The sequence below is a fragment of the Pteronotus mesoamericanus genome, unplaced genomic scaffold (assembly GCF_021234165.1).
Source record: "Pteronotus mesoamericanus isolate MK-2021 breed Mesoamerican mustached bat unplaced genomic scaffold, CSHL_Meso_final contig_25, whole genome shotgun sequence".
NCBI lineage: Eukaryota > Metazoa > Chordata > Mammalia > Chiroptera > Mormoopidae > Pteronotus > Pteronotus mesoamericanus.
In genome coordinates this window covers 29308842-29380338 of record NW_026555105.1, presented here as the reverse complement: position 1 = coordinate 29380338, position 71497 = coordinate 29308842, and the positions used below count along the sequence as shown (strand labels likewise).

At 44.6% G+C, this 71497-nt stretch overlaps 1 protein-coding gene across 1 annotated transcript; it reads left to right on the top strand.

Moving 5' to 3' along the window:
* Positions 1-35456: 35456 nt before the first annotated feature.
* On the top strand, positions 35457-70093 carry JAG1 (jagged canonical Notch ligand 1). Its single transcript, XM_054574057.1, has 26 exons — positions 35457-36049; positions 36453-36758; positions 45065-45116; positions 50466-50720; positions 52552-52612; positions 56487-56617; positions 57081-57200; positions 57632-57745; positions 58899-59012; positions 59610-59723; positions 60137-60183; positions 60522-60695; positions 61173-61323; positions 62197-62361; positions 62817-62930; positions 63443-63556; positions 63659-63772; positions 63889-64005; positions 64472-64499; positions 64981-65066; positions 66248-66361; positions 67009-67118; positions 67219-67452; positions 67664-67795; positions 68105-68255; positions 69082-70093. The coding sequence occupies exons 1-26, from the start codon at positions 35969-35971 to the stop codon at positions 69537-69539; spliced, it is 3657 nt and encodes a 1218-aa protein (XP_054430032.1). The 5' UTR covers positions 35457-35968; the 3' UTR covers positions 69540-70093.
* The last annotated feature ends 1404 nt before the right edge of the window (positions 70094-71497 follow it).

The window sequence follows — 71497 nt, the reverse complement described above, 5'->3', positions numbered from 1 at the left end:
CAAGTACTTGAAACTTAACTATGACAAAGATTGAAAGATTTCTAATTCTGGGTAAAGAACCTATTTTTTATTTGAACATAAATCATGAGCAGAACCATAAAATTTTTACTCAAATCTAAAAAGAGGTTTCTGGGGGCTTTGCTGATTATTTTGAGGAACATTTTTCAGTGGAAAGACATTATTAAGTCTCTAATCCAGGAGATGATTCTTTCTGTGGGGAGCAATTGTTCCCTTATCAACACAGCCTACAGACCACAACATAACTGTGACCATCCCATCTTACAAAACTGAAATTCAACAAAACACCCCAAAATCTGCTTCACATATCTTCATTTCTCTTTATTTTCTAAAAGGGACTGAAGTTGCAATCAATAGGTATATGAGGCAATTAAAAGCAATAACATATATTATAACTCGAAGCACAATCACTGTGTAGGACAGGAAGTGGGCCCTACACCCTACAGGAAGCTAGTTCCTCTATCCACACCAGCCTGTTATGCCTCTCCTCCACCCTCCCATCCATGCCTCAGGCTCCTTCCATTTCCACCATTCATTTGTAACTTACCATGCCCTGTCTGTATTGGATACTGTTTTGCTTTTTTGGGAATATGTATTTCCTTCCTCCTTTCTTAGATCATTAATCTTCAAGAATAAGAAGGAGTGATATATAATCTACACATCCCTCACCGTGCCTAGTACAGACTGGCATTCCATAAGTATGTCCCTGACTGAACAGGTTGGAGGTTCAAATACAAGGCAGACAGAATGTGTTATATTTATATACAAGGTAAATATGCATCTGTGGTTTACCTTTGAGGTCATCATCAATTTACTGGGAAAATAAGAAAACAATAGCTTTTCAGTCCCAATGTTTGCAGTCTTTCTAAATCACCTAAGGTATGACTGGAACACAGCCACAGCTTTGTACAAACCCCAAACCTTGCAGTCACTTGCAGGGTTACAGGAAATGTGTTTCTACATAGACAAGGCCTCTGTCTTGGAGTGGTAAATACCCACTGCATCTGTGACTAACGGTGAAATCACTTCTGTTCTGAGACGACGCCCTGGCTCCTCTCCCAGTTGCTCTGGGGTGACACAGGCAGGTATGATACGGTGGAAGACAGGCAGATGTAGGCCCTCTGAAGCACAGTCATTTCACATCTTCCTCCTTCCTTACCCATCATTCTCAGCCTTGCCACCTGCCCCTGTGTGGCAATGGAAGTTATTTCTTCTTTGAAAGGGTTCTGAAAATCTCTGATCAAAGGATCTTCCCCAAACTTCTTGGAACTACTTGACCCTGGGATGAAGACCTAACAGAAGCCCAGAGTGATTTCTATCCTTTGCTCTTATGCTTAGAGCATTGCCAGACCTGGTGGGCACCTGTAGATTATTAGCTGCATAAACTCTCATCTGAGTTTCTCGGTCTTTCCCACTTAGCACAACATATGAATCAGCAGCATAAAATGTGCAGGTAATAATGGGTTGCAAATGAATTTTATTCATGCTCTGTACTTTTGTTGTTGTGTTTTAAAATAAGTTTATCGGCAACATTTTTAAATGAAGAGATTTTACGTATCAATTAAAATGTCTAACTGCTTTTTATAAATTGGAAGGTTTAGCCACCCCTGGTCTGCATTCCTACCTTGCACTATTAGCTGAAGCTGAGCAATGGCTGCCCATTTAGACATGGAGGTAACACTCACCTTCCCCATTGTCGCCATAACTCCCATTGTTGTACACCGGACCTTTGCATTCAGGTGTGTACCTGCCATGGCAGAAACTGTATACCAGTTCAGAAAACAAGATTCCTCTTCTTCCTGAACACACAAGACACTCTCTCCAATCTTCCCTTGCAGTTAGGTGTGGTCATGTGACTGTTCTGGCCAATGGAATGTTAGTGGTCATGTAATGGGGGTGTCGGCTCAGAGGCACCGCAGACCCTCCTTCCATAGACCTGGCTGGAGGATGGGACCCATGAAGCAGGGCCATTGAGAGTTATTTTACATATCAGAAACAGAAGAATAGCTTCATACCCAATATGCAAATATGTTTATTTTCCATATCAACAAGGAGAGCCGGGAAGATATGCATAACTTTAACCCAGGATGTAACTGGGAGACAGCTCCCTGGTTACTGCACCTGTGCTAGAGCTTGGACACAGTTTGCTCCTTGCCCCGGGACACGCCTTCCCAGACTAACTACGGCACCCAAGAAAGAGAGAATACCGGACTCCTGGCAGGTGTAGCTGAGTATGGGAGGAACTGGAAATGGGGTCATGGAGGAGATTCCAGGCTGGGATTTAAAACTAAAGGCAGGCGACCAGGAGGGTGAACTGGAGACAACCCAGGAGAACAATGTGAGACCATGTGGGAAGAAAAGGGGTGAAAGTGTTCTTGCTAGTGGGCCTTTGGAGGTGTCACTTGTTTTGAATTAAGAACTGGCGATCATGGCAACATAGTTGATGGTGCTGGGAGCCGCAGAGGGCCTGCCAGTTGAGCACAGAGTACTGGGAGGAACCAGAAGTCTAGCTGAGCTACACACTTCTATTTCTGTTCCTGAGATATGGTACCCCTGACTCGTCTGACTGGGCAAAGAGGGGAAAGCAGGATTGTGGGTGTTTTAAAGGAACTTTGAAATTTAACGGTGACATTCAGCCATTATTCTGAACCTCTATAACTTTTCAATAAATAGTTCCTTTCCTTTTCACCTAAGTCTGGCATTGAGAGCCATAATTCCTAAGGGTAGTGGGCAAAGAACCTAGAAAAGAGGGACCCCGGGGGAGGGGGATGTTCTTTTGGTAACAGTATCTGGGAGTCCCCAAATGGGTCCATTCTGTAACTGTCACCTTACGGTGAGTGCCATAAAATCTCTCGCATGTGACTATCCATGTTCTTTTCTCTTCTGTTTGATGCAATCAAGCCACACTTTGAAAACAGCAGAGCCACTACATCAAAGGGTCTGAGGTTTTAAGATCAGCCTGCAGAAAATGAAAAGTATGTCTGTCTATCCCATTTGAGTCATTATATATTTTTAATTTTTTTTTTTTTTTTTTTTTGCTCACCTGAGGACATTCTTTCATTGCTTTTAGAGAGAAAGGAAGGAAGGAAGGATGGGAGAGAGAAACATCAATCAGTTGCTACCCATATGTGCATGGACCAAGGAATAAACGTGCAGCCCAGGCATGTGCTCTGATCAGTAGTCAAACCTGCAACCCTTCGGTTATGGGACAGTGCTCCAAACAACGGAGCCACAACAGCCAGAGCCATTTTAAGGGTTCGTTGGAGTTTTCTTTATAACAGTTACTATGACCTGAACACACCTGCCTTTGAACTTCACAGGAAGCCTGTGACTTGATTTAATGCCTGTGTGCCCATAATTCTCATCTTACATTGATCCAACTATGACTAATCCCTCTGAAAGGCACCATGTCTTATAGAAACCATGAACTTCAAAAAATGTACTTCCTTCCTGGATCGCTCTAGTGATTAGCTTTGTCTAACAACATTAATGTACACAGCTATGATTGTGTCTGAATTTTCTTGGTTTTCAACCTAAATATTCACCTTATACCCTAGAAAGTTCTGATTCTGGTCTCCATGAAATTCTCCTTGGAAAAGTAATTGGCATTTATAAACAACAGAATTAAAATAAATATAATGATATTTCCTGGGAGTTGAAGGAATCGTTGAGGTAGTCTAGTTTATCAGCAAATTTTTTTTTTCAAGGTAACCAAGGTCTAGAAAAGAAAAATGACTCGTCTAAAATCACACAGCCAAAAGATAGTAGCAAGAAGAATCGAACTCTCCTTTTTTACTTCCACATGCAGCACACTTTACCTTTACCTCTTCATCTTTTATTACAGCCCACAGTATTATTTACCCTTTTCCCTCCTATACATCTCTAGCAATTTATGGAACATTTATTATGTGCCAAGTACTATGCTGAGGCTTTTACATGAATTTTTTAAACTTTAATTTCAGAATAAATATATGAGATTGTATTTTTATCTCCATTTTTAAGATATGAAAAGCAAGGCACAAAATGGTTAATGAAAATTTTCAAGATCATGCATCTAGAAAATGGAAGGTAGAGACTAACTCAAAAACACATGTTCCTGCCCTGTCCAGGTGGCTCAGTTGGTTGGTGCATCTTCTCATAAACTAAAAGGTTGTGGGTATGATCACTGGTCAGAGGACATACCTAGGTTGCACGTTCAATCCTTGGTCACGGCACATATGGGAGGCAGTCAATCAATATTTCTCTCTCACATCAATGTTTCTCTCTCTTTCCCCTCCTCTCTCTTTAAAGCAATAAATATATCCTCAGGTGAAAATTAAAAATAATTGTTTAAATGTTCCTAAAAACCATGTTTTATTTTATATTGTCTGTTACAATGGTATCTTCTTCTGCAGAGGCAAACATTTTTGTATCAGTTAGCTTTTCCTGGGAAACAAACCACTTTAAAATATGGTGTCTTAAAGCAGCAACTGCCTACTTAGCCCATAATACTGTGTGTTGCGGGCACTGGGGGAGACAATTTGAGCTGGGGTCAGCAGGGCAGTTTTTCTGCTAGTCTTGGCTGGGCTCACTGTTGCATGAGGGGTCAACTGGCCAGTTAGTTGGTGGCTAGATGAGCTAAATGGACTCACTCTCATATTTGGGACCGTAGCTAGGAGAGCCAGGTTAACCAACATGGTGGAGCCTCTCTCCACATGGTCTCTCATCCTCTAGCAGGCTGGTCAAGGCTTATTCCCATGGCCATGGTTGCAGAGTTTCAAACAGCCCAAAGAACATCAAGTACCAAAAAGCACAAGTACTTTTCAATTCTCTGCTTGTGTCATATTTGATGCTATTTCACTAGCCAGAGCATGCCACATGGCTAAACCCCAGTTGGAAAAATGGGAAAATAGATTTCTTATTGATGGGCAGAACTTCAAAATTATATTGCAAGGGGAACACAGAATGAAATGGGAAGAATTTATGGACATTTTTAATATTTCAGGTAATTTAATTGTTTTCTTCAAGTATTCATTTGAAGAAAACAATTTACTTCAAATATTGTTTACTTCCATATTTCTAAATAACATGTCTATACAGCTACCTCTCAGGTAATCAATTTTAAATATTATCTTCTGGTTTATCATCGTGACAAGAATTTAGCTATTTTTTTTACTCTTTCCTTTCTACAAAAAATTCATATACCTTTTACTCAAATTACCAAAATGTTAACATTTAACATAACTACTTTATATATAAATATATATTTTCTCTAAATCATTTGACAATAAATTATAGACAAGGCGTAAATACTGTCTTTACCCCTAAATATTTCCTTGTGTATTTCCAAAATTAAGACTTACATAGCCATCATACAATTATTAAAAATCAAGAAATTTAGCTTTGCAATACTATTCTCTAGTCTATCTTGTACTGTCTATCTAACACAGTAGCCATTAGCCACATGGGACTAATAGATGATGATAGATAGATAGAGAGAGAGATAATATAGATATAGATAGATATATTTAAATTTAAACTAATTACAATTAAATATTCAGTTTCTTGGGCACCCTAGCCATATAGACTATTATACTGGGTAGTACAGAGAAGATTTTCATTATCATGGAAAGTCCCATTAGACAGTGCCAGTGTGTATCTTTCAAGGACTATTAGGATGTAGTTAAAGATTTGTAGAGACAAAAATCTCTGTGTTACAAGATTATAATCTCAAGGTAGTCACTATTACCTCCATTTTTTTAGGTTGGGAGACAAAATTGGAAAAATTAACTGGGTCCATGGCTATGCAATAAATCATCATACAAACAGGGATTTGAAACCAAGTTCGCCCATTTGAAAGACTTTTTTCTTACCATGACATCATATTCCATTTCTAAGACACATTAGTCCATGCCCTACCTAGGCTGGGTTCTCCAGAAACAGAGTCTGAGACAAAGACTCATGTGCACAAATTTATTAAGCTGTTCCTTTATTCAAAAAGAACTCCCAGGAGAAATAGTAAAGGAATGGAAGAACCCAGGTAGGGGAAAAGGAGCCATGGGATGTGGTGATATAAGGCAAATTTCCAACTTCAGCCTGATTCTCTAAGTCACATAAATTGAACCACAGGATTTGCCCTACCTGAAGACAAAGGAGCTAGGCTTTCATATGGGCACACACATCGGTCATTGGCTACAGGCTGCACCAGGGGACACATGCTCCCAGTACTTCTGGATCTCTGCTTGCTGTGTTAGCAGAGCAGCACCAAAGGTCATTCCCTGAAGAAGTCTAGGAGTTTCCTACTGTTGAAATCAAGTGCACAGAAGCTGAGGCATGAGCACTCCAACCCAGTGAAAGGGGTCTGAGAACATTGGGAGTAGCCGCAACAGAAACCATGACAGGGTATTCTTACTATACTTTGTAAAATGTGTTCATTAAACATCTCCCCACATGGCCTTTTGAATAAATGAAACTAGAAAATCAATTGGTTCAGAATAAATGTTCACCTATTTATCCTAGCCCATTTCCATGAGATATTTGCTAAAATATCAGTTGAAGACTCGTAGGTGGAGTGACTAGGGCCACCCTTGATAAGGAACATTAAAATAAAAGGTCAGGAACCATAGAAAACAGAACCAGGGACATCCTAGTGCAAACCAGCTTGCTGGGCATGGAAGAATCCCTCTGTTGGAGAACTGTCTTCCCTGCCCTACAATCCACCCAGGCAACAGAAATTCACATAAACTAGCAAAGTAAGGAGGGGAATGTATTTTTATGATACAAGAGTGTCTCATAAACTCAAGATTGCAAACTTCAGAAGGGCATCGTGAGGAAGCTGGAGAACCATTAGGAACAATCTTGGCCTCTTCTTTCCCTTTGTCTTCGTTTCTTTTTCTACATACTCTTAGATATTGACTTCTCTGTGCACAGTACCAAAAGCACCCGCCCTAGCACCCAAGCCCATGAACTGTGCTGGCTCCAGAAATAGATCAGAAGAATATACATCTCATTGTCTGGGTTACTTAAAATGTTGCTCAGGACTTTGCAAGTGTGTCTCCATTGGTTGGAGTGTCATCCTATACACCGAAAAATTGGGGATTTGATTCTCTGTCAGGGCACATATCTAGATTGTTGGTATGACTGGGAGGCAACCAATCAATGTTTTCCTCTCTCTCACTCTCTCCCTCTCTCTCTAAAGTTAATAAACGTATATATTTTTTTAAAGTGTTGGTCAGGACAGCATCCAAATAGCTCACTTTTCATGTCAGGCATCTCTGTGGTCCAGTCATCAGAGACCAAGGAGAAAAGGATCATTTTGTACAAAGATAGTATCATGGGCTTGGGCAGGGGCACAGATTAAGTTAAATGGTATGGCTAATTTTTCAAAATATGTCCATAGCAATATTTCTGATCTCCCATACTCTTAAGAACTTAGTCACTTCTCACCCTGAGAAGTGGGGTCTCAGGGCCCCTTTGATTCTGGGCTGGGACTTTTGACTGCTTTGACTAGCCTATACAATATGGCAGAAGTTGTGCCATGAGACTTCCAAGGCTGCTAGGTCATTAAAATGATGCAGTTTCTGTCTGGTGCATACTTCTCTCTGTCTCTGTCTCTGTCTCTGTCTCTGTCTCTGTCTCTGTCTCTCTCTTTCTCTTCCTTTTTCCTGACCCCTTGGGAACACAGCTACCCAGCTATGTCTAGGAGGGAACACACGCCACCTGAAAGAGTCAGGTGTTCCAGTGTCCCCTCCAATAGTCCCAACTAAGGTCTCAGCTGATAGTCAGTATCAATCACCAGACATGTGAGGGAGGAGCCTCCAGCCTCCAGGCTGCTTCAAACAACCCCAAATCAAGCATAGATAAGCTGTCTTCACCAAACCCTGTATAATTACAAATTCACAATTAAAATAAATATTGGCATGAATGAATGAATGAGTATTGTTGCTACTGTTAATTTTAGCCACTTGGTTATGGGTAATGGGTTGTGCTGCCATAATACCTCATTTTAATAAGTTTTGGCACTTCCATCTTCTTGTTCTTCATTGAATGTGTGACCTGATTTCTGAGGACTCTGAGTTTTGCCTTCCTTGTCTGGTCTCCCACCTCACCAAGCCCAGCACGATACTTGAGGACGTATCGGAAGCAGTCTCTCATTTATTACATAGCTTCTATTTAGTTAAGAATAATTTGGGATACTTCTTTTCCAGAACATACAAAGCAAGAAAAAAAAAGAAGGCCACAAAGTGCCTTTTAAGCAAAAATTATGAAAAACAACCAAAGATGAAACTATTCGACTTGGCCAGCTGAGTTTCTATATTCATTTGTTGACATGACAAAATATTCAGAGGCAAACCTGAAAACTCACCCCAGAACTCCTAAATGTAAAGATTGGTTCAAATACTCTATTGTCTGGAACAACTTAGACACAGTTTCTCCTTCAATCACCCCCTATCCAAGACCCATGGCTTCTTAGATTGCCAAGAGCACCTCTAGCACAACATTCTGGAGTGAAACCTCATGTACCATCAGTCTTGTGATGGTCTTGGAACAAATATATATTTCAGGGCAGGCTACATTGTCTAGCACAGTCGTTCTCAAAGTGTTGCCCCTGGACCAGCAGCGTTAGTATCACATGAGAACTTGCTAGTAATGCAAATCAGAAACTCCGGGGGCAGGCTCAGAAATCTGTGTTTTAACGAGCCCTTGAGTGAGGTTAATGCATATTAGAGTTTGAGAACCATTGGTCTAGTCAAGTCCAGTCAGGCATCAGAAATCACACCTGTGATTGAATAGAGATATAATTGAAAGAATTGTTAACTAGGCATGAAGATCTAACTAGGAAACTGAAAAGAAAAATAGGGAACCAAAGTTTTCAAGGAGGCAGCAACTGGAGAAGCAGTGGTCAGTCCCAGGGCTAAGGGAACAAAAGCAAAAGATTAGAATTAGCCGTGGCCAGTGTGGCTCAGTTGGTTGGAGCACTGTCCTGTAGCCAAAAGGTTGAAGGTTCGATTCCCAGTCAGGGCACATGCCTAGGTTGCTGGTTTGTTCTCCAGTCCAGACGCACACAGGAAGCAACCGACAATGCTTCTCTCTTGCATCAGTGTTTCTCTCTCTCCCTTCCTCTCTCTAAAGGCAGTTTTTAAAAAAAGATTGGAATTATTAAAACCTAGATCCTGGTCCTGCAGAACTGAGAAGGGGCCACTGGGAAGGATCCATGGTGCAGCCATGGTGCAGCCATGGTGCAGGTGGTGCTGTTCCCAGGACTCAGTCACTCCAATGGACTGGGTCCAGGCTTCCAAGGAAGGGGCTCTGGTAGTCAGGAGTAGGATGAACCTGGTTCTACGAGTAAGGAATAAACTCCAAACAGAGAAATAGGAAGCCCCTTCTCCCTCCTCCAGCCTTTCAGTCTCAGTCTAGCACCCCCTATTGTCAGCAGCTAGCAAAACTGAATGGGGATTAGCAGGCTCTGAGCTCCAGCATCACAGAGCAGGGAAGGATTAGGGTTCAGAGACAACAGCTTAATAACTGGCAAGATTATTTGGAGCTATTATTTCCAAGGAATCTTCTGCGGTCTCAGAATAAATATCCCTTTGGGGGCAGGCTGCCCTTCACCTAGAATTTGGACACTGACAGCACATTGAGCAGTGTACAGTGGCTCACTCATGTGTGTGTGCAGGGGGAGGGGGTGAGAGCGGGGGCAGGGGTGTCCTTCAGACAACAGGATGCACTTTTCCTGGACTCTTCTCCTGGTGAAATGGCCAGAGATTCTTTTACCCACTGCAGAAAATAAAAGAATGAAAGAAGACAGCTGAACGAGCAGGGATTCTGGTGAGGTGAAGGAACTGAAAGCTTCTGGGGCCTTGGGTCCTTTTTGTTGCTTTCTAGAATGAAATATGCAGCAGAGTCATCTGCTTCTATTTTCCTGGGATATCAACATTCCCAAGAAGTGACAACTCCTTGGATTTCCATGGAGTTGAGCTGGGTCCGGCAAGCATGCTTCATGGCTATTTCAGACACCTGTCTCCTAAGCTTTAAAATGAGAAAAGCAGGCCCTGGCAAGTGTAGCTCAGTTGGATGGAGCATCATCCCATAGCCATAGCCCAGGGGTTGCATGTTCGATTCCCAGTCAGGACACATACCTAGGTTGCAAGTTGATCCCCAGTTGGGGTACCAGCACGGGCAACTGGGCCTAGACCCATATGACCCCTGGTCTGGGCACCACTCCCCCATCTGTGTTCAAGGTGGGGGCAGCTGGTTGATGCTCCTCTCTCCCATCGATGTTGCTCTCTCACATCATTTTTCTCTTTTCCTTCTGCTTTCTAAAATCAATAAACCTATGCTTGGGTGAGGATTTAAAAAGACAGAGAGGAAAGCATATATACTTGAAGCCTCCTCTGACAGCTGGCAGCTTCCCCTCCAGTTCATGTTCATCTCTGCTTCAGGCCCCATCAACCCCTCTCCCGTACAACCCCACTGAGTCCCATCACTTTCAAGGCGGTACAACAGAGACTGAGCTATGTCTCTCTTTCTACCACGCTCTGGATCTTTCAGGAAACAGAAAGCATGACACTTAATAGAGAAATGAACATGCATAACTTTCAATGAAATTAAAAATAAATTTTGAGGGGAAGAAAATCAATCACTTGTGAGGAAGTAGAGAATAATGAGGACTTTTTCATGAGGGTCATGGACACTCAGAGATACCTTCACACCTCTTAGTTTGCTCTAGCCCACACCACTATCATGTCTCAAGAAACCCCAAGAAGAATGCATTGGAAAATTCTGATAATAAAACACTTTTTATATAAAGAAAATAAAGGTAAAAAGAAGATACATTGTATGCTAGACTTTGAGTCACCCTTCCTTGGTAGTTCTTCAAACTCAGCTTTTCCCAGGGTTTGAGACTGATGCCAACTCTAAACTTGTCTTTAACGCATTTTACTTTCATGTAGAATGGCTGTTTTTTCTGAGTTCACACCCAGCTCTGAATCAAAATGAACTTAAAAGAATTATTCAATGCTAAGCCTCCTTCTCCTGCTCAACTTGCCTCTGTGTAGAAAAGGATAGTTAGGCTAGTTCAACATATCATCCAACTTCAGAAAGCTCCCTATGGAGCACAAGATAAACTCTAAATTCTTTATCCTGGCAGTCAAGGTCATACAGAGTCTGGCCACAATCTTCTTTCTTATTATCTCCAACCCTCTGACACTTAGACATGTGCAAATTTATGTTCATACACTTTCTTCCGACTTACATATTTTATCTTTTATCAAAATGCTACCTGGCCTTTCTATTCCACCTTTTTTATGAGTCCTTCTTCAGCTAAAGCAGTTCACCTATGGCCTCTTTTCTCATCGGTACTACTTAGTTATCACCTAACTCTGATGATGATTGGCACTTCATCATGTCTTTGCTCCTCAGTGAGAATGTGAGATACAAAGACAAGTACTATGTTTTATATGGCCCCAGGAGCTCCAAATATATCTCAAATTTGGAGCATAAATATAAATGCATGTTGTCAGCACTCTTGGTTGCAAGCAACAGAAACTGACAGCAGCAAGAGATATAAGGTACCTAAGAATCTAACAAAAGGAATGCAAATTTTTTATCTGAAGGGCATTAAAAGATAACTTTAATAAACAAAGCAATGTACCACATTCATGGGTAGGAAGACAAAAATTGTGGTTATGCAAATCAAAATATAATTTTAATGTTATTCCATGATTTTTCATGGACCTTAATAATCAGACTATAAAATCTATATGAAAGAGCAAAGGCTCAAGAATAGCCAGGTCAATTTTGAAAAAGAAGAATGAAGATAAATGAAGAAACTCACTTACCAAATATCATTTTTATATCTGGTGATAGTGATGAATGCAGTTGATACTGGAACACAGATAAACAAAGGTCAATAGAACATAATAGAGACCCCTGAAACAGTCCCATTCATACTTGAAAATGTGACTTGTAACAGAAGAAGCACTGCAGATTATTGAGAAAACAAGGGACTATGTATTAATGTTTCTAATGGGACAGCTCATTACATATGAAATTTAATCCCTACTCTATACTAAATACACAAAAAAAATTATTCAAGGTGGTCTAAAGGCATCAAAGTGGCAATGTAGGAGAATCTGTTCATGATTTCAGGGTAATGAAGATTTTCACTAACATACAAATCACAAGTCACAAAAAGAGAGATTAGTAAATTCAACTACATTAAAAGTTAACCCTTCTATATATCAAAAGACACTATTAAAAAATATAAAGTCAAGCCACAGACTGAGGATTTTTTTAATATTTGTAATGACAAAGAATTACTATCCAGAATATATAACATAACTCACTCCTTTGAGGAGAAAATAGACAAACAACTCATAAAGAGAAAGAAATTGGGCAAAAGATGTGATTCACTGAAGAGGAAATCCCAACACCCAATAATCATCTATAAAGGTAATAAATTTCATAATTAAACAGGGAAGTACAAATCAAAACAAAACAAAATACCATTTCTCATCCATCAGAAATTGGTTAAAAATGTTGTTAAGTATGATAATAGTATTAGGAATATAAACAAGAGAACACAGAATTATTAACATAGTGGTGGGAATGTAAATTGATGCAACCACTGGGGAAAGCAATTTGGCAGCAGCCTGTATATTTAAAAATAAATATATGCGGTGACCCAAAGTTCCACTCTGAGGAATATACTCCAGGTAATGCTCATAGGTGATGCTTTGAAGGTCAAGTTACTAAAAATTACTTATAAGTGATGGTCAACTTCCCTTTCCAAACAGAAGTAACATATGAGCTAGAAGCTCAACCAAATGTGCCCTTCACACCTCAGGGTCTTTAAAGAGGACTCTAACACCACCAAGTATTCATTCCAATGGTTCTCAAAAAGTATAAGACACTTAGCACTTACAGTAATCTTGATTTTTAAATAGTGAGTAATAGCATTCAATACTATTCCCTGTCTTTAGTGGCCACTTAGCACCTCCCTATCAGAACACAGATATGATTTAAATGAGCTTAATTCCCAAGGATAAAATGTCCTAAGACCTTAACCCAAATAAACTTTAACACCAGGGGCAAGGACAGCCTCTGAATGAAAATGTCATCAAGTCCACAGTTTTAATCTGTATCACACCTGAGACCACATTTAAATAGAACCAGATTTGCAAGAGTAAATAAGACTCAGCTATTGACGTGGAATGCTTGGAGACCACAGTCATTCAGGTTCCACCTTTACAGCCAGAAGGGATTAATTATTCTGTCCACTTTATACCAAGAAAGAGAGAGGCAAAGGCAGCCGCAAAAGGTAAATGAGGCAAGATTTCTAACAACGAGCCTATCTTTTGTCCATTGCTTTTAGTGGCTTCCAATTTGACCTATTAAAGGTATACCTTCGGCCCCAAAAAGGGAAAAGAAACTATAGCTTTGTATTCCCAACGCATGTATCTTTGCTTGCAATCTTGCATTCAATTTCAGTGTAATATGAAGAGGCCTATTCTTTTACAAAAAGTTCCCTCTTCCCACCAGGCTTGTTTGTTATTTTATGTATTTCTGCATCATTTGTAGGCTCCGCTTTGATCTGCATTCCTTCTGGATGTGGGGTTTCCTTTTCAGCTACCAAAAGGAAAGCTGGTTTGTTTGAAAATCTGTTTATTTGGGTTTTTTGCTAGCCTCAAGTCCCTGTCTTTATCAGGATGCGCAGAGCTCCATGTCTGCCAGCCTCAGACATCACTCGTTTTCCCTAAGGAAAAGGCAACTTGGAAATAATACAACATGACCGTTTGTACTTGGAATTTTCTGGAAAAGTGGCTTAAGGGGTTTCAGTTTAAAGCTTAAGATAAGTGACTTTTTACCAGGTGTACTTAACCAGCAATGGATCTCTCATGGTTAGAATGAGAAACAAAAAAAGAGTTTCCCCTCTCGTTATTTCTCAAGTAGAAATTTTCTCAGCAAGCAGGAGCTTACTCATGTACATAACCAAAGGCATCTACCTTTACTGGTACAAATCTTCACTCACCACACAGCAAGGAAATCTAGAGCTGTGCGGCATTGCTCGTCCTATCTAAGCCAGCATAGTCATGTGGACCTACAAAAAAAGAAAGTCAAAATCACATGAAGATGACAATATCACTATTTCACTGTTTGCAGGATATTTTCCTTTTAAAAGAAAAATCAATCCTTGACTCAGAGATGACTATTAGGTTGCAACTAGCATCCCAGCTCTAATTAATAAGCACAGGTTGCTTGAAGAACATTGGGCACATCAGGGCTTCTTGGGAAAAGGAAGTGGTGGCACTTAGGGATGCCATCCATGGCACAGAAGAACGTGGCACACACAGAGCACCATCAGCCGAATGCAACTAAAGGCGCAGTGTGAGTGTCAGATAATTGTCCTTGATGTATGTCTGGTGGATGGAGTGGGTTTACTTGTTGGGGCAAGGTCATGGTTCCTTAAACCAATCCCGTAGCTTGCTACTTATCACCTACAAATGATATTGGCTCTTGACCAATATTTCTTCCTAGGAACAGTTTTTAGGAAGACTGAAGCAGTCTACAGACAAAACATAGGGAGGAAATAAAGGCTTTCTGAATGGGGAAGACAGCAGATATTCTCCCACATCCTCCAAAGGCCTCTTTGACTAAGAAACAGGATGTGTTCCCCAAAGAGCTTATGAGACAGTCACTTTATGGGATGGCAGTGGCCAGGACCCTCTCTTTTGAGGGTTAGCCAGCAGGATTCAATCTGGGAATCCAAACAAACTTAGGAAAACAATAGGCAGGACCAGGAAGGAATGGGAATTATTTGTCTGTTTTTAATAGAATCCTGCCTTCAAATTGCAGCTTTACTCTAGGAAAAAAAAAAATCAGTATTTTTTTTAAAAAGTAACACATGAGCAGTTTCTGGCTTCAAAAGATAGAAATCAAAATAAACTCCAGTTGTTGCCTAAGAGCCCCCTCTTTTTGCAGGGACACGGGGGCAGTGGGCCTCACTCAACTTAGGCTACCTTAGGACAGGTGGCAAGTCTACAAAATAAGACTAGTTGGGTAAAATGACTCCACACTGAGATTTCTCAGCTATTCAAGCAGTCACAAACCCCAAATAGCAATTGAGATGGATTTGTTTACACCAAACTCTGTGCCGTTCTGATCTCTCAGCTTGGCTGTCCATAGGAAGACCTTTGATTTTCCCAGAACTAGCAGAATCGTATACCCCCATTGGTAACTAAACCTCAGAAGTCCACATGTTTGAAGAAAGCAGGGCTATTGGTTAAAACAGAGGACTTTGTTTTGGCAGAACATTTAGATTAGACTTGGCTCCTAAAAAGACATCTCTTCAAGTTATAAATGCTATTTATGAGGTCCAGAAAGAGAGTAAGGTGGGGTCAAACTGAATTGAGGATTTCATCCTGGCAGATCAAGGAGAAACAAAAGGATCCCTTGTGGAAAGTTTTGGGTTGGAGGCTCAAATTGTAAAGGAAGCTCAGCAGAGTGGACTCAAAAAGATCATTAAGAGGAAGAGGACTTCTCAACACTCATCCAGGCACAAATGTGTGTGTGTGTGTGTGTGTGTGTGTGTGTGTGTGTGTACACGGGGATTGTTGGCATATGATTTAGAGTCTTCTAAATTTACAAAATTTAACATTACATCTCACTCTCATCTTACATCTTGCTATCTCAAGTGGGACAGAAAGTATCTCGGGTGGGACAGAAAGAAATGGTGGCTTTCCTTGAGAGAACATTGACATTGCACACCCTAGTTTCCACAAAATCTCCAAAAGGATCAACATTTGAGTACTATTACTAACTTCCACTGAGAAGCTCTGTCTGGGAGGGTCTAGGGGGACTACTCAAGGCGTGGACCTTGGACCAGCAGCTGCCTCTGGGAGCCGCTGAAAGCATCTGAAATCAAATTCTCTCCCCTCCCTTACCCTAGACTTGCTGAAATAGAGTTGTGGTGGGGGTGGGGAGCAAATCTGTTTATCAATTGTTCAAAGCAATTCTTCTGTATACTTAATTGTGAGAAAGACTAGGCTGGCACGATCTTAGGGAACTGTCTAGCAGCTTTCCAAGAGGGTAGCCCCTGAAGGACTTTGTAAATTGAGGAAGGACAATGCAAGAGGGCAGGTAGAAGAGAGTGGGTGCCCAGGGCCCCAGAGTGAAAAGGGAGTTGGGTAATTGCCACTCACCTCTCCCTTAGTCTGATGCCATAAAACCAAGATAGATACATTAATTTTGACATTTGGTGAAACACTAGGTCCTTCCTGCCATCCTTCTCATTTTTCCAGTGGCAATGCCTCAGTTTGGGTCCCGGTTAACTTCATTTCCCCGGCTGCCCATTCAATTCTATTGTTGTGACCTACCAACAATTTCTCAGACATAGATACTGGTATCCTTTTTCCCAGTCATCTGGCTCCTCTTTCACAGGTGCATCCACTCAAGTCCAGGACTCACTCTCTGTTGCTGATTACGCCTTGGAGGCCACCCACTCTGCTATTCTCTCACATAGAGTCAATTCCATCCAAAAAGTTGGTGTTACTGCTATCCTAGATGCTTCAGTTTCAACTCAAGTCAACCCAACAAGTTCTTAGTTGAGTAATTCTATAACCTACTGCCTCACTCCCTGGTTACAGTCAACCTCTCTTCCTCTGAAAGTGCCATGTGAACACAGACTTCTTCAAAAATAGGAAGTTTCTCAGAGCTCAAATGTACCAACCATAGTGTCTTTTTTGAAAAAAAAAAAAAAAAAAGCCCCTTTATCCCTGGCTGGTATGGCTCAGTGGATTGAGTGCTGACCTGAAAAACCAAAAGGTTGCTGGTTTGATTCCTGATCAGGGCACATGCCTGGGTTGCCAGCCACGGGCCAGGTCTCCAGTTAGGGGCTTGTGAAAGGCAACCAATTTGATCAATGTATCTCTCACACATTGATGTATCCTTCCCTTTCTTTCTCCCTCCCTTCGCCTCTCTCTAAAAATAAATTAATAAAATCTTTAAAATATAAATAAAAATCTCTTTTAGCCTTAGTTTCTGGTACTTTTAAACATGTTTTAGTTTCTACTCTGCTCCTTCAGGAAAAACAAAACAAAACTGCACTCATTGATTTCTCATTCCCCTCTATTTCTTGATTGAGGATGACCTTACCTCTCTACCCCATGCCCTCTGCAATGATGACCCTGGTAATGATAATGGTAATTGCAGCTAAAACATGTGCCAGGTATGGAGCTAAGCATTTTATATCCATCTTTTAATTTTCCCAACCACCCTGTGAGAAAGGTACTATTATTTCTGTTCTACAGATGAGAAAATAGGCTTACAAGGTTAAGTAACTTGCCCAAGATTACAGTGCTAAACAATAGCAGTGCCGAGATTCTAACCCAATTCTATCTTTTACTCTTCACATTTTATCGCCTCTATAGTCATAAGAGAAAATACATGTAAAAGTAATTTTAATGTGTGAAACACTATCCACAAGAAACTCATTCTTCTAAGAACTATCCCACGCCTTCTGATTTCTCCATTATTCAATCCCAGTCCCCACTTGACAACTGTCAATGTGGCATTTTCTCAGTTTCTCTTTCACCACAACTGCAGATCTCAGTCTTGCTATGTGTCCTAAAGCTTTCTCTCACCTCATTTTCCCAGCCCATTGCACCACAAGACACATATCCGATGAGACCTCTGTGGAAGAGAAGGCTCTGGTAATGTCATTAGCTCATTCACCTCCTTACTACATGGTTTGTCCAGAGCCCAATTTCAAACTTGGCCACACGTTGGAAGATTTAAGCAGATCCTGTGCCCGGGCTCCAACCTAGACCTGTTAAACTAGGGTCTCTGGGGGTGGGGCCCCGTCATCAATACTTTTTAAAGTTCCCCAGGTGATTCCAATGTGCAGCAAAGATTGTGAACACTGACTACAGGTTTAATCTCCCTGCTACTGTTCTCATACTGTTTTATGTTCCTTATGATTACAAAACCTCTCCAGGATTGCCCCTACCTCTGTGTTTCTCCAGTATGCTTCCTGGATCCTCCTGACTTCAGTGGAAGCTCATTCAACGTTGCCAGGCAGGGGATTGAGACTTCATGGGGGTCTTGTAATAATTTTCCTCACAGGGAAGTCACCCTAAATTAGCCACCTGGGATAATTTATTCTCCAAATCTTGCTTGGGTCCCAAAACAAGCCAGAAGGAATTTACTCTTTGACACATGAATAAAATTTCCTATGTTCTTTTGCTTTCTCTCTAACTGCATGAACTATGCAACTGTTATGAAGAGTCTTTTTCCCAGCCTGGAAAGACCTGAAAAGGTCTGGGAGCATGAGCTCTGGAATAAAAAGACTAGGTTTGATGCTTATTTTGGATATATCACTGTCTTATGACCAAATGTCTTAAAATTAAAGAAGTTGCCTATAAGATCACACTTCTTGGTGGCAGGGGAGATATCTAAGATATGTGGCTGTGATTAGCAGTAGGGTAAAATGTTCATAGAGTTTTCTTTCACCATGTCTAAGATCAAGTGTAAAAAATTTGGTAGATCCTTAAACTGAATGACCTGTAGGTGAAAGGTTACTTCAACACCCTGGAACAATTTCTGCTTCACCTCTGCAATTTTGCTATCTTTTCTGAAGTGGATACCCAGTAAAAGAAAATCCAAATGTTACTTTTCATTGAAGACCTTATTTTAAACACTCTCAAATGGGGTTACAAATCGAAGCTTCTAGATTAGAGAAGGGTCGGCTTCCAGGATAGGATGTCAAATCATGTGACCACCTTTCATCTCCTTTCCAACATATGAATTAAGCCCAGGTTTACCTCAGCGACCGCACCTCAGTGAAAGAGAGCGAAGAGGATTTTCAACAGGATTAAATGATATGAATAGCTTTCAGGTTTCCACTGGGGGCAGAGTTGGGGGGCGGGGGTGCTGCAGCAGCTGCTCCAGGAGAGAATAAAGGATTTGCTGGAGCTTTGTGACTCGGTGTATCTGCTGAGGATTGATCTGAGAGCCTTTCTTAGCCTCCTTTTCAGGGGAGGAGAAGGGCTTCTTTTCAAAGTCACATTATCTGGCAACAAAGCCTGACCCAGGAGGGTGGTGTTTGGGGGATTGCGTGCTTGCTGGGGAGAGAGGTGGGCTCAAAGCCTCCCTCAAGAAGAAGGCATACAGGCCTCAACAGATGGGTCTAGAAGCTGGGAGGGGTTGGTGGAGGGAAGCCCAGCCTTCCAGACTTTCCAAAACCTCTAACCCCAGCCTCTCCCAGGTGGCTCATGCTCCTGGCAGCTACCTCTCTGAGCTCCTGAAGTGAAAGCTGTACCCCGTTCCTGGGAGCTGGGTACAATGTGTAGCATGAACTTCAGAAAGATCACCCAGCTATTGCAGGAGACAGTGCAAAATGGGGCAGCTGTTCCTCAAAGCAGCTTGGCATATGACCCAGAAATCCCACTCTTAGGTAATTACCTAAAAAAAAAGAAAACTACGTTCATGAGAAAACCTGCACACAAATGTTTATAGAAACTCTATTTGTAAGTGCAAAGAACTGAAACAAAGAGAAATCTCTCAGCTGTGGAGCGATAAACACACTGTGATACATACCTACCACAGATTCCCTCCACAATAAAAAAGAATCAAACTGGTGAAATACTGAACTACGCAATGAATCCAGCCAAAAGGCTGCATACTGTATGGCTCCACCTATAGAACATTCCAAGAGGCAAAGCTGTGACAGAGGTGTTCAAGCTGCAGCCCTCGGGCAGCAAGTAGACCACAATGGCTGTGAATGCAGCCCAACGCAAAATTGGAAATTTACAGAAAATGGTATGAGATTCTTTTTTTTGTGATTATGTGTCACAATGTATTTAATGTGTGGCCCAAGACAACTCTTCTTCCACTGTGGCTCAGAGACGCCAGACGGTTGGACACCCTTGCTAAAGCGTAGCGGGGAGGAGTTGACTACAAAGGGGTAACACAAAGGGATGGGGAGCGGTAATGGAATGTTTGTGTCGCCAGTGCAGTGGTGACAACATGACTGGATGCATTTGCCAAAACTCATAGACCTGTGCAGTAAAAGGAGTAAATTTTACTCTATGTAAATAAGTCAGTGATAGTTATGTCATGAAAGGTGTGAAGAGGGATTTTAAAACTCCAGCTCTTGCAGTGGCTTTTCGTATACCTCTAAACTCCCTTTTCCTGTTAGTGGTAACCAGGAACACAGAGTTCATTGCTAAGATTCCCATCATGTTTTCTTGCAGTTGGTAAACAGGTGATCGTATGCCCTGATTGCTTCCCAGAGGAGACTGGGTTGAGGGGCACAAGCAGTAGGTATTCTGACTCTGACAGTCCTAGTTCCTTCCCCTCAGCTCTTCCTCCTCTCTCTCAAGAAGAACGTATGACTTTGGCATTCTGTCCAGGATTCCTTCTTTTAACACAAATTCTCCTTTTGTTCCCTCTTCAAATTATTCATTGGCAAATTGAAAGGCAAGTTGTTTTGTGTGTATGACATGATCAAAGGACCATTCAGAACCTCCACTTCCTGCCAAGTGACATCCCAGGTTGTGTCCCAGTGCCAATGATGTTGAGCACCCCGTTCTTCCAGGTGTCTTTCAGGACCAGCAATATCAGCATTTCCCAGGAGCCCATGAGATATGCAGACTCTCAGGCCTGCCCTAGACATATAGAATAAGGATATACCTTTTAACAAGATGCCCAGGTATTCATAGGCACATTAAAGACCAAGAAGCCCTGTGCCAGAAGACAAGTCTCTGTCTTAATGACATGATGATTTAGATCCCCACTAGCTTTCGTGGGAACAAGAGGCCCTTGGGTCTCAGCCAACCCTGACTCTCAGCTCCACTGCTTACTAGCCATATGCCCCCCATCTACGTATGTGGTTATAAAAGCATATAAGCTTCTGAATCTCAGTCTTCTCTTCTGTAAAATGGAGATATTAATGTCAATTTCAGAGCGTTGTTGTGGGTGTTCAATTATGTAGTATGGGAAGGCAGTGCTACTCTGCCTGGCCCAGTGCATAGGTTTATATATCTCAGTTGGCCCATCCAACTCTTTAGCCTGCTCAACCAATTTGATATTTGTTGCCATAACACTGAAGTCAAATCCCAAATCAGATGAAACGTTTGAAGGAATTAAATGTGGGCAGGGGAAGAGATGGTTGACTTTGGTAATTGCCTATTTTCAGGATATGCTAGATCAGTGGTTATCAAAGTTTGGTCCCTGGAATAGCATCATTTGGGAACTTGTCAGGTATACAACTTCTAGGGTCCTATCCAGACTTACTAAACGGAAACTCTGCATTGGATCCTAGCCAACTGTGGTTTAATGAGTCCTCCAGGTGATTTTTGAAACATGCTAATAAGACATTATCAAGTAACACTAAGAACTTACAATTTTGGTCTGTATTGAAGAAGAGATATAAAGTATAAAGAAGAGATATTTCCAGCAAAGAGGTTTGCTGGAAAGCCAAGCTATTTCTCCAGCCTGGAGATTACTGGTTTTCAAACTCAGTACTAAAACACACTAATGTGTGAAGACATGTCTGGCTCTGTTGTGATGTATATTGCCAGCAATTTGCAACTGATTTGTTCAACAAATTCATTCAGCAACTACGTGTAGTGCTCCTGTTACATGTCAGGCACTGCTCCAGGCTCCACCAATATACGAAACCTTAAGTGATGCAAGTACAACTGGCATATACAGTATTTGGAACCCACTCAAATTGACTATTGAAAAATACAGCCCCAGCTGGGGTGGCTCAGCAGATTGAGTGCCGGCCTGCAAACTGAGAGGTTGCTGGTTTGATTCCCAGTCAGGATACATGCCTGGGTTGTGGGCCAGGTCTCCAGTTGGGGGTGTGCAAGAGGCTATATTGATGATTCTCTTCCTCTCTTTCTCCCCCGTTTCCTCTCTCTATAAAAGGAAATAAATAAAATTCTTAAAAAAAACCAAACATTTCACTCGACTCGGTAACAGAAATTAATCTATTAGCTACAAGAGTAGGTAGCAGTTGGTATTTATTAAAGAAGGGACAGAGGACATAGGTCTATCCAGTTATTAGTTTAAGGAAAAAATGGTTACAGAATCTCTATCATGATTGTTTTAGGGGAACCTACAAATAACTTATTTTTAAGATAATTTGAGCAGACCCAAGATTATTCCTATAATCGTGCCTCCTTAACTCACATTTCAGCTTGCTTTCTCAAGTGGAGACTATTAAGGATGGTCACCCCAGGCTGTTTAGCTCACAGAAGTTTACTAATGGCAGTCATTACTCACTGTATGCTTGCAAGCAATTTTTGTGGTTTTGTCTTCTTTAAAATTTTACCCATGGAGGCTGTATAAGCTATCTATCGCCACAATAGTGTGCATAACAAAGGAGGTGCAAACTTACTGACTTAAAAAAATGAAAAACAGTTGTTCTTTTCACGAGTTGGCTGGGCCAATTAGGCTGATCTCAGCTGGGCTTCTGCTCTGTCCACAGTCAACTGGTGAGTCAGACGGAGACTGACTGATTAAGAAGATCTCAGCTGTGACCACTCAGTACTTCACATACTCTCTTATCCTTCAGCAGGTTAGCCCAGCTTGTCCCTGGCAATGGCAGTCCAAAAGCAGGAGGGAGAATAGAAGTGTGCAAGAGGCCTAGGCTTAGAGGTCGCATCACTTTTGCTTCATTCTGTTGGCCAAAGCAAGTCATAAGGCCAGCACAGATTCCAGGGGTGTGGAAATGGGCTGGACCTCTTGGTGGGAGGAACCAAAGAGGTGTTGATATGGGCTGGGGGTAAAGTGCTAGGGTGAATTTTTGCAATTAATCAATCATAGATACATTTGTAATTATGACAGCAGAAAAGGATAGATGAAGAAAGCTTTAGAAGTAAATGTAAATTCTCTGAATCTAAGTTTGTAACCTTATTGCTATTATCTGTGGAGTGAAATTCTGAAAGAAATGAAGACATTTCAAAAAAAACATGAAGTCTGGTATTGTTTGATATCAGATGGCCATATCATCATTTCTCCTTGTACAATTTACATTTTGAGAAAGCTAAAGGGCTTATTTCACTACTTATGTGCTTATAAGAGGCTTCTTTTTATAAGTACCCTACCTCACAGAAAGGGGATTATACTTCATTAGTTTTACTTCCCAGAAAAAGTTTGCAGAATTTCATCATCATCTATACACTTAGATGAGAAGAGATCTCAACTGAAAAAGAAAGGAAGGAAGGGAAGAAGAGAAGGAGGGAGAAAGAGAGAGAGTTGGAAGGAGGGAGGGAGAGAGGAAGGAAGACAGGTTAAGAAGGGAGCGAGGCAGAGAGAGGGGAATCCACTGTGTCACTGACCTGGGAAATCACAACCACGTAAATTGGAAGATTAGTGAACTCAGAAAAACTGTGCCAATCTTTGGACAGAGTGATTTGTGAAAGTCTTTTGAACAAGGACAATTACATTGTTAGGAATTTAATCTATAATCATTTCCTACACATGAAAATTTATTCAGTGATTCAATAAATAGTTGCTGAACATCTATCTATTCCAAAACAAAAAACTGCACTAGACATTTAGGGGTCATCTTTGAATTAAGCAAAACTATCATCAGAAAAATATATACTTGGGTCAATATTATCTTTCCTTCCTTATTTCTATCATCACCCTTGTCCCCACTCCCACTCAGCTTTCTTTGAGCAGTGCTTTAGTATCCTGCCCTCGATTTTAAGTGTACATCATTCTAAGAAACAGTTGCATTTCTCAACATTCCATAATGTGAGACCCATGCACCCTCATATTAATAATTATATACCCACACATATATATGAATATCTTTCATCGCAAAATGCCAGGAAAAGCCTTGCTTCATCTGAGGGACTAGCTTGTTGTCTCTGCATGGATTAAGTTAATCTTGAGGCTAACTGTATTTTCTTGGTCACTCTGGCTCTCTCTGAGCTTAACATCCAATTTTCAATTCACATAATTATGCTTGATCTGCCTGTTTCCATATTTTATTGTTCCTCCCTAATCTTGGTTTTTACCTTTAACTCTATTTTCCTTGGTCCAGATATTTATTTACTTATCTATTTCACCTGGAAATTGCCTGATTTTTTTAAAAGAATATGCTGGTATATAAATATATGCTTGGGCAAATAACTGTCAGAATTTCAGTTATAACACTGAGCTCATCATGGGACAACCAAAATATAGATTTGACTAACCAATAATTATACCCAATGATATAGCATGGCACCATTCAGTGGAAAGCACATTTAATAACATCTGCCTAACTGTAGACTTTCTGTATGCAATGTGAGTTAGGCCTTAATGTACATACAACTCACCTGGGGATCTTGTGCAATTGCAGTCTCTGATTTAAAAGGTGGGGGATGAAAGTTCAAATTTCTACTGAGCTTCCAGGTGATGCCAATGCTGCTGCTGTTCAGACTGTATTCAGAATAGCTGAGGATAGAGTATAAAATAACAAGCCAAGCTATGATGACCAGCTCTGCAGAGTTTAGAGTTCACTTATTTGCTACAACTATTTGGTAAATATGTGAGTGTTTGGTCCTTGGAAAATCAGTTCAGAAAGCAGATAGATTCACTCCTTCTCACCCCTGCATGCCAGGGTCTGCTAACCCTCAATCAGTGGCATCAATATCAATGCTTGCCTAAAACTGAGCAGGAGAAGAACAGGGAGTTGTTCAATGGGTACAGAGTCTCAGTTTAGAAAGATAAAAAAGTTCTGGAGATTGGTTTCACAATAAAATGAATGTACTTAACACTATTGAACTGAACACTTAAAATGGTTGATGGATGGGTCAAGATGGAGGCATAGGTAAAAACGTCTCACCTACTTGCACAACCACAGCAAAAATTACAACTAAACAATAAAATAACTATCACCCAGAATTGTCAGAAAATTGAGCTGTATGGAAGTCTGACAGCAAAGGAATTAAATAAGTCACATTCATTCAGATGATAGGAGAGGTGAAGATGAGGAATGGACTGCTCCCATACCCATGTGTGGTGGATAAAAATTCGGAGAGATATCTCAGGGGTGAGGGATCCCAGCCACACACCGGACCACCCAGTTCAACTTTCCAGTACCAGGAAGATAAGTCCCCATAACTTCTGGCTGTAAAAACCAGCAGGGGTTGGGGCAATGGAAGAAACTGCAGGATTCTCAGGTGTCTTCTCTTAATGGGCCCAAAATGGACTTAGGACTTATGTGGACCTGGGCTCCAGTTTAGGGGCAGCAGCTTGAAGGGCACCAGTGTCATATAGGGAGGAACCAAAGTGCCTGGGCATTGGGGAGAATACTGGAGGACAGCTTCCTCCCAAACAAAACTCCACAGGCCAGGCCACAGCCATTGTCTCTTTTCTGAGCCTTTCCCTACACAGAGGCACAGAGAAGCCACACTGTTTCTGAGACTCCATCAACCTTTGCCCCACCTTGGCAATTATCTGAGGCTCCACCTCATATAACTTAACAGGTGCACTTTGCTACATTAGGCCACGCTACCTAGACAGTGGGTCAAAGCAGCTCTACCTAATACATAGAAACAAACACAGGGAGGCTGCAAAAGTGAGGAGACAAAGAAGTATGACCTAAATGAAAATGTGATTTCTGGCCAAGATAGAAGCATAGGTAGATACACTTTGCCTCCTCACACAACCAAAAGAAGGACAACAACCAATTTAAAACCAAAAAGTAACCAGAACTGCCAGAAAATCAAACTGTATGAAAGTCTGACAACAAAGAAGTTAAAGAAGAAACATTCATCCAGACTAGTAGGAGGGGCAGAGGTGGGCAGCTGGGGCAGAAGGGACACATGGCAAGACGACAGCTGGAGGACTGGGTGGGTGAGGCAGCCGCTGGCTGACCAGGTGGTCCCACATTTGCGTGCAGATAAACTGGGAGGAATAGCTGGGGAGTGAGACAGACCAGGCAACCCAAGGTTCCAGTGGGGTGGGGGAAGCCTCAAACCCTCTGGAGGTAAAAACCTATGGGGGGTGTGGCAGTGGGAGAAACTCCCAGCCTCACAGGAAAGTTCATTGGAGAGACCCACAGGGTCCTAGAATGTACACAAACCCACCTATCCAGGAATCAGCACCAGAAGGGCCCAATTTGCTCGTGGGTAGTTGGGGAAGTGACTGAAAGCCCCCGAGAGCCAAGGAAGCGGCATTGTTCCCTCTCCAACACCTCCCCCACATACAGTGTCACATTGCAGCAAACTGGGTTGCCCCACCCTAGTGAATACCTAAGTCTCCGCCCCTCCCAATGTCAGAGGCTCTGAGATGAAGAAATATGGCCCAAATGAAAGAACAGATCAGAGCTCCAAAAATAGATCTAAGTGATGAACGGATAGTCAACCTATCACATGCACAATTCAAAACACTGGTAATCTGGATGCTCACTGAATTGGTTGAGTATAGTCGCAAAATGGAGGGAAAAACAAAGGCTATGAAAAGTGAAATAAAGAAAAACATACAGGGAACCAACAGTAAAGGGAAGAAAACTGGGACTCAAATCAATGATTTGGAGCAGAAGGAAGAGATAAACATTCAACCAGAACAGAATGAAGAAACAATTCAAAAAATGAAGAGAGGTTTAGGAACCTCTAGGACAACTTTAAACATTCCAACATCCGAATCATAGGGGTACCAGAAGGAGAAGAGGAAGAGCAAGAAATTGAAAACTTATTTAAAAAAATAATAAAGAAGGAGAACTATCCCAATCTAGCCAAGGAAATAGACTTCCAGGAGATCCAGGAAGCTCAGAGAATCCCAAAGAAGGTGGTCCCAAGGTAGCACACACCAAGGCACATCTTAATTACATTACCCAAGATTAAAGGTAAGGAGAGAATCTTAAAAGAAGCAAGAGAAAAGGAGACAGTTACTTACAATGCGTTCCCATAAGACTATCAGTTGATTTCTCAAAAGAAACCTTTCAGGCAAAAAGGGGCTGGAAAGAAGTATTCAAAGTCATGAAAGACAAGGACATATATCCAAGATTACTCTATCCAACAAAGCTATTATTTAGAAGGAAGGGCAGATAAAGTGTTTCCCAGATAAGGTCAAGTTAAAAGTTCATCATCACCAAGCTGTTATTATATGAAATGTTAATGGGACTTATCTAAGAAAAGGAAGAAGATCAAAACTATGAACAGTAAAATGACAACAAACTCACAACTATCAACAACCAAACCTAAAACTAAGAAAACAACTAGAACAGGAACAGAATCTCAGAAATGGAGATCAGAGGGGATGGAGAGAGGGGTGAATGAGTGAGAAGGTACAAGGAATAAGAAGCTTAAATAATAGGTATAAAATAGGCAGGGGGAAGTTAAGAATAGTATAGGAAATGGAGAAGCCAAAGAACTTATATGTATGACCCATGGACATGATCTATGGTGGGGGGGGGCGTTGCTGGGGGGAGAGGTGGTGGAGAACAGAGGAGAATAAAGGGGAGAAAAAAATGGGACAACTGTAATAGCAACATCAATAAAATATATATTAAAAAAAAATGACCGAAATGAAAGAACAGATCAAAATTCCAGAAAAAGAACTAAACAAAATGGAGATAAGCAATCTATCAGATGCAGAGTTCAAAACACTGGTTATTAGGATGCTCAAAGGAACTCATACAGTACCTCAACAGCATAAAAAAGACCCAGGTGGAAATGAAGATTACATTAAATGAAATAAAGAAAAATTTACAGAGAACCAACAGTGGAATGAATGAAGCCAAGAGTCAAATCAATGATTTGGAACATAAGGAAGGAAAAAGTTCAACCAGAACAGCAAGAAGAAAAGGAATCCAAAAAAACGAAGGATAGGATAAGAAGCCTCTGGGACAACTTCAAACATACCAGCATTTGAATCATAGGGGTGCCGGAAGAAGAAGAGAAAGAGTAAGAAATTGAAAACTTATTTGAAAAAATAATGAAATAAAATTTTTGTAATTTGTGAAAGGAAATAAACATGCAAGTCCAGGAAGCACAGAGAGTCCCAAACAAGAACGACGCCAAGACACATCGTAATTAAAATGTCAGGTTAAAAGTAAAGAGGGAATCTAAAAAGCAGCAAAAGAAAAGCAGAGAGTTACCTACAAAGGAGTTCACATATGACTGCAGGCTGATTGCTCAAAAGAAAATATTGCAGGCTAGAAGGGACTGGCAAGAAGTATTCAAAGTGATGAAAAAACAAGGACTTAAAACTACATTCCTCTATCCAGCAAAACTGTCGTTTAGAATGGAAGGGCAGGCAAAGTGCTTCCCAGACAAGGTAAAGCTAAAGGAGTTCATCATCATCCAGCCACTATTACATGAAATGTTAAAGGGACTTATTTAAGAAAAAGATTAAATCTATTCATATTAAAATGACAATAAATTCACAACTAACAACAACTGAATCTAATAAATAAACTAAGCAAACAAGTAGAACAGAAACAGAATCATAGATATGGAGCTCATTTGGATGGTAACCAATTGGGAAGGGTAAGATGGAGAATGGAGGAAAAAATGCAGGGATTAAGAAGTACAAATTTGTAGGTACAGAATAGGCAGGGGGATGTTAAGAACAGTATAGGAAATGGAGTAGCCAAAAACTTACATGCATGACTCATGGACAGGAACAATGGTGGGGGGATTTTGAGAGGGAATGGGAGGTACTGGGTAGAGGAGGGTAAAGGGGGAAAATTGGGACAGATGTAACAGCATAATCAATAAAATATATTTTAAAAATGGTTGATGGCAAATTCTATATTATGCATATCTTACCACAATTTAAAAAGATCATTCTCAGAGCTGGTCAAATTTCTCAGCTGTGTGAAGGCTAGTGCAGAATACACTGGGGCTATGTTTCCTTAATTGCTAACCCCCTACATTTCTAGTAACGCATCCCCGGACTGTGGTCCTACAGTGTCAGACTGTGACACTACTCTCCTTCACAGCTACATAGCACTATTAAGGCATATTACACGTATGGTCTATTAAATATCCCACCTCCTCATCATGTGAACTACTGCCAAACTATCATAAGATAATGTAATTGACTTTCTAGTTTTTACCTGCCTTTGAAAAAGATATCACTTCCACGGATGCAATAACCATTTTTTAGAAATTTAGAAACTTTCTCTTTATAGTCATTCTAAGTTTTCTATGCCTTAGAAAACTTACACGTTTTATTTCCAAAAGAAAAAAAACCCTGAAAATCATTTCTGCATAATATTTATGAAAATTTGTGTATCAGTCAACTTACGTTATGACTAATATCTGAGGGTCTAGAAATTTATAGATAGCACTTGTGCCAATATCTCTGTGCTCAAGCTAATGTTTCTTTAGCCATCCTTGAGCACTCTTGGCATAAAAACAATAATAAAAAACAACTCTTTACCTTCCAAATGAAAAATTAAGCATTGCAATCATCCACTTTTATGTTCTAAATAACTTCTAATTGAGAGAAAGCCATCAGTAAAGAAATCATTGGCTTGAGAACAGAAGTGTCAAACACAGACACAGTCTTGTAATTTATTAAGAACCATTAACCCAAACATGAAATCCCGGGATTTGAAGCCCTGCGGCTTTTGTGCCATTGGCAGGTGTAGTCACCTTTCTTTGACTCTCACATTTATGTATGTTTTGAAATTTTCTCAGATAACTGAATATATTTAGCTCTCCTTTTCACAAGTTCCAACAACTACTTTGATTTCTTTCTTTCTTTCTTTCTTTTTTTTTTTTTTTTTAAGATCTGGAGGCAGATTTTGGTTGGCACATGTTTGGAAAGTCGAGTGCAAATGAGATGAAAAGGTGCTCATGGACTAAATTGTATTGTGACAGTTTCTGTGCAGGCCTAAAAAAAATAATACTTCTCCTCCTACCTTCAAAGTTCTTCTGGCTGGGCTAATCAAATTTACAGAGACAGACTAACAGTAGAAAATAAAAATTTTAATACATGTGTATAGGGAATTCACACGGCATGAAAATTCCATAGACAAGGAGGCAACATTGGGTATATATGACACTAGACAAAGAGAAGAGTTGCGGGGGGAGGTGCGGGTAATGGTGCTTAGATTTCAGAAGTGAGAATAAGCAATTCACAGGTAGTTGAGGAACAGCAGAAAACACGTGGCAGGTAAATTTTTGCTAGGCAACCCAAAACAATGGGACACAGTGGGTGATCTAGTAAACATGCTTGGAGTCGCCCTAATTCTAGGGTGAAAATGCTTAAGGAAATTATGCCAAGGTTCCCTTCCTGAAACAGATTTTAGAAAATCTGAATCTCTTTAAGCAAATGGGAAAGTAAAAAACAACAACAAAACAAAAGCAAAAAAAAAAAAAAACCCAAAAAATACTCTTCCTGAGTTTGTTGGGCTTTAATTGATTTCAGTTTGAAAGAATTTGCATGCCAGGGAAACACATTCCAGACACATGCTCCCAATGCTACCTGCTTCTGGATGGGTAATTTCCAGAGTCTCTTAGGGGATGGAAATGTTTGTGAGAGCTCAGTCATACTTTGCAATTATAGAAAATTGTTAGTTGCATTGAGATCAGTCAACTATACAAATAGGCCAATTTGGTTTAAAAAATGCTGTCCTGGGATATCTGTGAGTCAAGTCATTTAGGTGTCATTCACAGAACAGACAACTCTACATTATCACCACGGGGAAAGTGAGTGAATCATTTACAGTTGTGTTGAATATGCCTATTTAAAAGCAATTTACAGCCAGGATTTTTAATTTCAACGACAACACTCACCTGTAAGAAAAGAATACATTTTATAAGTGGTTGGGACATTTTCTCCCCAGCTCCAATAAAACTATAAAAGTTCATAAAGAATCTTAGGTTTTAATTCAAGGAATGAAATGAGGAAATTAATCCCATGGTTCCTGAATTTTGCACCTTGGGGTTTTTGTGACTTTCTGTGATTGGCTTGTTAAAGGTGATGTGAACACATAATTCTATTTGTCCTGCTAGGTTTCCATGTCACTGTGAGACATTATTCGGGCAGGACAGGCAAAATTATAAATGCCTGAGCTCAAAGCAAAACCAAAACAATTTAAAATTTGTATAAAATTTACTCTTGATAATGCAAAAAATTCATAGTTTTGGTTTCCAAAATAAGTTAATTCGAATCTCTTGTGTGCGTAAAATGTAGTTTTGGAAAAAAAAAAAAGCTGGATCTACTCAATTTATGTTGAATATACAAACCTGTGGCTTAGTTATGGTTGCCTTGGGAACTATAACTTAATCTTGATTTTTTTTTTATGTCTAATTTTGTCTAATTTGTTGCCCATAGGTTGTTTTATTTTGTCTCCTTTTTCTTGAGAACTTCTTGTGATGAGGCAGGAGAATAATCCAGAGGCGGGTGTGCTTCCTTGGGGAGCTGGCTGGGCAGCGTTACCGGGGCTGGCATTTTCTGCCATAATATGGTGAAACAAGAGAAGAGCTTGTAGGAAACATCAGGATCCTTTGGTTCTGCTGGAAAAGAACAAAAAGAGATCACATCTGCTTTTCTGTAGAATAGGGCTCGTGAACCTGCCTGAACTTTTCTGAAATATTGAAACAAAGAAAAAGGAAGATATTAAAGGACATTTAAAATGTCCTTTTAAAAAGTTTGGGCCTTCCTCTCTTGTTTATTGGAAAGAGGAAGGTAATTAGGAAGAAAGCAATAAGGGAAAGACACCACATTCCTTGTGTTCATTACCGCCGTCTGCGCTGTCAGGGTCCCAGGCAAGCACGCCTTCCAGTCTGCAGCGCTTAAGTACAAAATGCTGCGTCGTCCACCATATTCTTTGCGTCCAATAGCTGGCACATCAATAACTATTTTTCTTAACACTTTAAAGTGGAAAATTTCAGAGAGAGAGAAATTAGAAAGAACCTTATTTGAATACCAGCATGCCCACCACCTGGATGCAATCATTAGCACTTATTTTGCTTCAGCATCTATCTATCCATCCATTAATCCCTCTACTTATGAATTTCCAAGTTGCAAATATCTTTTCATTTCCCTTTAAATATTTCAGCATTTCCCCCTGTCCGTGTGACTCAGTTTGTTGGATGTTGGCCTCAGAACCGAAAAGTTTCCAGTTTGATTCCTGGTCAAGGCATGTGCCTGGGTTGCCCGTTCGGTCCCCTGGAGCACATACGGAAGGCCGATGTTTCTCTCTCACATCAATGTTTCTTGCCCTCTCCTTTTCCCTCCCTTCCTGCCTTTTTAAAATCAAAAGTAAAGTATTAAAAAAATAAATACTTCAGCACTCATATAATTAACTCAAGTTGAATATTATAATTTTTCTCTTTTGAACATGTAGTGAAATAACACCAATTTTAAGTGTATTATTTAATAAATTTTGCCAAGCACATGTGTACCCCTGTGTAACCCAAAACCTTATCAAGATACAGAACATTACCCCTAGAACATTACCCACTAGAAGGTCTAAAGCCATTCCCAGCTGTTTCCACCCTCCTATCTCCCCAAGCAGTTTTAATTTTTATTTACTGTAAATTAGTTTTGCCTGTTCTAGAACTCCAAATACATGGATTTTTACAGTACATAGTTATTGTGTTTAGCTTCTGTTACTCAGCATATTTTTTGAGATCATCCATATTGCTTAATGTAATGTAGTTCTCAATAAATAATGATTTGCTGATTTTTATCTGTGTTGATTAACTGGGGCTTTAAGTTGACTGAATGTATTTACATACAACTCTAAGAGTTTGTATGTCTCTTAAGCCTTTGGAGGGGTTACCACTGCTTTCTGTTGATGACTCAATAAAACAAGGGCAAGTTTTGTGGGAAAAGAAAAATGGTGCATCATCTTTTTAAAGTTAAAGAAGATACCCATTGATGCTTATGGTTTGAGCACATGAGACAGGCTACTAGTCACAGGTATGGTGTGATGGTACAATGTGGTATTTTTGACAGGAACTGTTTTCTGGAATGTTCACTTACGATAGGCTATACCCAAAGGCAGGATGTGACCTGGCCAAATCCGCATGAGTTCTCTCCACAGCAGTTCCCTATTCACTAGGGAGGGAGGCTGAGAACTGGCCATGGGGAAGTGGAGCTTCCACTTGATGTCTGTTGTCATAAATGTGACTGGCTTTTTGGGGGAGTACCAATTAGTTGGAAGAGTCCCAACTGAAAATTTTCAGAAGAATCCCCTCAAGCCCATAACTGTCTCCTCTAAAAGTGGGTTCCCAAGCTCAGGGAGCTTGAGGGACACTGTGCTACTCGACATGAGAATTTATTAGGGATTTGATATTTCTGTTAGGGTTAATCAGGTAGCTCTAACCCCTAGGAAATCTATGTTCCCTCTCCTATTAGTAGAGGGGGCTAAACTCACCTGTAGCTTAGAGTTGACCTTCCCCTCTCTCCCTTCTGCCAGTTTACATACAGCCCAGATTACTACCAGGAGGTACCTGTGTCTCAAGTAGCCCTCTCCCGTTAAGCCAGGCGGCTGCATCTAAACTCTTCAATGAAAGGCCTGGCTCCACAGCCTCCTTCCTGAAGGGTGTGGAAGGGTGTGAAGGGGCGGGGCCCCGTGCTGTGGGGGCAGGCTGTGGGGTACTGAATTAGAACAGGTTCAGACAGTGGGAACTCTGAAGAGATGGGCATTTTAAGACTTCACCAGCCTTCATAAATTGTGTTTTTCCCCACATGAGTATTTTGCTTTTAAGCCATCACTTAACAACTCAATTGGGAAATTTAGGGGTAGAAGTGAGAAGGAACAGATAGGGGGTGGGGGAGATTAGTTTATGGAAACTGGTAAGAAAAGTCTGTATAGGAATACAGCTGACAACTCGATGCCTTGCATGTAGGATAGCTGGGGAAAGGGAGGACTGGAGCACATTAAGACAAAACGTCCAGGTTGCTAACTGCCTATGCCAGCTGCAAACCCGTTCTGCTCTTAGATACGGCTCTTTGAAAACATGGACTAATTCTCTCACCAATGAGCATTATTAGATGGGACACTTTACCATTAAGAAGGTGCCTGTCTTAGCTGCACTTCTTGGGTTGATGAAATGCCAAGACTCCTAAATCAGACTTGGTGGCTTTGAACAAATGTAAAGAGGTCAGTTAGCTGCCTCATTTTATTTCCCTGCGTGATATCTGGCACTGAATATATTGTCCATATTCAGCCACCCATTAAATGTAGTCAGTAAGTAACCACAAATTACCCACCCTTTTATGCTCTCATAACCCAGAATGTTGGAAACTATTTTCCCTTGACCCTCTGCAGCCTCTCATGCCCCAGAGCTCGAGCCAGGATCCGGTCTCTAAATAGTCACGCTTTTCTGCTGGACATACCCAACGCAAGGGCCAAAACTTTATTCATCCTTCAGTGTAAATCATTCTTTTCCTGAAAGAAGTCCCCTCGAACGCAGCAGTAGGATCTTTGGAAGAGGGGCTGAGGGGCTGAGAGGTTTCCGCCAGCCCGCAGGTTTCGTTTGACCTTGATTATGACCGGAGGCTCACCTCTCAGTGGAAAATAGCATTCGCTTCCACTACCACCCCAGAGAAGCCAAGTTCGGCTGCCGGGCGATGGCGATGAGATGGTCCTTCCAGACTCATCTATTGCCACCCAGAAAGCTGCTCGGAGGCCGCCTACAGGTGCAATCCCGGCACTGCGGCCAGGGCAGAGGGGTTGGAAAAGTGAGAATCCAAGCCCACCAGCATCTCTGCCTGCCCTTCCCAAAGCCCGAGCAGGGCCCCAGCGCGTCCGCCGCCCTCTTCCCCGGTTTCCCCTCGCCTCTGCCCTGGAGCGGTTTGGGAAGGAAGCTATGAGCCCTCCCAGGCTACGCAGACTTGGATTTGGGAGGGGGTGGGGCGCGGCCGAGGCTTCCCCCTCGAATCTGCGGCAAGGCTGGCTCCGGGAAAGTTTTTCAAAGTTCCCAGCAGCGCCTGCCCGGGTCGCCTCCGCCGGCCGAGGAGGCGGCGGCGGCGCCGCCGCCTCTGCAGCTACACTGCCGCCAGCAGCGCGCTTTGGGCGGCTCGCTCGCGGGAAGCGGGCCGGGCTCCCGGCGGGCAGGCCCCCCTCCAGGGGTGAAAGCCGCAGCTGACGCAGGCGGCTCAGAAGGCGGAAGCTGCCCCGCTCCGACCGCTCAGGCAGCGCGGCGGCGCCTACACCTGGGACCCCCGACGAGCCGGCAGAGGCGCCCGACCTGATGCACCCAAGAGGGGCGGTCGGTGCCCAGGGCCCCTAGGCGTCCCTCTGTAACGGACACTCCTAAATTCCTCCCCCCGTTTCTGTCCGACCCAAAGCTCCCGAGGGCGGGGGTCTGCGTTGGGCCTCCTGACGTCGACGGCGTCCTGCGTATCCCGGAGCCCCCAGCCCCTTCCAAGTTCCTCCCAGGACTCCCCCTACCCATCAACCCGGAGGGGAAGGGGCGTGTCTCGGGCGGACACGCCCCTCATGAATATTAATAGGCGCGCATGCGCCTGCCCGGCGCGCTGGGTAAAGGTGGCCAGCCGGGACCGCGGCTCCCAGACGGGCTCTGCGAGTCCCTCTCCGAGAGCCGGGTGGGCACGCGTCATTGTGTTACCTGCGGCCGGCCCGCGAGCTGGGCTTCGGGTTTTTTTTTTCCTCCCCTTTCTCCCTTCTTTCTGTGCAGCTGATCTGAAAGGGAATAAAAGACCGCGCATAATCATAATAATAAAAGAAGGGGAGCGCGAGAGAAGGAAAGAAAGCCGGGAGGTGGAAAAGGAGGGGGAGTGCCTCAAAGAAGCGATCAGAATAATAAAAGGAGGCCGGGCTCTTTGCCTTCTGGAACGGGCCGCTCTTGAAAGGGCTTTTGAAAAGTGGTGTTGTTTTCCAGTCGTGCATGCTCCAATCGGCGGAGTATATTAGAGCCGGGACGCGGCGGCTGCAGGGGCAGCGGCGACGGCAGCACCGGCGGCAGCACCGGCAGAAACACCAGCGCGAACAGCGGCGGCGGCGTCCCGAGTGCCCGCGGCGCGCGGCGCAGCGATGCGGTCCCCACGGACGCGCAGCCGGCCCGGGCGCCCCCTGAGCCTCCTGCTCGCCCTGCTCTGCGCCCTGCGAGCCAAGGTAGGAGCCCGCCCTCTCCTTTCCCTTGCGATGCCCAGAACGCTGCGGTTGAGCGCCGCGAGCGGGGTCAGGAGTCCTCGGTCGCCCGGCTCCCCGCGCCCCAGAGTCTGCACCTGGGCTGGGAGAGCCCCCGTCCTCTTAAATGTACCCTCTAGGCCAGGCAGGGGACGCGTTCGCTCCTCTCTTGCAACTCCGGGGCAGTCGTCGGATTTCTCCCGCACTCGTGCCTTTTTTTTTTTTTTTTTTTTTTGGCCCCGGAATCACGTAGAGTGTTTGCGTTCAGTTTTGCAAAATTATTTTCACTTGACACCGAGGTCTCGTCGGGGCGGGAGGGAGGGAGTCGCTGCTTTACCCTCGAAGAAAACAACTTTTCTCCGTGCTGACCTCCCTTCCTCGCCGGCAGGTGTGCGGGGCCTCCGGCCAGTTCGAGTTGGAGATCCTCTCCATGCAGAACGTGAACGGGGAGCTGCAGAACGGGAACTGCTGTGGCGGCGCCCGGAACCCGGGGGACCGCAAGTGCACCCGTGACGAGTGTGACACGTACTTCAAAGTGTGCCTCAAGGAGTACCAGTACCGCGTCACGGCGGGGGGACCCTGCAGCTTCGGCTCGGGGTCCACTCCTGTCATCGGTGGCAACACCTTCAACCTCAAGACCAGTCGCGGCAGTGAACGCAACCGTATCGTTCTGCCTTTCAGTTTCGCCTGGCCGGTGAGTGACCGACGCAGGCGGGGAGGCCGCGCCGAGGTTCGCACCAGCGCCTGCCGAGTCCTATCTCTTGACAGAGGGCTATAAGGGCCTTGGCTTAACGCAGCGCTAACAATTTTTTTTAGGGTGGAGTGTTAGGGAGCAATATTCGGCAGGCCCCATCCCCGCTGGGGTTTTTTTTTGTTTTGTTTTTTGTTTTTTGCCCAGAGCCCAAAAATGGGGACATCATAGATTTGGGGGCAAAGCTCCCAGGAAAGTGGATTTAACTGCCAACTTGAAGGCCCCAGAGTAAACTCCCCCCACCCCCAGGGGGTCATTGTAGATGATTTTTGCTTAACCAATTAAACGCTGTGGACGGCGATTCGGCTCAATTTTGGCCTTCGAACGCCGTCCAAATTGGCACCCTCCCCTTTCCCGTGAACGGCCGGGAGGGCGGGTGTGTCCTTCCTGGAGGGTGTGGAGGGAACCCGTTTCCCGCTGCTCCCCAGGAGACTTTGGTGCGTGCGGGGGCGCGCTTCGGGTTGGGCGAAAGAGCCGGGGGGCAGCCACTGGAGGTGGGGGGTGGGAGTCTCCGGGCCGTCGCCCGAGCTGCCTCCGCCCCCTGCCGGCCCCTTCCTGCCCTCGCCCCTGCTCGATGTAACCTGTGGCCTCACTTCCAGTGTTTCCCGGGCTCTGGAACAGCTGTGTTTGCAAACTTCCCCGGGAAGGGCGGGGGTATGCCCTTGTCCGGCGGGCACATGGTCCCTGAAAGCTCTCAGGGGGTGTGCCAGGACCTGGAAGTGGCGGCTTGCTAGACACAGCCCCCTGGGTGCAAGTACATAGACCCCTGTTTGAGAGCTGCCCGAGGCCCAGACCCCCGCTGGCAGACCCCAGAGCGAGGCCCTTGCAACATCCCGAAATGGGTGGAAGGAAGATTAGTGAGATTGCAGAAGGGGAGGAAAGGGGAAAATGTTGGTGCCCTCTGCCCCGTTTCTCCTGTCGTGGAGGCGTGACTCATTGCCAGGACCTCGGCTTGGCCCAGCCAGTGGTGGGAGGGTGGGTGGAGAGAGGGGGAGCTCTGTGCCTCGGGGAATACTCTCCACCACGTGCTTTGATGGGGTGCACTCTGCTGCCTCCTATCCGCGGCCTGGTGCTGTGATTCCGAACTCTTGGGAGGAGAGGGTAGAATGTCTACTGTAGTGTGTGTGAAACTTGGGGTGGCTCCCACGTTTACAGGAGCTGGCATTATAAAGTGCCCTCTGCTGTGGAGAAGATAAGACAGTTATCAGAAACGTGCCCTTAAAAGGGGTTTATAAAAACCTGTGAAATGTGGAGTTTTCTGAGAAGGGACGGCTGCTTCTGTTGTGGGATTTCATTTTTATAAAGCAAGTTTATCTTGTTTGTTAATCCCCTATTAGGGAGAACTTTAAGCTAAAGAGGTTAGCCACATTTTTAATCTGGCTGGGCCCAAGTTTACTGTGAATACTGACTGCCCTTGAACATGTGTTTGGAGTTTCAGGAAGGGGCCTGCAGGTGGTTCCACCCTCCAAGAATCAGTCCCCAGCCCCTCGCTTTTCACAAGACCATAAAAGGAATCTTATTAGTGATGTGGAAAAGCTGCAGGCCTGGCTGAGGCTCATTTTAGAGAGAAGGGTCAGCGGATGGATGAAAATAGGGAGCCTTGGTCCCCAGGCTGGCTGGGGAAAGTGACCTAGAAAGGTGTGTCTGTCTCCTTTTGACACTTGGCAGAGAGTCCTGGGTGGGGAAGGAGCAGAAGCGGCATGTGAGGGCAGAGAGATGATTGATTTGCTGGTGCTCTTCTGTGGTTTCAGGCCCATGGGTCACCAACCATGAAACAGACTTTCTAGAATGACGGGGATCGGGGTTGGGGAGGGGGGGTTGCTGCTGGGACTATGCTTCGAGTGTGGTTCTTCTGAAGTTAGGCCAAATATACGTATCACTCGTAAACAAGTCTCCACCCTGCTGCCCAAAAAAACCCTGCTGCGAAATGTAAGCTTTACTTCCCAAGAGAAATCGGAGTTCAGGTGTATTGTTTTAGTTTATTTTTCCGTGTGCGGTTGGAGAGAAACATCATAGTCTGTAACTTTCAAGAATGATTCCAGGCTGAATGTTAACTGAAGTGAAAGCACTCAGGTAGCCAAATAAGGATGGAAGTAAATAAGCTTCATTCAGTTTGCCAATTAAATGTTAATAAGGATGTCTAACTGATGTCCTTGAATAGCTTATGACTGAACTTAGCACAGAATTCAAGATTTAAAGGATATATGGCTTAAAAACAAGTCAAACCTTGAACTTCCAGCCACCTGAGTTCCCAATTCCCTGTTATCATGGATCTTCCCAAATTTGCTGACAGTGGAAGAGCTGTGGTTTGGGGGCAGGGTCACAGGTCGTTTTAGAAGGTCATGTAATTCATGTCTTCTGTTTGGGATTGTGACCCAATTAAACAACTGCTCATGTCAGGAGAGAAAGAGGAGGAAGTGTTTCGGTCAGATAGGAAATATAATCCACGTCCCAGTGTCCATGTGGGAAGAAGCCCTGTAGAGGTAGGACTGCTTACCTGACAGTATCCGATTATGTCCCACTTGGTGTCCACTGCCTCAGCCCCAGTCTTGTTGTTTTCACTGGTGGTTTATAATCCTCATACCAATGCTGCTCCAAGGGTCTTGACTCAAAGCAACTAGACTGATTTACGATCCTCCAGTCAGGGACCCGGTGAAAACATACATGGTGAGAGGTAATTGGGATTAATGAGAAATAATTTGGGAATAACCATTTAAGAAATCACTGAAATGGGTAAGTTGCCCCGCTCAAACTTATTTCTAAATCTCAGTAGTACCTGTTTATTAAAAATATAGTGCCAGTGTAATTAGTAGTACCCAGTCCCAAAAGCTTTTTAGGAACCCCAAACCCCCATAGGTTGTAATGATGCACTGCTGGCTCTTGGGTGAGATGAATCTAGAGATACTTTAGGGGAAGCAATTGAGGTGTCTGGTCTCTCAGCCTATTTTAAGTGGCATTGACATTGAAAAAAGACTTGCTGAGATCAACTTAATTTTTAAGGAAAATCCAGTGAAGTGTGTTTCTTATATACTAGAGAGGTGTCAGCTTTGCCTCCCTTCACTCTGAAGGCCTGAATGAGCCACTGCCAGGGGTTTGGGTAAATGGGATGCCACCGGCTAATCGGGATATAATTGACAGTTCTCGCCTTTATGCCTTCTGTGTTTCCAGTTCCTAAGCCTTCCCAGATGTAATGTGGACATGTGGAGGGAAAAGAGAAGGGGTCCCACTTGAGCCGGCTGATTTCTGCAGCCAGTATGTGCAGTCCATGTGGTCAGCATGTATATAAACAACCAGTACACATGTGTGAGTGTGCTCAGAACAAGGTACTTTCTCCACATGGAGAAAACACCCTTTGCCCTAAGACACCTACCTCAGGAAAGAGGTGAAATGATGTGTCTGCATTGCAAAACTGGGCTTGGGAATGCAGAGCTGTGCTCACTTTGCACCCGGTGTCTGCAGCATGGCTGCTCCCCACATGGAATCCTTATTATGTTCAAGGTACTGGGCTTCTAACAGCTTTTCTTGTCCAGGTGTAACCTTCTCTGTGTTTTCTTCCTCCTTGTCTTGTTTCTTAGCAACTTATACAAACCTCCGGTACTGAGGAGTTTGCAACCCACCAACTCCCCACCCATAATTCTACAGGGACTTCAGACATTTTTAGAGAACTGTGAAGCTTTTGGCAAAAGGACTGTTGGGGGAGTTGGATGGGTAAGGAGGAGACGCAGCAACCATGTAGAGGTGTGTAGCCTCCTAGAAAACCCACTACCGGAATACTGCCTAAACTTAGTTACGACGTAAGAATGAATAATCTTTGGATGTGCATACAATTAGCATGGTAATCCATAAAGGCAAATATTTCTGAGACTTCCCTCTTGGTGAACTTCAGGAACATGTTCCTGTCCCCTCCCCACGCACCCCCGCAGTAACCCCAAGGTTAGGTTCTGAGATACTAAGAAAGGTGACACTTGGCTCCAGCTTTTAAATACATTTTAAAAATTAGAACAAAACCTAAACTGTTTTTCAACTTCAGGAAGATGTATTAGGATGCAAGAAAAGCGATGATTCTTGCGTTTTCTAGAATGCTAGCAGAGCTGAGGTAGGGTTCTGGGTTCAGAAGTGTCCCGCCTTTATTTTGGCTCTTGGGGCAGAGTGGGCTGCCTGTAACTTCCTTGCTAGTTTCTGCTCACTCATGGACTGCCCTGTGGCCCTTGTTTTTGTGTGTCAGTGACATTTGTCACTGGTACAATGCATGTGCAGGGACGAGATTCCACAACATGGCTCCCAGTAGTTAAAAATGATATGTAAATAGTCAAGCATTCAGAACCTTCTACCAGATCAGCCCAGTTTTTATGCACTTTTGGTAAATAAGTAGAAAGGCTTCTTGTTCAGGCTTGCTCGGTGTGAACCAGTGGTTGTGCTTGGCTGGCTTCTCGGTATTCTATCTATTAACCTCGCCACCCTTTTGTAACTGGTGCATTTAATTATCAGTGGGATGCTTTTCAAACAGGTAAGGGTAATGATGGGAAAAGGGTGGGGGCACCTCATTGAGTCTCAAATCTGAATATGAGCTCAGGGGCCCGCTTGGTGGGTCTTTGAGGTGGGCTTTCATGAGAGAATCACCCTTTGTAACCAGATCGGACTCTATTGAAATGTCAAGCCCTGCAGAGTAAATGGCTTTCTATGACTAAACCCTTCTTAGATTGGATGCTGTGGGGTAGTCGTCCTTTCTCCATGCCTCCTCACCTAGCCAAAATCCTCTGGTACGTGAACTGTTTGTGCAAGTGTGTGTGTGCCCACACATGGAATCTCTGATGCCTTTATTTAATGTTTGTGACCAGAGTATTTTATACTCTGGCCACCCAGACACAGACAGGACAATAGTTTGGCCGAACGGGCTGAAATAAGGATTACAGAGAATAATGTGGCCTCTCCAGAAAATAATGCTAATACAGGGCCAGCAACAGGAAGTGACAGTTGAGTCAGCAGAGTACATGGCCCTAGACAAACTCAGGGCGAGTGCCTCTGTACAATGTTCCCATGGGCACATGGGGCATTCCCAGGGTGTGAGTTCCTCGGGCCCGCCTGCTGCAGTGGCCCGGGGTTTTGGACGCTACACGCGTGCCGTTTGGATGGCGGTTTGTTTGTGTCCGTCAGCTTGGCAGGAGTGGAGGCAGCCGCTTCTCAGGGCTTGGTTTGGCTGCCACTGTTGCCAGGAAAAGGAAGCTCCCAGCTGCCAACACAATTACCTTTGTTTCTTACATCCCCCTTCTTAATGTGGCAATTAAGTGCTTACCACTCTGCCCAGTGCCAAGGTAACCACTGTGGAGTGGGATGGGCACAGCACACAGCCCTCCCGCAGCCTCAGTGCTAAGGACAGGAAGGAGGTTCTTGGAGGGGATGTGGTGGCACTGGTGTCTTTGGGCTTGGCTGTCAGGCACCTCCTAGGTAAAATTCCACGCAAATACCCCCAGAGGTCATTCCAAAAGCTGACCTTTCCTCCTTCCTGCTGCATGAGAATGAGAACCTGAGAACCACTGTGTTGCTTGATTTCCTTGGGAGCTGGGAAGGGGCAGAAATGATTCACTCTGCAAACCCAGACTGAAGGTCTGTTAGCAACCCATTCCCTCTGAGGCTTTGCCTGCAGGCTATTTTCCTGGGCAAATTTAAGCAGGGGGAAGATGAAAGCCAGGTGACTCTTCATAAGTCTTAGATTTATAGTATGAAACCAAGAAAAATCCAGATATTTGCTGTTTTTGTTGTGTGTATATGTGTGTGTGTGTGTGGGGGGGGGTTGTTATGAACTCAATTAAGTTTGAACACTCACTGGTCTTCTTGCCCAGGACTCCTTTCCCAGCCCTTGGGAGGGCCTGGTGCTTTTGCTTGGGGTGAGATTTGCAGTGGCTAATTGGGTGCAATGCGATCCTGGTGGATTGTTGATTTCGGCCCTGCTACCCTGCTTTGATGACATAAGGTGTGCGTGGTCTAGATCTGAGTGTCGATATTCTGGGATGTGCAGAGGTCAAGCGTGGGCCTGGGAAAAATTAAACCTCCCTAGCAACTAATAATCATTGTCAAATTATCTTGATTGTCGATCTATAGTGTGGGGATGGAGTGGGTGGTAAGAGTGCCTTCTAATAGGGGCCTTGAAGGGAATCCTTTTCTCTGATGGCTGGCAGGAGAAATCCTCCTGGCCCAGGAGGTGAATCTTAGCTCCATAATCCCTTCTCTGAAACAAGGGAAGAAGGTCCAAGGCACTTTAGTTTATTTTTTGGCAAGGCTTTGTTGCCAACACGGTCGTCTCCATCCCTCGCCTCGTATCCACCTCTGAGGAGGCAGTTTATGGAAAATAATGGCACACAGCATCTAGAGCTCTGCAACTCTCTTCCCTCCCAGTGGGACAGTGTTGGTTAGCAGCTTCTGAAGTCTTTCCAGTTCTGGCCGGGATGAGCCTGGTAGACAGCTTGGTCTTCCAAGTTCTTGTGCAAGACTGAAGAATGCCTTCCTTGAGCACAAAGCAGAGTTAACACAGTCGCACCAGCTCAGTCCCAAGACGCCTTCCCTTTCCATGGAGTTTGGGGGTATTATGTGTTTAGCACTCTGCAAGTCTGTCATACTCTAGGTATCAGTGCATCTAATCAGAGGATTAATTACAACAATATGTGGAAGTGAAGAACGTGGATATCAATGTGACCAGCAAAATGAAGGGCTTAATTATACAGAATCAGTCCCACATCTGGCCTCATTTTGACTTGGCTTGCCTCAAATCAGTAGAGAAATATAATTTCTTGCTGTGCTCAGGGAAGTAATTGGTAGGAAGTCCTAGGAAACTGAGAGGCTGTAGGTAAGGTGTAACTTTCACTTACAAAATATTAACGACGACAACAATGAGTTTGGACCTATGGCCACTAACAGGAGAGGGCTGGGCATGTGCCCTGGCTTGCCCAGTTTTGCTTGCTTTTCTGAGTATTTTCCCACAGTTATCAGTGAACGAAATGGAATCCTACTCTGCTTTGAGTATGAAACATATTTCGGCTGAATTCCAAGGCAGAGTCTATCACAAGATATTTTTATATTCAGCGATTGCCTGCTGTGTCCCTGTGTGAGCAGTAAGCGTGCTTTGAGTTATGAATGAATCTCCTTTTCCCCCGCCTCTGTTCTTGCTCTTACCTTGTAGGTGCCTTTTCTTGGTGAGTGTGTTTCCGCTGACATGGCATTATTTGGTCAATATACGCCACTGTTGCTGATGCATTGGCACCTGACAGTGCAGGGGCACATAAAAGGATACGTGTGCCTTTTCTCCCTCCCCCCTGCAGATATATTTCTCCAGTGCCAAGATAGCAGAAAGTTTATTTAAATCGTGGTGTTTTGTGAGACTGACCTCATTCTAAATTACAGAGATTTGAGTAAGAGCAGGAGAATTTGCTAATGACTTGGATTTGGGGGGTGGGGTGAGGTGGAATTCTGGATAAGCCTGGAAGATAAAAGGTGCCTTCAGTATAATAGCTGGCACCTTGCCAGTGTCCGGGGACTTTGTTTAGTTAGTGAACTCTGATTATTCCTGGAATGTTAGATCATATTGACAGATACGTTCATCAATAAATATGCCCTTAGATGTGTGGTCGTTTCCCCCTTCCTTCCCCAGAGCCTGCCGCCTCAGGCACCCCAAGTTAGGTTGCTGCCTTTGTCTTGGGAGTCTCTGCACCTACCCCCTCTTGCTTCCTAGAGTCACCTGATACTTGTGGGAGCCGAGATGGTCTCACACAGACAGGGCTTTCAAAGGGGTTCTGAAAAGGAAAAGGGGGCCTCCCTGGGGACCGCCCCACCAGGGCCCAAAGTGTAACCTTAGCAATACCCGGCCCTCCTGGATGGGCCCCCTCCCCTGGTACAAAGACCTGGTTCGGTTAGCTTAGAATAAATTCTTTGTGTTTTTCTCATGCACCAGAATAAGGGTCTGGGAAGTTTTAGAAAACTATATGCTAAGTGTTCACCTACAGGGAGGTGGCATTTCCTGATGAGGACTTTGAGCAGCTTGCATGATGACCACAGTGGGCCCCATGCCAAATGAAAGGAGTGAATCTGCGATGGGTTCTGCAGTGGGGAGGGGAGTTGGGTGACCTCAGTTCGACAGCAAATAGAATCTTCATTTGGCACTATGGTTTTGTTTGGTGGAGTGTGCAGGGAGGCCAAGAAAGTAGGACATGAAGAGCTGACCTCTGTTTCTGATTACTGTGTCATTTATCTGTTTGCAGAGGTCCTACACTTTACTTGTGGAGGCGTGGGATTCCAGTAACGACACTGTCCGTAAGTATCACAGCAAAGGACTTGTCTCCAAGTGCATGCATCTGGGAGTGCAGAGCTTGGCATACAGGACCTGTCCGAGCCGGACCTGTCTTCTGGGTGCCTCGGGGAACTTTTACCACCCCCTCCCCCAGTATTCGTGCCCCGCTCCCCAGGGCAGACCTCTCAGTGGAGTCTTTTCCATAACTTCCCCTAGACTTGCTTAAAATATTAAGTGGCCAGGACAGATTCCTGGTTAATTCAGTCCCTGAATATGGGACCTAGATTATCTTTGGAATAGAGATCTTAATGCTTTTACAACTTTAAAACCTTGTAGACTGCTAAAGGATCAAAGTAGTGACTTTTTAGAAGTCCATTTAAACTTTAAGTGAGCATTTAATCTCTCATCTGAAAGATAAAGCTGGCAAAGGTGGCGCTGGGCTCTAAAGACCGACCTTGAATTTCACTTGGTGGGCAGGTGAGCTTCCAGCCGGTCAGGGTTTTCCCACACCGTGTGTGACAAACCTTTCATTGAAGCGGAATTCCAGAGCCTCCCAGCCATTACACTTGCCTTGTCCCTTTCTGAAAGATGATTCTGTTTTTAGCGCAGGTTGCTTTACGGAGTAGCTAAGGTTGGGTTTTGGTGGGGAAGCTGTGGAGGGTGTCTATGGAAATGGCAACAGTCTGGCTTGTAAGGTAGTCTTGCCCCTTTATGGTAACTTACAAAATGTTCTTCCTCACTCGTCTAAACTGTGAGTTCCCTTTTTGTCAGCAGGATCTGGGTGGTTGTCATTGGAAAACTTGATTCACGCTGAAATGTGAGTCTGCTCAGGAGGAAGGGTTGGTCCAACTTTTTGTCTTTGCCCTCCATTCTCTGAGGGTCCATCCCTTTTGTTGCCCTGCCTCCCGGCCCTTTTTTTTTTTTTTTTTTTTTTGGGGGGGTGTTACTGCTAATGACATTTCCCCCTTTTCTTGCCTTGCCTTTGATTTTTTACTTGCCTAGTAAGGGGTTGGTGTATGCTGCGGGGGCTGCTTCCAGGCTGTGTGGCCCAATGGGTCGCCCGAAGCCATTGAGTCACTGTGGAGCCCTAGTGTGCCAGAGACTCCTGGCCGTTTGGATCCCTCCCAGTTTTGGCATCTAAAGGCCAGCTCTGTGGACTTCCTCCCTGAGGGGCACCCCTGTCCCACCGAGGTGTGGTGGGAGGGAGGGGTGTGGGGCCAGCCTTGGTTGTGGCTGATGCCAGTCAGGGTCATAAACACCTGTTTGCTCTCTCCCTCTCACCACAGACGTTGGGATTGTGTGAGTGTTATGTCACTGTGACCTGCTTACAATGGTAACCAAGCACTGAGGCGAAGGGGGGTGGGGGGAGGGAGAAATAGGTTCTTCGGAAACTCTTGAGATTCCACCAGATTGAGATGTTAATATCCTTGATGTGGATCCTAGCTCATTGTAAGGACTGGATCAGGACACCTGTTAGGGCCTGCAAGGGACTCCTGGGCCTTCCATGGCCCCACAGGTGAGGCCCCTGTTTCCTGGGAAGCTGGAGCATATATATAGAACTGCCCACTGTTGTGCGCATTTTGAGGTAGACTCCTTTGGAGCTCTGAGGTGTATCTCATCTGCTGTTGGGTGTAGAACCTCCTCTCTGGAAGGGAATGAGGAGGACGTGGCATAGCAATAGGGCTTTATGACTCCTGAAGAGAGGGGGTGCCTCAGAGTTGTAGAAGGACTGCAGGTCATTGAAGCTCACTTGTGAACCCCAACGAGAAGGTGAGGGTTTGCTAGGAGTGCCTTGTCTACCTGTTTGTTCAGCCTCTTTTGACATTTCCAAGTTACTGAATTCATATTCAAAACCAAATTTGATGTCTTCTCTCTTCAAAAGCAGATCCTGCCTAGGGCCCTTTATGGATGACTGGTATCAGCATTTGAACACCAGTATTGTAAGCTGAAAATCTGGAGAGCATCCTCTCTCTCTCCATCCATATTTCATCCACCTCCAAGTTCTGGAAATCTCTCCAAAGCCGCACTAGACTCCTCCCGCCATCTTCTGCCACTGCACTGGTCCAAGTCACCATCTGCTCACACCTGAACTCTAACAGTAGTGGCTAAATTAGTCCACCCGGACCTGCACTGGTCTTCCTCCAGTGCTTTCTCCATTCTACTGCCATCTTGGTCTTTTCGGAGCATAATGTTTGTCACCTTTACTCTAAGAGCTTTCTGTTGCTCTTGGGCCAGGTCTCCAGCCCACAAGGCCTTGCAGAGCCCTTGTCTCCCTGTCAGCTCCTTCTTAACATGACACATTGTCATCCATTGTATTCAGAGTCTGGTCACCCCACTAGTCCTTTTCTGTCCTCAAGTGCATCACATTCTCCTGTGTGGTACCTTTGCGTATGCTCTTTGCTCTGCCTGGAATGTTTTACTTTTCGTTCTCTCCACCCTCTGTCCATCCCAAGCAACTGTCCTTCATGAGGTCAGACATTGATATGTAGCAACCTAAACAGAGTCGGCTGCTCTTTGGGGCCCAAAGAAGGTGCAGACATTCTGGGTTCAGGTTAGAAGGAGAACCCGGAATTTTGGAATAAGAGAATCCTTTCTCACATCAGCTCTGCAAGCGAACCCTCATGAGTAGAGCCTGACCCCGGCAAAGCGCAGATGCTGTTCATGTGTTGGAAAGTATTGCTGGTCCTCCGGACATCAGCCCTCCAAAGTTATTTCTGTTACATTTCAGGACTGCTGTATGTAAGGGTACAAATTTATCTCTCTGTCCCAGAGCAAGTGGCTTCAGTTTATTGTACTGTTCCATAGATATATAAATGTGAACAGGCATTCTCAAGACCAGGCTTTCCTGCCCTGTCTAGGTCTGTGGGTTGGCGAGGTCCTGGGGTTATGCTCAGACTCGCCTTTTATTACCTCCTCCTCGGCTTGTCGTAGGTGCTTCATGCTCCACCTTAATGCAGTTGAAGATTGCAGGAAGGCTTGGTAATAGCCTTTTTCAGTCATGAAGCTAGACTATCCAGTGAACTACCCTACCCCAGATCCATGTATAATGCCCCAAGCTGATCGGAAGTGCGATTCAGGCAGTTTAGAAGGAGGCGGCAGCAATCTTGCTTTCTGTAACCCAGATGCCAGAAAGCGTGTCACATACTCCCTGCCACTCAGCTGTTAGGAAACGTGTCACACAGGTGTGATATGAGTTATACAGATATGTTAGACACATCGAAGAGTCTGAAATAATCGCTTCACAGCATTTCTTCCCGGAAATTAGTAGAAAGCATACTAACCTATTGAAAATGACTAAGCTGTTGAAAATGGTATGTCAACCTGTGCCTTGAGGATTGGCTTGGGCTCTTGTCAGAATTGTTTGTTGTTAATACCTGCCTGAGAGAAGCTGGAGCCTTTGAGCCATGGCAAGTGTGTTTAAATAATTCATTTATTAGTAGCTCATAATCACATGGTAATAGCTCACTACACTTTTTAATTGAACCAGCAGAGCAAACACAGTTAATGGAGGGACATTTTTGTCATTCTTTGGCCGGTGTTTATTTGCGAAACTTACGTTAGTAAAGTGTTTTCGGCAAGAGGTTCTCTGCGTGCTGCCCTGTAAGTCTGCCGGTATGTGGGCTTGTTCACGGCTTGTCTTGCCCACATGACCGTTAAAGAAACCCAGAGGGTGAACACTGGGGTGATGTTGGAAGTGGAGTGTGGATGAAGCCACTCAGGCATTCCTCCTCCTCTGGTCACCTGTAGGGTTTGCATAGGCTTGTAAGTGAGCACAGGCCCTGGGCCTAGAAAAACAGGTGTGGGTGGGTAGGAATCACAAAGACATTGCAAGTAGGTTCTAACACGGTCTCTCCAAGGTGGCCTTCAATTTGACAAGGCAGCGAAGGGTTGGGGCTGGCAGGTTTAAGAAAACAAACACAAGACCAGGCTGGGGTGCTGACTTAGTGCCTTGCTTCCTTTTCACATCCCTCCTCTGGCCTCCTGGCACCTGGTGTTGGGTGCTGCTTTAGTACCTGTCTCTCTCCTACTAGACTCTAAGTGGCCTCAGGGCAGCAAACCACTGTGATTCCTCCTGAGAGCTGCCTGGGCTCTGGACTGTGTTTCCTCAATAGGCACTCTTTAAGGAGCATGACTTTCTCAAAAAACACCTCAATCTATCTCTAAACTGGGGCGAGTTCCTTTTTTTAATCTTCTTTCTGCACAAAAAGTAAAAGGTGAAAGGTGAAATACATTAAGTTCTTAGTCTTGCTATTTGAATGTCAGCTTAAAAAGTGGTAAAGTCTTGCTTGGTGTGGCTCAGTGGATTGAGCGCCAACCTGCGAATCAAAAGGTTGCTGGTTTGATTCCAACCAGGGCACATGCCTGGGTTACTGGCCAGGTCCCTAGTTGGGGGTGTGCGAGAGGCAACCAGTTGATATTTCTCTCACACATTGGTGTTTCTCTCCCTCTTTCTCCCTCTCTCTGCTTTTCTCTGAAAATAAATAAAATCTTTAAAAAATAAAAAAGCAATATTAAAAAAAGTTGGTAAAGTTTATAATTTTTAGAAAACATAACTTTACTCCTTGGCTTCCAGTGAAGAGTTTGGAAGTAGATTCTTTCTAAAGCAAGACACAAAGCTCTTAAAATCTCTCAGAAGAGAAATTGTAACCTTGGCCTGGAATAATGAAATTTCTATAAGCAGTATTCCGTAAAGGGCTGCTTCCCATACTGTGTAAAGAGCTTTTGCAAATCAGTGTGTCCAACAATGCAGCAGAAAACTTGATAAAGAGAAACAGGTGACAGTTAACAGGAACAGATAAATGGTTTTGTAAACATGTGAAAGGGTGTTCACCATCACTTAGTTAAATGCTAATTATAAGAGATAGTTCATTACCTATCAGGTAAAGATCAGAAAGTTTGATAACATAGTGTTGGGAAACAGTTTCCTGTACTGGTGGGAGGACAAATTAACAGGACTTCCTTCTTGGCAATTTGGGGATGTCTGGGATTGTGCATGGCCTCTTCAGTCCAGCACTTCCATTTCTAGGTTAGTTCTTCCTGATTGAACCACACAGATGGGCAAACATTCAAGAATGTTCATGTGGCTTTGCTGAATAGCCAAAGGCCAAAACAACCTCATTGCACATATGTCAGGACTGGGTAAATTACCTCACTGTAGTTCCAGATAGTGAAATACTATACACCCATTAAAAAGGTGAATGGTACCAGTGGTTGCCACTGGGGATGGGGATTTTCATTTTCTGCCCTTTTTTGTTCTGCTTGAATTTTGTACTCTGTGCATCAATGATTAAAAATAGCGGAAAATGGTCAGAGGAAAAAGGCTCTGATGTGAATGTTAATGCAATTAATATTTTTTTTTTCTTTGCCTCTAGAACCTGACAGCATTATTGAAAAAGCTTCTCACTCGGGTATGATAAACCCCAGCCGACAGTGGCAGACCCTAAAGCAGAACACAGGGGTGGCCCACTTTGAGTATCAGATCCGTGTGACCTGTGATGACTATTACTATGGCTTCGGCTGCAACAAGTTCTGTCGACCCAGAGATGATTTCTTTGGACATTATGCCTGTGACCAGAATGGCAACAAAACTTGCATGGAAGGCTGGACGGGCCCCGAATGTAACAAAGGTGCGTGGGTGTGTGCCGGGTGGGTTAACCAGCTGCCATGGCTGTCACTTTCGGTGTCCAGTTCTCACCCCCCGCGCCACGGTCAGGTGGCTATCTTAGGTGGGGTGATATTTTGGCTTTTTTCTGGGCCCGAGCCCCCAGCTGCTCTTAGGGTTGGCTGCAAACAGCGAACAGCTGTTCCCTCTCTAGAGCACTGTTTGTGGCCAACCAGGAGCAACTCCGTGTCCTGTCCCTCCAGCTCAGTCTGAGTCACTGACGTGGGGTTGCAAAGGCCAGGCCCCTTTGCTTTAAATCTGTTACAATTCATGCTCTAGAGTCTCCCCTGGGACCAGGCTGAAGCCAGACTCCAGCTGAGACCATGTCCTTGCTCAGCTCCTACCACTGCCCCATCTGCTGCCCTCTCCCCCTTCCTCCTGTACTAGAGTCCTCTTCTCAAGCTCTGCTTCAAAGGACTGATCTAAACAGATACCAGGTGGGACTGGGTTAACCCAGTCAGCATCTGAACAGATGACCCTGTAGGAATTGACAGCCAGCTGAACCCAGGGTGGCCTCAGGGCAAACTTTCACTGGGCATCTTGTGGGGCTGCGGCATTGGGGCGGGGTGCAGGGCTGGTGGTGCACCAGGCTTTCTTGCTTGTGTAGAATGGAACGCATCCACAGTAGCACAGGCATACCTTGGAGATGTTGGGGTTCAGTTCCAGACCACCACAGTAAATCAAGTGTTGCAATAATTCCAGTTTTAATCTCTTTGCTGAGGAAGGATCTTGCCATCAACTTGTAAAAAAAAACAACACCCCACATCTGTGAAGTACAGTAAAGAGAAGTGCATAAAATGAGGTATGCCTGTATAAGCTCTAGGTGTGCCGCCTACTGCCTAGCCCCTTCTACTAGAATTCAGTGAATTATCACATTCGCAGACATCCACACAAGAATCTGTGGTCTTTATATCTTTACAAAACTTTAAGGCATAGCAAATTGATGGGTAATTCTTGTTAATTATAATAGGCCTTCACGGATGTTAATGTACTCGACTTATTTCACACAATTTGATAAATTGTTTTAAGATAAACTCATTAGAAAGGAATCTTAGAACTGCGGTTAAGGGACAGGGCAGAGTAATTTGCAGGTCTCCTTGGCAGAACTGTTTTTTTAAGTAATGAGATAAGAGTTCTTAAAGGATGGCATTTCTGGGATCCAAATGAAAGATAGAATTGATAAATATATTTTTTAGGTAGTTGATGTTCTAAAAAAATCAGTAACAGTTTTATCGTATTTTTATGTCTGTTCACATTGTTTTTTAAAATAAAGGAAGCAGAATTGCTTTGTGAGGATACTTTGGGGTAGCTGCTGAACTAGCCAAACGAAGGCAGCCTCATTCTCTTTGTTAGTCCCATGGGAGTTTTGGGACGCCAGGCATTTGGGGGAGCTTTGAGGAGGCTGGGGCTCATCTGAACTCTGCCCTGATGGGCCAGAGTGGGTGAGATGAGGAAGGATTACACCTCCTTTTTTTCTTTTGTCAAGGGTGGGAATTAACAAGGGAGCAGGGTAGCTATTGTGTAGAAAGACTGGATGAAGACCCCCTTCCCCCATCAACTTGCCTGCATTTTTGGCCCCAAAAAGTATCATGTTTTGAGGATCTGCTAGCGTGGCCTTGAAGTTTAAAGCTGGGTTTGTTATTTGGGCACCTCCCATCTTCCTCTCCTTACAATGGACTTGATATGAGATCTCTTAAAATCGTGGATTTTGCAGGCTTAACGTCCTAGGCCGTTCTCATGGCGGCAGCAGGCCAGAACGAGCAGTGTACTGATGCACCCTTCTGTGTTTTTTACAGCTATTTGCCGACAGGGCTGTAGTCCCAAGCATGGGTCTTGCAAATTCCCAGGTGACTGCAGGTAAACGACTATACTGTTTTTGCTGTTGCTGTTGTTGTTGTTGTTTTTAATAAGCATTTTTTAATGCAAGAAGGGGGACTGACTTTATTGTGAATGCATTTCTTTGGAGGACAAGAAAGCTTAAAATTCAATTAGGCACATCCGAAGCTTATTAAATTATACCAGCTGTCCAGTGGAATGCGCACACTTCTCTCATAGAAAAAAAGGAAACTCTTATGGGCATAGTCAGTGACTTCATGTACTGACTCTTCTGTAAATTGATAACACGTTTTTTGTAATCTTCCCCTTAATGTGCTAATGGACTAGATGGAGGGATGTGGGTATGTTTCTTTGCGTCTGTGTCCGCCCCTGTCCTGGTTTTCTGTCTCCCAACCCTCCCCCACTTTTCCCATCAATAGGGGAACGTGGAGCATTCTTTAGAATGGGATTAGTACAATCTCCTGGCCCCTTTGCAGGCGGGAGACAGGCCGGTGCTGAGAGGTTAATGGCTGCGCTGGAATCTTGTCAGTTGAGCCTGATGAATGTAGACTTTGCTGCTGGCCTTTGAAGTCTGTTCTTTTATGGTCCCAGACAATGCAGAAGCCAAACCGAGACCTACCCGACTGCTTCATGATTACAGTTTTTGGAACTTTTTGAAATATACATTATACCAATTTGGGAAAGACTTGCTTTGGGAAATATTGTTGCTGCTGTGGCATTTTTGACACAGTCTCACAATTTACTCTGCCTTCTCCCGTATGATCAGCATTAGCAGATTTAATGTGACATTAACTGGGTCCTTTGGGCCTGTAACTTTTGCCCCCAGAGCTACCCTGGTTTGAGCCAAGGGAAGCTTATAACATATTGTAACCAGTGCATCTGAAACCAGTGTTACACGGGGCTCTTGTCACAGTACAGATCCGGGGTCCACAGGTCTGGGGCGGGCCCAAGTCTCTGCATTTCCGACAAGCTCCTTGAGCGGTGCTACTGTTGCTGGTGGTACCATGCCTTGGGAATCACTGTTCCCCAAACTTCAGTAGTCCTAAATGAAATTCCCCAGATTAACCAGGGAACTGTCAAAGTGCAGATTCTTGGGCACTACCTCCCCATAGCCACGAATCTCAAATCTCTGGGTTTGGCCCAGGAATATGCATTTTGAGAGGCCAGCCACATGATATTACTGCTCAGTAGATTTTGAGGACTGCTGCTTGACAATTGCATGTGGCCTTTGCGAGCCCACCACTGCATCTGTTCCCCACCGCTCAGCGGGGAGCGCTGGGCTCTGAGGCTGGAAGCTGAAATGGGAACACAGGCAACTGGAAGTAAAACAAAAACAGGCTAACCTGAAAATTCTCTTCCTACACTTCAGAAAGATAAGATTATTTTCTGGAAGGCGGAGGGGGCATGCATATTAACCCCCAGTAGTGGTGGCTGCATGTAGCATTTAACAGCATTGCTGTCGAATGTTGAGCTGGTGTCCACCTCCTTTAACTCTTCGTAATTAGGGGTGTGTGCCCTGGAGAAAGTCAGATCAGCCGTGCTATTAGCAACTCTGTTCCTGCTCTGCGTTCAGATGGGTATCAGGGAGGCCAGCCACGATTCCTGCTACTGTCATCAGAATAAACACTGCTGCGCAGGGGAGGGCCCTCCCAGCCAGAACAACAGGCTTTGTTTCCAGAATTTAGCCTTTTCTCTTTCGAAGTCTCACCTCCCACTCCCTGCCCAGACACGCACCAGTGCCCTTATTTACTTAAGGTGCAACTTTCCCACACGTCATTTGCATAGTCTCTCAACCCATCTCCGTGCCTTGAAAGAAAATCAAAACAGAACCTTCTAGCTGAGGAAGTTCAGGTTGTGTCCTGCACCAGAAATAGTTGAATGGCAAGTTACCTGTAAGTTGTCTTCTGGATTATGTATTACAGGGGTGTTTGTTTTTTGTTTTTTTGTTTTTTTTTTTTTTTTTTTTTTTTCCCTTCCACATGAGAAAACTTGACTGGTTCTGTGGTTCCTAAGTAGACTTAGAGTCCTTTTACTGGGCCTATATGCTTGCTTTATTGCAAGCCTGCCAATAATATCAAACTTAATTATGAATCATCATATGAGGAAAGTCACTTCAATTTCTCACGAGAACCTTAATCATATACTATTAAACTGGGATGACTTCGTGATACCTCTTTTAGGGTCAGTATTTTTATTTGTTTTCTTTTGAAGTCATCCGTGGCCTCTTGTGGTTCCTTTTTTTATGCTTGGGGATCCAGCTCTCATTAATTAGGAGGTGAGTTTGGGTCCTCAGCTGCCTCCTCTTGTTTTTATTAGACAAATGGAAGAGGTGTAGCAATCTTTAATTTGGAAGGGAATAAGAGAAGATGATAATATTGCTATTTCCAAATCAGTTCCTTCTTAATACATTTCAGGTAAAAATACCAATGTTTAATTGAATGGGTTCCCCCGCCTCCCACTGACTTGAGTATTCAGTTTTTAAAATTTTCTACCAGATTATTTCATTTCACTTCTTTATATAGTCACTTGTTAGTAGAACCGATGTTTCGTTCTACATAAGCCAGGATCCTTTGTCAGATTAACGTTAAACCACACAGTCTGGTAGTTCTTTGTATTGGGGTGTGTACTGCTTGTTGGTAAAGTTAGGAAGCAGTTAGTCAGTCTTCTCAGGGGTTAAGTTGATTCTCGGGCGTGGGTGATTAGCTATTAGCTGGATCCCTATAATTTTCCCATGACAAGGATTTGCTAGTCTGCCTCCAGCTCTCTGGAAACCAAAAGCCTTTCCTTCTGGGGGGTGCTTGTTTTCCAGTCACAGCTGAGCAGCTTGGGTGGGGGGGAGTTGGTTCTGACCATGGCTTTTCCTCAGTCCCATTATGGAAATATTTGCCTCTCCCTGTTCCTCACTCACCCCACCTTCATTCCACCATCAGGCCTTCGCCCAGCCCCCCTCCTGTTTGAAAGCTTGATTTTTGAGAAGGCAGTTAAAATTTCAGAGAGCTTGAAACTTGAGGGGTGAGTGGTTGAGACCCTGCCCTCTCTCCCACCCCAGGTGAAGGTTTATGTTTGTGTTTTTGTTTGGGGATCAAAGGCACCATTTGGCCTCGAAAGAGTCCGATTAATGAGGCGCTTATAAAGGTAACTCAATTCCCTTCCCCAATACTAGATAAACTGAGTTGACCTTTTTTTTTTTTTTTTTTTTTTGGGGGGGGCAAAGTGAGAAATAACTATAAAATAAATTAGCATAAGCAGCCAGGTAGTGGGGTATAAATTATCTGTACAATTGGGTCTGAGAGCTCTTGATTCCCCTACCCACCCTGCAGAAGTGAGTTCAGGGATCCTACCCTCGTCTTTGCCAAAAGACATGCCCCTTTCCCTCCTTGTTTGATTTCATAAAGCCTCATCGTGAGGCCATTTCCTGCTGCACTTGGTGTCTTGTTGCATTTTTGTGCGTGACTCGCTGTTTGGACAAAGGGCTCGACCAAGCTGCTGTGTAAAACTTGCCCAGAGTGCCGCGTTGCGGAGACTTTCACATGGCTATTGTTGTCACCCGAGAGTCCTTCCTTTCCCTCTACGGTCTGCCCTGGGATTGATTTATTCCACCCTCGGCTCATTCCTGTGAGCCTGAGAAGAGTGGCTTTGTGAAGGGCAGTCCCACGCTGGCCTCTCTCCCCAAACAGCCCTCCCTTTGTCTTGAGTCCCCTAGGAGGGGACCTTGGCCCAACTACGAAAATGTTTGTTTAGAGGGAGCCCCAGACAAACCTTGAGAGTCTACTATCCTGTCACCAGCAACAAAACAAAACAGAAAAACCCTGTACTTTGCAGCCTCATCTTTTAATGGTACAGATTTCCCTGAATGTTTCACGGACTAAAGGAGGGTGTGCTGTCTGTCCCCCAGGTGCCAGTATGGCTGGCAGGGCCCGTACTGTGACAAGTGTATCCCGCACCCGGGGTGTGTCCACGGCACCTGTAACGAGCCCTGGCAGTGCCTCTGTGAGACCAACTGGGGCGGGCAGCTCTGCGACAAAGGTACGCCTCTCGGGGATGGGAACCAACAGGGTGAGGTGTGGGGGAAGGAGCATGAGGCCTTGCGGATGGGACAGCGGTAATTTAGTTTTATGATTCTTTATTTGTAGGGGCTTTTTATCATGACTCATGAATCTGTTTGAGTCTGCCTTTAATGCTCTGGTTTGGGTTTTCTTCTCCATTTTTTTTAAATGAGGGTATAATTGACATACAATAGTAGTTTCAGGTGTACAACAGAGTGATGCATTTGTATGTATACATTGTAAAATGGTTATCACAATAAGTTCAGTTACCACCTGTCACCTTCCAAAGTTAATACCATGTTATCAACGATTCTTCATACTACACGTTACATCCCCATGACTTATTCATAACTTCAGGGTTTTAAAAGAGGAATGGGACTCGAGTGGGGTTAGCAGTCTTTTACGTCTTTGAGCGACTGACGTCTTTGGGGTCTCCTTGGCAGATCTCAATTACTGTGGGACTCACCAGCCGTGTCTCAATCGGGGAACTTGTAGCAACACGGGTCCTGACAAATACCAGTGTTCCTGCCCTGAGGGCTATTCAGGACTCAACTGTGAGATTGGTAAGTGGTCGAGGCAGAATGAAATCCCTTTAATTTTTTTGTACACTCGGCTTTAAAAATACACTGAAAGGGCTCATAAAAAAATGAACATATCCTGTAAAGTTAAGACTTGTTATCTAAGCAGTTATTTGGGTCTTTGAAACCCCTTTAAGTCACTCACATGTTTTGGGTGATGCTGAGGAGCGTGGGAGGCGTTCTGCTTGTGATGCCGTGACCCCGGCTCTGAGATGCCTTGGAATGTGGCTGGAGACAGCTTAGCGAGAGAGATGACTTCCTTCCTTTCTAGACACAGCAGGGTTATATCACATGCTTGCTTTTATTTTTCGAAACAACCTTTGAGCTGGCGGCCCAGGTGGGTGACGTGGGTGTGGAGAGAGGTGTAGGTAGCACAAAGCGGCACCCCTTGCTGACTGCCATCCTGGTTTTTGCAGCGGAGCACGCCTGCCTCTCTGATCCCTGCCACAACAGAGGCAGCTGCCGGGAGACCTCACTGGGGTTTGAGTGTGAGTGTTCTCCGGGCTGGACCGGCCCCACGTGCTCCACAAGTAAGTCCGGGTTTTGGCTTGTGTCCTTTCTTGAGGGTCATTGTGTAGAGGTACAGGATTGGTGGGGCAGATACGTGGGCTCATGGCCCAGTGTGAGGTCTCAGCGAGGGTCTGTCCTGGTGGGAGGGATGCAATCTGTAGTCTGGTCGGGCTTGAGCTTCCGGCCTTTGCACTTGAAGGTGCCCCCCTCCTCCCTGCTAAGTGAGCACATGTGTCTGCCACTGGGAGAAACTTGCTCATGGCATAGCTTCTAATTTTGCATGTACTCCCTGGAGTTCTGCTTCCTTCACATTGAATCATGGAGAGTCTCCCTGCAGGGGAGGTTGTCACTATTGAATTTTGTCATGTGGGCAAGTGGTCTGAAAGAAGGACGCCATGCCTGCCAGATTTGGCTGCACATCAGAACCACTGGGTGCTTGACAGCGCAGTTCTCTGTGTTCCACAGCTTCCCTTTGGAATCGGGGAGTCCATATTCTTTAAAAGGTTCATGGATTTCTGAGGTGCAGCCAGGCCTGAGAAACACTGTCATCAGCACCCCAAGAGCAGCATGCAGCATGGTTCTGGATGTGGGTTCTGGGGTCTGGTGGCCTAGGCTGGCTCCGTGGCCTGCACATAACCACTGTGGAACTCTGGCCACATAACCTCCCCATGTCCTGTTTAAACGGCTTGTGAAGACTCTTGAGTGAATTCACAGGGAGAGCCTGGCACCTCATAAGTGGGCAGTAGATGAATGGTAAAGAGGTCTACTATAGTCCTGTGCAGAAGTGGGGCGTGCCCTTCTCCAGGTGTGCTATTTTGGGACAGCTCTGAACAGGTACAAACAATAAGGTTTTCCAACAGTAAAGAAGAGTTATGTTTCCTTAATTCTTCTTAGTTACCTCTGAGCCATGATGAAACTTTTCTTTAAAAATAACCAAAGGGTTGATGCTCTGGGGATCCAGCTGGCTCTCTCCCTGTCTGCTTAGGTTGGGGATTAAATGATCTGGGGCAGTGGGGGATTTAAAGCTAAAATCAGGCCTGACTGTCATCGGAGCAGTCACTTAGAGCAGGTGTCTGGCTCTTCAGTGAAGGCCCCTCATGTGGTATTAAATTATCTTAATTGTCAAACGGATTGAGATTAAATTGCCAACCCTCTTCCATTTTTGTCAAACAGACATTGATGACTGTTCTCCAAATAACTGTTCCCATGGGGGCACCTGCCTGGACTTGGTTAATGGATTTAAGTGCATGTGCCCACCCCAGTGGACTGGCAAAACATGCCAGTTAGGTAAGAGAGCTCCTGCACCAAGGTTGGCTTTGATAATCAGAGCTGTTAAGGAAGGTGAGCATGTGGTCAGCGGTGTGAGTTTGCACACAATGTGCTAAGAAGTAATTTATTATCTAGAGCCCAGCCAGCCAGCCTGGGAGAAATCACTTGAATGCAAATGGATGAGCTCTTTTCGGCGCTGTGGGAAAGCTGTGGGGCTCCTTGAACCATGTCAGTCGTCTGTCCGAGGAGTGTTCAGCTGGGTTCCAAGCGGGGATGATCGCATGAGGAATGAGCTGTCTGCTGCATTCTTTTTGCCACATTTAAATCCCAGCAACTAGGTTGTGCCAGGTTTGCACAGAAATGCCTGGTGGCTTTCTGCGCTTCTGTTGGGACCCGTTGTTCACCAGCAGCCAGAAAGTTATCAATTAGCATTCCTTATTGGATAGTGATTAGGAAGAAGGATCAGATGTTCGAAATAAAGGGATCTGTTATTTAGCTATCTTATTAAAATGTCTCTTATTTCACAGAAACTATTGGGACAGTGTTCCTGGGAGGGAGGGGGGCTGGGGGAGGGTAGAACTCCAGTCCTCCCTGCTCATCCTCATTTTCTTTCAGATGCAAATGAATGTGAGGCCAAACCTTGCGTCAATGCCAAATCCTGTAAGAATCTAATTGCAAGCTACTACTGTGACTGCCTCCCAGGCTGGACGGGTCAGAACTGTGAAATAAGTGAGTGACTTTGCTTTGATTTTGATTTTCATGAAACTTGGGTGTTGAAGACATTTGCCAATCCATAGAAGGCTACAGTGATGAAAAGGAAAACCTTAAGGAGGGAATGTTTTAGAAGAGGGAGTGATTAGTGCTGAAATGAAAACATAGCTTTTATCAGGCTCATTAGCTGGTAAAAGGGCCATGTTGTGATAAGATGGCTAAAACAATGATGTGAAGTTTCACTAACTCCGTCTGGAAGAATTAGGGAGGGGAGGGTTCCCACCCAGCGCAATAACCTTATCTCACCGGAAGCACACAGCAAATCTGATTTGAAGAGTTTATCTGTTTGAGCTGAGAAGGCTTTTCAATTAAGCCCAATTTCAATGTAAATTACCTCTTTAATATGATGACTTTTTTTTTTTTTTTTAAAGATATTAATGACTGCCTTGGCCAGTGTCAGAATGACGCCGCCTGTCGGGTATGTAAATCTTTGCTTAAATCAAAACCTTAATGAGTGACAACCAGTTTAAGATTGATGTGACCCTGGGAGAGCTCTGTCCCTGTGAGATTTAAAAATGCAGGTGAAAAGTGAGTCTCTGGAAGTTTCACTTGGGCTCATGTTACCCCCAGCCTCCTGGGAGTCATCTTGAAGGCATGCACTAGGAATTCCTCTCCCACATTTTGAGAGGCTTGGCATTTGGCTATTTTAGTGAATCAGCTGAACCGCAACAGTCATGCTAAACCGCTGAAGTCCTGTGTTTGTGGATACATAGAAAAAAAAGCGTGTGTTTCTCCCCCCTCCTTCTCCTCTTCCAGGATTTGGTTAATGGTTATCGCTGTATCTGTCCACCTGGCTATGCAGGCGATCACTGTGAGAGAGACATCGATGAATGTGCCAGCAACCCCTGTTTGAATGGGGGTCACTGTCAGAATGAAATCAACAGATTCCAGTGTCTGTGTCCCACTGGTTTCTCTGGAAACCTGTGTCAGGTGAGCAGTGCTGGAACCTCTGGCCAAGTTTTCACAGGGGAGTCTAATCCTGCTCCACCCTTTCTCCTTCCCTCCCTCATCTCACCTTCTCTCCACCCCCATCTCCTCCTCTCTCCCTTCCCCCACGCTACTCTTGACTCTACATCTGGAGTCTCTGTGAACTCTATTACCTCCCCATTAGCCAGAGATCTCTGCTAGACAATTGCTGGTGGAAAGAGGAAGTGATTTTCTTGGTAGTATCTGTGGCCTGTCCATTTCATCCCCGCCCCTCCCCCGTGCCCCAATCAGCGCTTTCTCACTCTGTCCTGTTTTTCCAGTGCCTACTGGGCAGTCTTTAGGACACAGCCGTGTATTATGCAGGATGTTCTGAAATAGATGAAGTGGCCAGATTCCAGTGCCTGCTGCCCCAGAGATGTTATAATCACACCTTTGTTTTACTGTTTCCTCTCCCACTGCCCTGCCTCCTGGTCCTTGCAGCTGGACATAGATTATTGTGAGCCCAATCCCTGCCAGAATGGTGCCCAGTGCTTCAACCGTGCCAGTGACTATTTCTGCAAGTGTACTGAGGACTATGAAGGCAAGAACTGCTCCCACCTTAAAGACCACTGCCGCACCACCCCCTGTGAAGGTACCTTCCTCCCCCAGGCTCTTGGCTTGTCTCCAAAGCTCACTTCACTTTTCCTCCTTGTCACTGCTCCTTGGTACTTTGAGGAGAGTGTAGGTGAGGGGATCAAACCCCCTAACCTGACTGCTTGGAAGTCAGAACACATGGAAGCAATTGAGCTGGGCCCTCCAGTGGGAGAACCGTGTCTATAGGTATAGCCCAGGGGAGGGAATGAAATTCATTCGGCAGTCCTAGTCTGGGATGGGCTGATTTGCAATGCTGAGACCCATTCCTCATAGCAGCACTGACAGGAAACCTTTCCGTGGCGGCGGAAGTGTTCTGTATCTGTGCTGTCAGGTATGGTAGCCACAGGCCACATGTGGCCAATGGAGCATGTAAGTGTGACTAGTGCAACTTGAAACTCTTACTTTACTTAATTTCAAATGATTTAAATTTTAATAGCCACATGTGGCTCATGGCTGCTGTCTTAGGTGGCACAGTCTTGCAGTTTCTAGAAGTTTGTCCTTTAGCCTTGCTTAAGCATGATTAAGTGGGAAGTAAAGCTGGTTCTTCCTTTAGCAAGCTTCTTCCAAAGAGAGATCAAAGGCAGGAGGACAGGGGCCCACAGACATTTAGGCTTCTTAGCCAGATAGGGAGAAAATGCCTTTAACAAACTCATAAATTTTAAAAATTTCAACCTGCCTGGCATCTCAGTACTGTCACAGTGTGACATGGCACGTTGCCAGAGTCTTGGCCCCGCGGTGCCTCATGATTTCTTACCCTCATTAGCCGATGGTGCCTGTCTCTAGGAAAGCAGGCTCAGCGTATGTCCTTGGCTTAGGAACACCGTGTCTTATGGGTCAGTGGCCGTAATCTGATCCTGAGTCTGTCTTCTAGTGATTGACAGCTGCACAGTGGCTATGGCTTCCAACGACACGCCTGAAGGGGTGCGGTATATCTCCTCGAACGTCTGTGGTCCCCATGGGAAGTGCAAGAGTCAGTCGGGAGGCAAATTCACATGTGACTGTAACAAAGGCTTCACTGGAACGTACTGCCATGAAAGTAAGACCCTCTCTCTGCCTCTGCCCAGCTCAGGGAGCATGCGAGTCTGGATTGTTTCAGTCGAGACGAGTGAAGGTTTGCCATTACATCGAGGATCTAAGACTGAGTTGTGTTTAACTTACGTGATCACCGATGCCTCTGAGCCTTCAGCACATTTATTTTAGAATGTTCTGGAATCTTAGTAGTTTGGGTGGTCCTGCTCTCTGTGGAAATTTCTTCCCCACACCCAGTGAGCAGCCTAGCCTGTGAGGGCATTACTAAAATGCATGTGGCATTTTCAGGAGAGCCCTGCTTGGTGAGCTGCCTGTTGAATTTGAGGAACAGTCCTGATGGAATTGAGAATTTTGAGGTGCCAAATGTGCTTTCTCCGGTGGCAGCTTACAGAACAGGGCTGGGCTTTACTGGTACTTTATTTACTTGATTTTTTTTTCTTTTTTCTTTTTTCCCCCCCTCAGATATTAATGACTGTGAGAGCAACCCCTGTAAAAATGGTGGCACTTGCATCGATGGTGTCAACTCCTACAAATGCATCTGCAGCGATGGCTGGGAGGGGGCCTACTGTGAAACCAGTGAGTGGTCTTCTTGAGACAGACAGCCCTAAGGTTGTGGAGGGTGGGGGATCAATATGTGCAGCCTTTCTTTTTCATGGAAATTTCTGAAACTAAGGCCCCAGCTGTTCCCACAGTGGGACAGCGTGTCCTGGGTCTATTTGTACTTGTTAATGGGGAGACAGCCAGTGGGAAGGAACTTCTGCTGAGGAGCTACAGAATCCGATTGTGTACTTAGGATGACAAACATCCCTGCTTGCAATTGATTATACTTTTTGCCCATGTTGATTTCAACTTCCTGAGTGTGACAGGCCTGCCCCTGACTTCGCTAACTTGTGGAATTAAAAGTAACCTGGTTGGGGCTCCTTTACTCCTGGAAAGGGTGATGGCGTTAAAGTCCTGGAATTCTCAGCTGGTTTTGGAGCTTGGGGCAGAAAGCAGGGGCGGAGGTGACCATGGGCAGTGCGTGGCTCTCCTGGCTTGTGAAGGGTCCTGGATGCTTGTTCAGCTGGGTGTCTCTTCTTTGGTTGTAGACATTAACGATTGCAGCCAGAACCCCTGCCACAATGGGGGCTCGTGTCGTGACCTAGTCAACGACTTCTACTGTGACTGTAAAAATGGGTGGAAAGGAAAGACCTGCCATTCACGTAAGTGGTAGCTGGCTGGGAATCCTGTCTCTGGGACCCCTCTGTCTCTGTTTTCTGGATGGGGGCCTGCCGGGGGCTCACGCTGAGGTCTTCCTCCTCCAGGTGACAGCCAGTGTGACGAGGCCACATGCAACAACGGGGGCACCTGCTATGATGAAGGGGATGCTTTCAAGTGCATGTGTCCTGCAGGCTGGGAAGGAACAACCTGCAACATAGGTAACTTCTTGCCCCACTTGAGCCCCTGTGAGGGCTTTCCTGGGTCTGGCTTTTACCCCTTCAGACTATTTTTGGATCCTCAGGGAAGGTGGTCTCGTCTGCTCTTGTCTTTATAGCTCGAAATAGTAGCTGCCTGCCAAACCCCTGCCATAACGGGGGCACCTGTGTCGTCAACGGCGAGTCCTTCACATGTGTCTGCAAAGAAGGCTGGGAGGGGCCCATCTGCACTCAGAGTGAGTGTCGTCCACCCTGTGGGGGCTGTGGGAGCACATCCTGACACCCTCGGGGACTCAAAGTGGAAACCAGAAGCAGTATAGCTGTTTGATGTCTGCTTCTGCATCACCTGGGTCTGTTCTAATGACTTGATGGGATGCAGCCCTGACCTGGGCATGAGAAAGTCGCCAAAGAGATAAGTGGAGACAGATGGCGTCTTGTTCCCAGCTCTGCTCTGACCAGCAGCCTGTCTCTTTCCATTCTCACACCCCCTTCCCAGCCCTGCCAGGGTCTCTTCCTGTGTACATGTGTCCCTCGGTGAGCGGAACAAAGTGTGGTGCAGGCCTGGTTCCAATTGAGCAGGGGTCTTAAGTGCATTTTGCTGGTGTTAACTACAATGTTATCGTTTGGGTATTATGGAAATTGGTGGTGTTTTTACTCAGGGCTAAGACTGCTTTGCTATTAAGTTGTCTTTTTACTTTGCAGATACCAATGACTGCAGCCCTCATCCCTGGTAAGCGTGACCACCTTTTAAGCCGGCACTTGTTGGCTGTAACGTGCATGGGTCTCACCTGGGATCTCATTTAAAATGAAGGTTCTGATTTAGTCGGTCGTCGGGTGGGCTGCAGACCCTGCCTTTCCAGCAAACTCCCGGGGCTGCCAACCCTGCTGGTCTGTGGACCACACTTTAATTAGCCAGGTTGTCTTGATTTAGACCAGTGACCCTCAACCTTGACTGCCCACAAGAATCACCTGGAAGCGTTATTTTTTTTATTTTATTTTTTTTAATATGCTCCAATGCCTAGGCTGCACCTGGGATCTGTCAGATGAGACTCTGGGGGGTGGGACCCATCTATTTTTAAAGCTCCCTGGGCATTGGTGAGTGTGGCTACAGGCAAGAGCTGCTGGTGGTGACTGGCTCCCTGTGATCAACTGGCAGCCGATGTCTTGGATGGAGAGATTGGTAACCTAGGTGGTCTTTGCTCTCTTCTTAGTTACAACAGTGGCACGTGCGTGGATGGAGACAACTGGTACCGGTGCGAGTGCGCCCCTGGTTTTGCGGGGCCTGACTGCAGAATAAGTAAGGACTGCTCCTAGCTGGGTTTGCAGTGGCTTTATTTTCCCCGCACCAACCCTCAGCCTGAGACTTTTCATCTTTAAAACAATTAAGGCCATGATTCCCCTTTTTTTTTTTTTTTTTTTTTTTTTTTTTTTTTTTTTTGCCAGTTAGGACTCTGTAATCCCTGCCCCCTCCACCAGCTGGCTGGATCCTCAGGTACCTGTTGGCCCTTCTGTGGGTGGCACAGCCCTCCTTGTCCTAGGGAAGAGAGCACCAGCCACAGAACTTGACGATTAAGCTAGTCTGAGCCCCGAAGGAAAGAGTGTGCTTTTCCCCATGACTAACGTGAAATTATGGGCAAGTGGACGTTAACCACAACTACGCTGGTGGAGCACAGAGCTAACACCAATGGAAGGGCCTAGGGCTGTGGTTTCCCAAGGCATGATGAGGCGCTGGTGGAAGGACTAAAACAAAAAATGGGGGCAAGCAATGCAGTTTTTCAGGAACCTTAAAGTTTATTCTTTATTTTGATCCTTTTCTCCTAGTTTTTTATATGCCTTATCTTTTACAAAAGTGACAGAATAAAATAGTTGTTTGTTTTCTTTTCCCCAAGTTATTTGAAATTATCCTGGTGTTTGAGATCCCCTAGTCTGGACTCCAGCACTAGATGGGGGTGCACTGTTTCTATTTCATGTTTCTAAATCAGGTTGACATATGGTCTAGGAGCCATATCTGGCCCGCTGCCTATTTTTATAAATAAAGTTTTATTGGCATAGAGCCATACTCATTCATTTACACTGTCTGGGGCTGCTTTTAAGCTATGATAAGAGTTGGGTAGTTGGGACAGGGACCACATGGCCTACAAAGCCTAAAATATTTGCTGTCTGACTCTTTTAAAGAAATTTGCCAGCCCTTCTGATAAATTGTACTCAGAAAAAGGAATGTATTTTGGTTCCTTAAAGGCAATTTTAAATTAAATGATTCTCAGCTGGTAAAAGTCAAGCTTGTGGTGATTGAGGGGACCAGTGACTGGTAGAGCTTTGGGAGCACTGGTACTGTTTCTATAATTGCATGCTGATTACATGAAAATTCATCAACCTTACACTTCTCGTATGCCTTTCTATTTGTATTTAATGCCAGTGAAAACTTAGAAAAACTTTCTGCCTCCCACTGAAACCTAAACTTGAACTCCATTCTCCTAGATATCAACGAATGCCAGTCTTCCCCTTGTGCTTTTGGGGCAACTTGTGTGGATGAGATCAATGGCTATCGGTGTGTCTGCCCCCCAGGGCACAGTGGTGCCAAATGCCAGGAAGGTACGTGGGCCAGGCCCCAGCTTCCCCTGTGTCCTGTGGGGTGAGTAGGTGCTCTGGTCAGAACAGTCACCATTTTGACCATAAATAGACACTGTGCTCAGGGAGAGAACACAGAGGGGACATATAGTGGGGATAACAGGGAAGGGGAAACTTTGGAAGGTCCCCTAAAAACAGGATAGCTGTGGCCTTGCTGTAATTATGCTATGTAACAAACCATCTCAAAACTCTGGCTTACAACAAGCATTTATTTGTATTCGTGGGAATGCAGGGCGGGCAGTGATAGGTGCTGCGGGTTGGGCTAGGATCTATTCTTGGTCCCTCCTCACTCTCCTGGGACATCAGCTGCATCCGGGGCGCGTTCTTTTCCTGACAAATGAGAGCCTTTCAGGAGGCTGTGTGCTCTGTGACTCAACTGTGGGAGACTCTGCTTACAGCACATCCCCTGGTATTGCCTTGGCCAAAGAGGGTCATGTGGCCATGCGAAAAGCCAGCAGGGGAGAAAAGCATATTTGCCTCTCCTGGAAGGAACTTGAAACGTGACAAAGGGCACGGATGTAATCATTTCCTAACAGGGAGGGGGTAAAGAATCAAGAGATCCATCTACTGGATAGGAAAGTCCTTCCACTCACGGCGTCTCCGCCTCTCAGTTTCAGGGAGACCTTGCATCACCATGGGGAGTGTGATACCAGATGGGGCCAGGTGGGATGATGACTGCAACACCTGCCAGTGCCTGAACGGACGGATTGCCTGCTCAAAGGTAGGGTGTGAGGGCTGCCGCAGGTCCCCTAATTCTGGAATAGCTGCTGGGCATTTCTCCTGAGCTGCCCGCTCCCGTCTCTCTCTCTCTCTCTCTCTAGGTCTGGTGTGGTCCTCGATCTTGCCTGCTCCACAAAGGGCACAGCGAGTGCCCCAGCGGGCAGAGCTGCATCCCCATCCTGGACGACCAGTGTTTTGTCCGCCCCTGTACAGGTGTGGGCGAGTGTCACTCTTCCAGCCTCCAGCCAGTGAAGACCAAATGCACTTCTGACCCCTATTACCAGGATAACTGTGCAAACATCACGTTCACCTTCAACAAAGAGATGATGTCTCCGGTATGGAGCTTCTTTTTCAGTTTGGAATGGTGTGTTGTGGCTGCTTGTATTAAGGCAGGATTGTTACAAGCTAGGATTCAGTTCTCTGTAGCCTAAGTTCTGCCTTATAGCAAAACGCAACTTGAACATAACCTAACTTCGAAGGAAACATCGGCCTTTTTTTCCTCCCAGTATCTTAAATGTGTGTGTGGACTTTTCAATATTTTTCTAGGGTCTTACCACAGAGCGCATTTGCAGCGAATTGAGGAATTTGAGTATTTTGAAGAATGTTTCTGCTGAATATTCAATCTACATAGCTTGTGAGCCTTCCTCTTCTGCAAACAATGAAATACATGTGGCCATTGTAAGTATAAGATCTATTGATACTCAATAATTAATTTGATTGCAAGATAACTGGCATTGTTCAATTAGCCAGGAGCAAATACATCAGAAGAGAGGTTGGCCTACATGTGTTGTCAAGTAATAAAAGTTTTATTCAAAAATAAAAATATGCCTGGAACTAATATAATACTGAATGTAAACTGTAATGGAAAACCCTTTAGAAATTTTTAAAAAATAATAAAATAAAATGTTAAATCACATTTTTTTTTAAAAAAAAGCTACTGTTCAGTATTCCCTGATCCTCCAGATTGACCATTCTTTTTTTCTCCAGTCTGCTGAAGATATACGGGATGATGGAAACCCTATCAAGGAAATCACCGACAAAATTATAGACCTTGTTAGTAAACGTGATGGGAACAGCTCACTTATTGCTGCTGTGGCAGAAGTGAGAGTTCAGAGACGTCCTCTGAAGAACAGAACAGGTAAACGTCACGTGGGAACAGTCCCTTTCTGTGATGAGTCCCAAGTGGATCTCATCGCCCTGTCCAGTAAAACCACCAGGCGGGCAGTTACCTAAGATTCACCCTCACGGAGCCCCCATTTCACTGGTGAGAAGCAGGCCAGTTGTTTTGACTGATGTCATATGGCGATGGGCAGAGGTTGACCTGACCTTTCCCCCTGCCAAGAGGCTGTGTGCTCCCAAGCAGGCACCCCAGTAGCGCATGCACTGATCCTAGATCCTTGTGATGCCCTAGTGGAGAGCATCACGGTGCCTTGAGCTCTGGTGTGCAAAGCCTGCCTTGGCATTCTGGTGTCATGTGACAGCTGGGCCTAAGGACCGTCAGACACTGGTTTGATAGGCAGCTCGAAGGCCCTGCAGTATGCCCAGACTCTTTCAGACCATCTTAAGCATCATTGGTCTAGCAAGGTGAGAAATTGGGCTCATGACCGCTTGGGGCTTTGGAGCTGTCTGTGCCCAGATCGGGTTTCTGGTAATTCTGAAAACCAGATCCTGTAATGAGCTTCCTAAGTAGCCAGACTCCCCTTGACTGAACCAGACGTTGCTCTACCCACACGAAGTTGGGGAATCTGTAGGAGTTGCTGCTCTGCTCGGTCTCTCTGGGGATAATAATGTCAGGGTCTCCAAGGGCTCAGGTGCCAGTCCTGCTGATTAAGCTGTGAGTTCACAATAGGCAGTTGTAAAAAGAGACTTATCCCACGGTGCCCCTTTTAGGGACTAAGAGCAGGAGAACCACTATTGGTACCCTTTCGTTCAGAGAGTTACTGGGTTTGGGGTCTGCCTTGCAGATTTCCTGGTCCCTCTGCTGAGCTCTGTGCTCAGCGTGGCGTGGGTCTGTTGCTTGGTGACGGCCTTCTACTGGTGTGTGCGGAAGCGGCGGAAGCCCAGCAGCCACGCGCGCTCGGCCTCGGAGGACAACACCACCAACAACGTCAGGGAGCAGCTGAACCAGATCAAAAACCCCATCGAGAAGCACGGGACCAACACGGTCCCCATCAAGGACTACGAGAACAAAAACTCCAAAATGTCAAAAATAAGGACACATAACTCGGAGGTAGAGGAGGACGACATGGACAAGCACCAGCAGAAAACCCGGTTCACCAAGCAGCCGGTGTACACGCTGGTAGACAGAGAGGAGAAGCCCCCCAACGGCACACCTGCCAAACACCCAAACTGGACAAACAAACAGGACAACAGAGACCTGGAGAGCGCCCAGAGCTTAAACAGGGTGGAGTACATCGTATAGCAGACGGCGGGCGCCACCTCCGCCGCTAGGTAGAGTCCGCGGGCGCATGGGGCCATAGTTCTTTAACTGTCTAGTCTGGTCTGAGGCTGTTGTTGACTTAGAATCCCTGTGTTAATTTAAGTTTTGACAAGCTGGCTTACACTGGCAATGGTAGTTTCTGTGGTTGCCTGGGAAATCGAGGGCTGCATCTCAGAGCTATGCAAAAACCAGTCCAAAGTGCCCGAGTGCACGGTCCCTGCAGCCGACAGGTCTCGGATCAGGCGCCCAGCAGAAGGCCCCGCCCCTAGGCCTTGAGCTTCCATTTCTGCCAGGTTTCTCGATGGTGATGCAGTCTTAGGATCATAGTTTTATTTATATTTATTGACTCGAGTTGTTTTTGTATATTGGTTTTATGATGACGTACAAGTAGTTCTGTATTTGAAAAGTGCCTTTGCAGCTCAGAACCACAGCAACTATCACAAATGAGTTTATTATTTATTTTTTTTATTGTATTTTGTTGTTGGGGGAGGGGGGGACTTTGATGTCGGCAGTTGCTGGTAAAATGAAGAATTTAAAGAGGAAAAATGTGTCAAAAGTAGACTTTTGTATAGTTATGTAAATAATTCTTTTTTTATTAATCACTGTGTATATTTGATTTATTAACTTAATAATCAAGAGCCTTAAAACATCATTCCTTTTTATTTATATGTATGTGTTTAGAACTGAAGGTTTTTGATAGCATTGTAAGCGTATGGCTTTATTTTTTTGAACTTATTTTCTTACTACGTGTTGCCTATAAGCCAAAACTAAGGTGTTTGAAAATGGTTTATTTTTAAGACAATAGATGGGCTTCTGTGCCTGAAATGCTGGTGGAGTATTTTTTTGTTTTTTGGGGTTTTTTTTTTGTACAACATCAAGATGTTTAAAACACCTTCTATAGCATCACTTTAAAACACGTTTTCAGGACCGACTGAGGCAGTTTCAGAATTAGTCTAGAAGAGTTTCCTTTTTTTTTTTTTTCCTGCTTTAGACTTGAAAAGAGAGAGGCAGGTTATCTGCTACACAGCAGTTTAAGGGAACAAGTTGAGCTATGACTTAAATGTAGCCAAAATATGAGTGATTGATTATCATTAAAAATATCAAATTAATTGTGTGAAGTTGGAAGCACACCAATCTTGTTTTGTAAATTCTGATTTTTTTCCACCATTCGTACGTAATGCTGAACCACTTGTAGGTTTGATTTTTGTTATCTACTGCATTTAGGGAGTATTCTAATAAGCTAGTTGAATACTTGAACCATAAAATGCCCAGTAAGATCACTGTTTAGATTTGCCATAGAGTACACTGCCTGCCTTAAGTGAGGAAATCAAGACGCCTATCACAAAGTTTAAGATCCAAAAGGCTTATAAAACCGTAATTTTGTTGGTTCACCATTGAGACCGTGAAGATACTTTGTATTGTCCTATTAGTGTTATGAACATAAAAATGCATCTTTGTGTTGTTCCTGGCAATAAATTTTGAAAAGTAATATTTATTAAATTTTTTGTATAAAAACATGGAACAGTGTGGCCTCTTCTGAGTTTACATAGTTTGGCTCTGCCATCATGTGCTGCTGGTAGTGATAATGAGGGGCACAGACCAACAACTCGGAGCCTTTTCAGCCACAAAATTCATCTGAAGCGGGGCTGCTGGGAAGCTGAGCTGTGAGAGCCCCATCTTGGGGGCCTTGATTCCCTTGTCACTCAAATAGCAAGTGTGAATACTGCTTGAATAAACACCACTGGATCAATGGCCTGCAGTGTGGAGATGAATTGTTTGTGAGCACTCAGGGGAAATGCCTCCCTTTCCCACTACAGTGAAAGGGTTTTAAATAGCTTGGAATTGGTGTTGGGGCTGAAGGAGGAGATTGAATGCCTTCTTTTTTTTTTTTTTTTTTTTCCCCCTGGCTACTTGGACTAATATATTAATGTTCCTTCCAT

What these genes read in the sequence shown, in the direction of transcription:
- JAG1 (XM_054574057.1), top strand. Translation starts at nt 35,969, where the DNA reads ATGCGGTCCCCACGGACGCGCAGCCGGCCCGGGCGCCCCCTGAGCCTC. An exon ending in GGGCCCCGAATGTAACAAAG is followed by an intron (nt 50,721 to 52,551) that starts GTGCGTGGGTGT and finishes TGTTTTTTACAG; the next exon opens with CTATTTGCCGACAGGGCTGT. An exon ending in AGGACTCAACTGTGAGATTG is followed by an intron (nt 57,201 to 57,631) that starts GTAAGTGGTCGA and finishes TGGTTTTTGCAG; the next exon opens with CGGAGCACGCCTGCCTCTCT.